At 42.6% G+C, this 72,089-nt stretch overlaps 2 pseudogenes; both read right to left on the minus strand.

Moving 5' to 3' along the window:
* Positions 1-39,954: 39,954 nt before the first annotated feature.
* On the minus strand, positions 39,955-44,980 carry LOC114305788 (protein AE7-like; annotated as a pseudogene).
* An 8,290-nt stretch (positions 44,981-53,270) lies between these two features.
* On the minus strand, positions 53,271-56,278 carry LOC145802764 (uncharacterized; annotated as a pseudogene).
* Positions 56,279-72,089: the final 15,811 nt, after the last annotated feature.

Consider the following 72,089-nt stretch of genomic DNA (forward strand, 5'->3'; position numbering starts at 1 on the left):
AAGAGCTTAAATTTTATGAAGGTCATTTACATTATTTAAATTAAAGTCCATATACTTCCACTTCTCAGCTTTCTTATGTTCGAATGAAAATTAAAATGGCATCATTTGAGTTTAAATGGACTGAAAAAATCAACTTCAAATCAATAAGACTTTCAACAGATAGAAGCCATCTTTTGAACATGTATCTTGTAGACATTTCAGCACTTCCTTCGTTACCATGTACATATACATACATACATTTATACATATATAATATTTATATATATTATGAAACAAACAAACTAATTGCAAGTACATGCCCTTTCACACTATATGTTCTAGCAAACAAACACCATAAAATTTATCCAAGTACAAAGGGGAACCATGAAGAGTTATCAACACATGTATGAGTGACAAAAGTCAAAAAAATGTATAACATTGCCTGTGGGGACATAAATTTTGAATGACGACACGTGGCCGAGGTGTCACCAAATTGCCAGCCAGGGTGCCACGTGTCCTGGTCATGATGCCAATGTAATTTCGTCTAGGTCGAGGTTATCTGCGAAGAAATCAGAATCCGGGATAAGCGGATAAGGGACAAGAGTCCTAGAATGAGAGAAGGCTTCAGTTTGGAAAAAGATAAGACTCTTAGAGAGTTTATCCCAATCCTACTGGGAGTCCAAGATTAGCGATAATCTAGAGTCCATTGGGACTAGGTTTGTGTTGGCTATAAAAAGAAAGGCACTCTCATGGGTCTAAGGTACGCTTTTTATGTTCTAAATAGTAAGTTAAACACTTTTGCTATCTTTGAGAGATAACTGACTTGATCGTCGGAGTGGCCCCGGGTGGACGAACCACCACCGGAATCTCTTCTTTTTGTGACAGGTTGTTTGGACTTCATCTATTCTGCCAGTGCTCTCCAACTGAATACTAATTTGGCAGTGTGGTCAGAAATCAGCACACACAATTTAGCACTGTCTGTGGGAAAGAAAGGAGAATAGATGGCTAACAATGGACATAAAGAGAAGGTTGGAGACGACACTCCTACTGGGAGTGGGAAATCTATTGACCTTGACGTTGAAGAAGACAACTGCAACAATGAGACTCGTGATAAGAATCACGAAGAAAAGGACGTCAGCGAGGAGGGTGACATGTAAAGGAAGTCAGACCAAAGTAGATATTATAACGAGGACGACCTCCAGGTATGGAAAGAAAGATTCCCGTGGAGGGACAACAAGATGAAAGGATTGGCGAACAAATTAGCAGACCTGCAAACGGTCGTCAATTTCATGATGCAGAACAATGTCACGCAGCCACCATTCCCAACGCAGGACACGCCGATTCCAGCGGCCAAGAAAGATGCCCAGAAAGATGGGCAGAAAACAGTCCCTACAGTCCCCCAGCATGCCATGGCCGAGAAGTACTCTTATCGGCCCTCGAGGGAGGTCGGGCGAGGTGAGTCAAGAAGGGGAGATTCACGAAGGACGCATCATACCAAGGAGGCTGACCCCAAAGAACATCGGCACGTTCAAGGGCAGGAGCTATGCTTCGACGTAACTAATGGAGGAATGTCCAAGAGGACTCATAATGACACTGGGAGTAACGCACCAAAGAGCTAAAATCCGTCGATAGCCGAGCTCCTGGACGGACCAAGGAGGATATGAGGGATTACTTCCAGAGGAAGCAACAAGATGCCGAGGTAAATTCCCCGGTCAAACCAAAAACGCCATTCTCAATCGAATTGGACAAATTCGAAGCCCCGAAGAGGTTTAGCATGCCGAGATTCCAGATCTACGACTGTAAATTAGACCCCAACTTTCACGTCGGTTTGTACCTGAACTCGATGGTGTTATACACCGAGAATGAGCCGTTTCTTTGCAAGGTGTTCCCCTCATCCTTCGGGGAAATTGTGTCAAACTGGTTTCATAAGTTGCCGAAAGGAACTGTGAAAACCTGGGAAGGCCTGGCCGAGATGTTTGTGGCCAGGTTCGTGACAAACAAGCTGCAGCCATTAAGGGTGGATGCCCTGATGGCCCTGAGAATTAGCGAGGACGAAAGCCTTAGGGCCTACGCCAAAAGGTATTATAAGGTATTCAACCGAATACCAGGATGTAACCAAGAGGTGGCGGTCGTGTCAATCAAGAACGGCCTGAAAAATGACTGCCTACTTTGAAAATCGATGGCAAAAACATTGCCAAAAAGCATGGAGGAACTTATGGCCAGGATAGAAAAGCATGCCAGAGCCAAGGAGGATATGCCGGGAACAAAGGCCCCGAAACCAGAGAAGAAAAATGGCTCGCCGAAGCGAGGCCGAAGTGATAGTGGCTACAACAAACCAGAGATAGGATTAAGGGTTGCTTAGGCAGTCATAACCGTATTCCGAATCCCTATCAACAAAGTCTTGGAGAAGATCCGAAATCAGCCCTATTACAGGGCACCAGCAAGGGTACCAGGTGAAATCATGGGAATAAGTCTTGGAAATCATTGTGCTTACCACAATGAGGCTGGACATCTGACCTAGGGATGTAGAGCCCTGTAGGCACACCTGGAAGACCTAGTAAGGCAAGGCCATTTAAGAGACCTGGTGGACGAGACCAGGACAAGGGAAGAGCAGTATAGCGATCCCGGTTATCCCTTTACTGTTCTGTTGTTTTCCGGACGCGGTTCCGTGGAGTTGGTAGTTGTACCTATCGTGTTGTCAACCTTTAAACTCTTTTGTTTGAGTTTTAGAATGTGTTGGGCTCGGTTGTTTTAGGTTGGTAGAGCTTTAGCTCCCATTGTTGTTGCCCAGTTTTTGAACGGTCCACTCGAGTGGGTCTTCTTGCGCTCGAGCGGGGTTTTCACAGTTTCAGTATTTCGTGCCTCTGCAAAACTTCTGCATATGTGTTTTCTACGCTCGAGCTGGTTTCTTGTGCTCGAGCGAGTCGCGCTCGAGCGTACTTGTTAGCGCTCGAGCAGGTGGTACTTTTTGGTGTAAGTTCTGGGAGGGAGAAATCTACGCTCGAGCGGACTGGTTTTCGCGCTCGAGCGGATGTGCTTTATTCTTGTGTCTTGGCACTCGAGCGGGTCCTTCTGCGCTCGAGCGGACCTAGTTTTTGTTCTTGACGCTCGAGCGTTGTGTTTTCCGCTCGAGCGGGAGAGTTGTATATCAGTTGACAGCTAGGCTATTTTAAATCACTTTTTACATCCACACTCTCTCACTTACTTTTCTAAAACTCTATTGGAGAGCTTCTCTCACTAGAAACCTAACTTCTCTCTAGGGTTTGATCTAGCTAGGGTGTTCTCCTTACCTTGGGTCTTTTTATAAGTTGGGTTGATCGTCAAGGGCTATCTTTTGATCTGAAAGTATTGAGTTTTGGAGCACGTTGAGTTTCTTCGTCTTCTCCGTTGAGTGCCAGCTTTTGAGGTAGGGATAACCTACTCCATCTTATGAACCTTGTCTTTGAATTTTAGCATGTTGATATATTGGGGGTTGTTGGGTAATTTTGAGAAATTTTGGGCCTTTGTGTAATTTTACAAAAGTTGGGGTTTTAAATATATAAACCTATAAGCATGTCAGGCATAGAGAAATGAGATTAATGTTGGGACATTGATGGAAATGGAACCTTAGGGTTGTTTGTGAATTATGGTAATTTGCCCTAATTGGTTTAATTAATTAATGCATATAATTAATTAAAGAAAACGAGGAATTGAATTGAGAATGTTGAAATGTTGATATATTATCCAATTTTGCATTTATTTCCTACTTAGAAATAATTGCTTTGGGCTACCGGTGGCGGGTAGTGTTGATTTTTTGTAGACAATGCATGATGATTAGGCAAACTAAAACTAATCAATTGGATGTGTCATAGAGTATGACAGTTGATAGAATACATTAACTTTATGTGTTGGTTGATTGTGCATATGGCCAATGTGTTTATATGCATTATGTGTAGACAGTTGATAGAATACATTAACTTTATGTATTGATTGATTGCATATGTGATTCTGTGTTTATATGCATTACTTGTGTATGGGAGGAGATGGGGGATGTACTCCACGGTTTAGGAGAAGATGAGGGATGTACCTCTAAACCGGTTAATGGTTAATGGTTAAGGGAAGATGGGGGATGGACCCAGGGATGCAGCTCATATGCTCTCCCATTGTAGTGATGATACAGCTCATATACTTATCTATTGAAGTGTTAATACAGCTCATATGCTTATCAGTTGAAATGTTGATATAGCTCATGTGCTTATCTGTGGTAGTGTGACATGGCTTATGTACTTATCTATTGAAATGTTTGTTTGATTTGATATAGCACTAAATTGTATATCATCACGTATTACTTGTGTATGGGAGGAGATGGGGGATGTACTCCACGGTTTAGAAGAAGATGGGGGATGTACCTCTAAACCGGTTAATGGCTAAGGGAAGATGGGGGATGGACCTAGGGATACAGCTCATATGCTCTCCCATTGTAATGTTGAAGTGTTGATACAGCTCATATGCTTATCTGTTGAAATGTTGATATAGCTCATACGCTTATCTGTTGTAGTATTGATATAGCTCATACGCTTATCTGTTGTAGTATTGATATAGCTCATACGCTTATCTGTTGTAGTATTGATATAGCTCATATGCTTATCTATTGAAAAGTTCGTTTGATTTGATATAGCACTAAAATGTATATCATTATCGTTTGTGAAGTATGGAAGTAGTTTATGTGTTATTGATACAACCCAAAATGAGTATCCACCTTGAATTTTGAAAGTGTTCTAGTGATAGACTATTATCTCATCAAATGTTTTGGCCAGAGTATTGAGCCTTGTTTTCAAACTCAAAGTTGAATAAGAAATGGAAAGTGAATTGTAACATAGACTTGACTGTCTTGAAATTTTAATAAGATGTAAATGGAAGTGTGAGTATTGACCATCTATCAACTGTTAATCTTTTAGTCATTGTTCATAGTTGGTTTAGTATATTTCTACTGGGCTGTGGCTCACCCTATATGGGACACCATTTTCAGGCACATGAGGCATGCCACCTCCAAGGACATCGCTTGGGAGGCTAGAGGCAGGCAAACATTTGTGGTTTGTTACCCTTGTTGTATTACATGTAATTTCAAGCCAAGGGCTTAAATGTGTATTTGAGTTAGTACTCTCCTCTTTGCAACCAAGTGTTAGCTTGGAAAGTTGTAAGCCCGTAGGGCATTTGATTCTATTGTTAACATGTGATGCCTCCGGTAAAGAATTACTCTGTGGAACAGAACGATGATTGTTTCTTATATCAATGCATGTCTAAATTGATGGGTTTGAATGTTTATTTTTATTGGGGCGTAACAAGCAGGCAAGACAGCCCTAGGCACCAACAACACCACCCCCACCAGCACCACAACCGCAGGCAGGCAGACTTCGAGTGATCAATGTGATTCACTCAAAGGTAAATGAGAATGAGATTAGGGGGGAAACCCAGAGAGTAAAACACCTACAACATGTGTATCAGGTTGAGAAGAAGAGGCCTAGGGCAGATGAGAGTTAGGGACCAGCGGTGTCCTTTACTGAAGAAGACCTGGAGATAGTACAATATCCATACAACGATGCCTTGGTAGTATCCCTCCAAGTTGAGGAGTGCCAAGTGACGCGCATCCTAATTGACCAAGGCAGCTCTTGTGACATCATGCATGTCAGGTGTTACAAGGAGCTTGGCCTTCACCCAGACGATATGGAGCAGTCCAATGGCCGAATGGTTGGGTTCAATGGAACCTTGACGTGGCCACTAGGAGCAGCAAGTTTGGAGGTGCAGGCTGGCACCAAAAAGATAAAAACAAAGTTCACACCATAATCGACAAACCCTCCCCTTACAATACTATCTTAGGAAGGCCATGGCTACATGCAAAGGGGCCTATTCCCTCAACATTGCATCTGCTATTGCAGTTCCCAACAGAGCATGGGATAGAGGAGGTCAGAGGGGATCAGCTATAGGCAAAGAACTGCTCCATGGCAGCAATGAAATCCACCTACAGCGTACGAGAACCAAAAACAACAGAGATCGAAGACGAGGATGCGGGAAGTCCTAGATGACGTCGGCAAAGAGCCAGCCGAGAAGAGTGAAGAAGCCCTGAAGAAAATCCTTGTCCAGCAAGGAGATGAAGAACGCTTCTTTCTTCTCGGCTCGAGCTTAGCTGAGGAAGAGGAAAAAGAGTTAGAGGCATTCTTGAGAGCAAACCTTGAGGTTTTTGCATGGACACCGTAAGAGATGCCAGGCATTGACCCCAAGGTCACTTGCCACAGACTGAATGTAGACAGGTTGGCCAAACCTGTCATCCAGCGAGCAAGGAGGCCGACACTAATGCATGTTGAGGCAGTAGAAGAGGAAGTAGACAGACTTCTGGAAGCCAGAGCCATTTGAGAGGTAAGTTACCTGACATGGCTATCAAACACAGTGGTGGTGAAGAAGAAGAACGGTAAGTGGAGGGTCTGCATGGACTTCACCAGCCTGAACAAGGCTTGTCCCAAAGACAGGTTCCCATTACCCAAGATTGACTAATTGGTGGATGCCACTTCAGGGCATGGAAGGATGAGCTTCCTGGATGCCTATAGGGGATACCATCAGATAGCTATGTACCCCCCAGATGAGGAAAAGATTGCATTCATCAACCCAAAAGGGCTATATTGCTACAAAATAATGCCTTTCGGGTTGAAAAATGCAGGAGCAACTTTCCAGGGATTGGTAACCAAGATGTTCAGACATCTAATTGGCAGAACAGTAGAGGTATAGATAGATGACATGGTCGTGAAGACCAAGGACCCAAAAGATCATCTGGAAGACTTAAGGGCAGTCTTTGACATCCTTAAAACATATCGGCTCCGACTCAATGTATTGAAGTGTGCATTTGGAGTTGGGTCTGGTAAGTTCTTGGGATACCTGGTGACCAGAAGGGGCATTGAGGCCAGCCCAGATCACATCAAGGCCATCTTAGAACTGAAGAGCCCAATATTGGCAAAACAAGTGCAGATGTTGATTGGAAGGGCTGCAGCCCTGAATTGGTTCATAAGCAGGAGCTCTGACAAGTGTAAGCCTTTCTTCTGCCTAGTAAAGAAAGCCACATACTTCTTATGGACTAAGGAGTGTGAAGCCGCCTTGGCCGACTTGAAGAAGTATTTGACCACAGCTCCAGTTCTCTTCAATCCAATACCTAGAGAGGAGCTGTTCTTATACTTGGCAGTTTTAGAGAACGCAGTGAGTGCAATAGTAGTCCGAGAAGAAAAATGAGTGCAAATGGTGGTTTACTACGTGAGTAAAAATTGGCAGATGCAGAGACCAGGTACTTGCCCTTGGAAAAGTTCACATTGGCTTTAGTAATGGCCTCCAAGAAGCTGAATCATTACTTTCAAGCCCACAGAATTGTAGTATTAACTGAACATCCTTTAAGGTCCATGTTGCAGTAAGGGGATCTGACAGATAGAATAGCCAGATTGGCAGTGGCCTTGGGCCAATATGACCTAGAATTCAGACCTAGGATAGCAATCAAAGGCCAAGTCTTAGCCGACTTCGTGGCCGAATTCACAGCAGAAGCCGCCATACATCGGGCTCCTTTAAGCCGAGATATTCAACGTCCAAATGAGCAAGGAAAAACCCAGCGGGGGACAGCAGTCCAAAGAAAGGAAGAGAAACTCAGACCTTGCAGCATTTACATCGGCGACTCCTTCTGGTTGTTTGTTAATGGAAGTTCAAACCGACAAGGAGCAGGGGCAGGAGTTGTACTAGTATCACCAGATGGGCAGATACTTGAACAATCCATTCGTTTGGGGTTTAAGGCCTCAAACAATGAAGCAGAATGCGAAGCATTAATCCCATGATTAAAGCAGGCAGCAGCCATGGAAGCCGACGAGGTAATAGTCTTCTGTGACTCCCAGCTTATAGTCAACCAGGCAACAGACGAATTTGCAACCTGAGATGAAAGGATGTCGGCTTATGCAAAGGAAGTCAGCAGACTGGTAACCTTATTTCAAAATTGCCGACTTCAGCATGTAAGCCGAGATGACAACAGCCATGCCGATGCTCTGGCCAATCTGGCTAGTGCAATGAAGCCTGGAGAGCCAAGAACGACAATGGTTGATTACTTGTCAGGTCCAAGCATAGACCACTGAACACAGAGCATGAAGCAATGTGTGTGGAGATGGGACCAAGTTAGATGGATGCAATAATAGTATTCCTCAAGGACGGGAAATTGCCAGATGACCGAAAAGAAGCACACAAGATCAGACTGAAGTTGGCAAGATTCAGTCTAACAGCGGAGGGACATCTCTACAGAAGATCTTTTACTGGACCCCTTCTAAGGTGTGTGCATCCTGCACAAGTTGAAGATTTTCTGTACGAGATACATGAAGAAGTATGTGGAAGCCACGCTGGGGGCAGTTCACTTGCTCATAAGGCCATTACTAAGGGGTACTGGTGGCTCTACATCTAGAAGGATGCTGAAGCCTATGTTAAGAAGTGTGATAAGTGCCAAAGCTTTTCACCTTTGATACATCAACCAGTAGCAGACTTGAACCCGGTGTCCAGCCCTTGGTCGTTTGCCCAATGGGGCATGGATCTTGTTGGAAAATTGCCTCAAGCAACTGGACAAAGGAAGTACCTGCTGGTAGTAACAGATTACTTCACCAAGTGGATAGAAGCTGAACCCCTTGCTAAGATTCGGGACGTTGATGTGAAGAACTTCATATGGAAGAACATCATCACCAGGGTTGGGATCCCAAGAGCAATAATAGTTGACAATGGAACACAATTTGACAGTAAGCTAATCAAGAGCTTCTGTGCAAAGTTCAAAATCAAGAATTATTTTTCCACCCCAAGTTTTCTCCAAAGCAATGGACAAGCAGAAGCATCCAACAAAGTTATCTTGGAAGGGATTAAGAAGAGGCTGCAAACAGCAAAGCGCAAATGGGTAGATAAATTACCCAGTGTGCTCTGGGCATATCGGACTACGCAGAGAAAATCAACTGGGAAATCCCCATTTGCCATGACTTATGGCACAGAAGCAGTCATTCCTCTAGAGGTCAGCATCCCAGGGATCAGAACCTAGGGAGTGGAAAATGGAACTAATGATGTATTTTTAGCCCGAGATCTGGATCTGCTAGAAGAAAGAAGGGAGAAAGCGGCAATTCAGCTGGGGGCATACCAACAGTAGCTTGCCAGGGCTTATAATAAGAAGGTGAACCCGCGAGAGCTCCAAGTTGGTGACCTCGTCCTGAGAAAGGTTGTCGGCAACAAGAAAGGTCCCAGAGAGGGCAAGCTTGGCCCAAATTGGGAGGGACCCTATAGGACTACTTCGGTTTTGGGCAATGGGGCATATCGGCTCGAAGACACTGAAGGCAAAGAGTTACCAAAACCTTGGAACACTTGCAATTTGAAGTTTTTTTATCATTAAGAGTTTTTTATTCAGCATTTTTTGTTATTAGCCGAAGTAATAATAAAATTTTTAGCTTGGTTTTCAAAAACTTGTGCAATGTGTTACTTGACGATGTTTCTAAGCGAAGCATGACGAATAACTTAGACTTATTATATGGCAGAGTAGAAATCATACTTGCATATAATAGAGTTGAACTAAGTTAGCACTGTTTCTAAGAGAAACATGACGAATAACTTAGACTTATTATATGACAGAGTAGAACTTTTACTTGCATGTAATAGAGTTAAACTAAGTTGGATTAACCTAGAGCCAGACACAGATTGGAGCTAAGTACAGGTCAGTCAGATTAACAAAGAGACCGAGATTGTTAATCTCGGCCAGACTTTGTTTGAATCTGACCTCAGCGACAAGGTCAAAACACCAGGCTTAATGAGAACCCAAGTGGAACTTAGGTTCATATTAGGGGGCAGAGGGCTAGAAAGTGATGCCTAGAAGTTGGCTTAACACTTGTTGAAATTTTAAGTTTACAAGTTGAAGTTAAACTGAGGTCATGTTTAACACTTGTTGAAATTTAAGTTTACAAGTTGAAGTTAAACCGAGGTTATGTTTAACACTTGTTGAAATTTTAAATTTACAAGTTGAAACCGAGGTTTTGTTAAAGGAAGATTGGTTTAAACACTTGTTGAAATTTTTACAAGTTAAGCCAAGGTTGTAAAGAAGCACTTGCGCACTTGCCGAGGTAAAAGCATTGGTATATCACCTCGAGAAGATTGCACAAATAAGGTGGATGTAGAAGACATGCAAATTACTCTAAATATAGAGGCATTAAAAGAAGGAAAACATACAAGCATTCAAAAGAAAAGAAGTTACATTTACATTCAAAAGAAGGTACATCGGCCAGCAAAAAGCTTAAACATAAACAAAGTACAAGGTACAAGAAAAAAGAGAAAAAACATCAAACTAAGAATCTTCAGCGTCTCTGATTGGTTGGGTCTGGAGTTTAGAAGACATCTGGGAAGACTTTTCGGCAGCCTTCTCAGCCGCAAGCTCAGCATCGATTTCTTGAAAAGTTTGGTTGATGCTCTTCTCAGCAATAGGCATGACCGATGTCATCTCAAAAATGACATCTTTGGAGACTTCACCCTTCTCATCCTGAGACAAGTCTACGACTTGCTCATTCAGAGTAGGGGACTTGGCCCCAACAGCTTCCTTCTTTTTTCTCACCAGGACTTCCTCCTCAGACTCAGAATCGTCTTCGGATTGGCTTGGAGTAGGAGGGAATGGCAAGGGGAGGACGTTGGCATTCTTGAGGGGGGAGTCCTCGAGGACATCAAGCTTTTTGAGAGCAGCCATCCAACCAAGGGTGAAACCCTTGTTACATGCCTGCTTCACCTGACTCTTGTAGTCCGCCGTGAAATTGGCCACCCCCTCAGCGTATGCCTTTTCATCTACGGCCTTGATCTTGGCCTCTTTTGTGTCCAGGGCATCTTGTAGTTCTTTTAGGGCCTCGGCCATCTTTGCCTCGGCCTCTTTCTTTTCTGCCGTGAGGACCTTGGCAATAGCCTCGGCAGCGTCAGCTTTTTCCTCGGCCTCGTCTTTAGCTTTAACGGCTACCTCGGCCTAATCTACCGAGGTCTTCATTTGTCCTTGGCCTTGTTAAGGGACTTCTGCAAAGCGGCAACCACCCTGATTTTGTGCTTCCTCATTTCAAAAGCTTGCATAGAGAAGGAGTAGGCGTGCGGAATTGCTTGAAAAGAAAAGGGACAGAACAAAAGTTAGTAAAAATCCTCTAAGTATGGAGAAATAGGGAAAGAAAAAATACCAAGTGTAAGGAACCTACTTGAACAGAATGCTGGAGCATCAAAGCGAAGTTTTTATACTCGCTTATCTCGGCGTTTCAGTTGAGATCATTTGGAAGGAGCAAAGCCGTAGAGAGGGTGACGCCGACTTCGAGGTCAGTCGCACTATCGTCAGCTCTGACCGGCTTGTCCTCGATGGTGATTGGGGGGCCCAGGGGGCATCTGGCTTCATTGGCCCCGAGGTTGTGGCCGACTCAGGCCTCAGCCTTTTTGACTGAGTGGATTGGGATGGTTTGGCCTCGACGGGCCTCTTCTCGGTGGCGGAAGGGGTCTTTTCACTCTCAGCCAATTTTGAAATTGGCAAGTGTAGACACCCCATTTTTGACCGACCTTAAGACTCAGACGTCACCGATTGAGCGCTTGGTGATGTTGCATAATGTGCTCGTTCAGAAGTTTCAGAGTCGCGGCCATAAGCCCTGCCTCCGGACTTTCGAACCCTTTTCTGTGCCTTGTCTCGGTTTGCGAACCAGACTCGGTTTTCTCTGTTTCTTTTCCTGAAGGGAGGGAGAGGTCTCATAGACCATCTCTCAATGTCCGTAGGCTACATTTGGTGGCCGTAGGCCATTTTGCCCATTTCGGAGTCCGGTTCCCGGTTTTCGGAGCCGTCAGGCCGTGTGCCTCGGTTCGGGACCGCTTAACCATCTCCTATTGCTCTGATTTTTGGCATACATCTTATTTCATCCATTTTGAGGGACACTGGGGGCTGAGAAACCCACTTCAAGGTCGAATACCATTTTCGGTGCTTAACAGCCCATTTCCGGGACCCCGAACTGCGTGTTTTGGCTCCGGAACATTCGTTTTGCAACGGTTTTCGCTCATTTTTGGCAGGTACCTCTGTTTTATCACAGGGAAGGTCACTGAAGGGTGGGAGGCCAGCAATTGGTGCAGCAACCAATTATTTCTCTTCCGGAGCCTCCCGGCGCCCGTTTTTCGCACTTCCGGGCTAATGTTGAATACCTTAGAGCTAGTGTTGCCAACTTTCAACCACATATCTGTGATCTACACATCTGGGAGGCCACTAAAATTTGGTGGCCGGCCATTAAGGTCACCTGACCCTTTTGACCCCTTTCTTCCGGGCTAATGTTGAACCCCTTGGACCTTTTTTCTTGAACTTTGAACCACATATCTGTGATGTACACACCTGAGAGGCCCCTAAAAGTTCATGGCCGGCCAGTAATTCAACTTGACCCTTTTGACCCCCTCTTTCCGAGCCATTGTTGAACCCCTTGGGCCCACTTTCTTGGAATTTCAACTACATGGTTGTGTTGTACACACATAGGGGTACCTCTCCAATATCTTGCCGGCCAGAAAAGCTCCTTGACCCTTTTGACCCCTAGCCGGCCGGCTAGGGGGTATGGCCGGCCGGCCACCTCCAGCAAAAGTATGAGGCCGGCCAGCTTCCTTGCACTGTACCCTTTCCAGCTGTGGGGCAATATCCCCCAGATATTTTCTGTATCCGGGGGATATTTTGGGAGAGAGTTATGCTCTCCAATTCACCCCCCTTTTACACCCCTTTCTTGACCTTATAACCAGCTGAGGGTCTTCTTCTTGAGGGTTAGAAAAATTCCTCTCCAAGCACAAACCCTAAACTCCATTGTCATCCTTCTCAATTCTCCAAAAAACCCTAACTTCTTAACCTTCATTCCTTCTACACCACCAAGCTCTACCACCACCATCTCATTTCCAGCAGCAAGGGAGGATTCTTGAAGGCTAAATAAGCTGCAAATCAACCCAAGAAGCAACAAAAGCTTGGATCTTCAAGGGTAAGTTACACTTTGATCCTTTTGACCCTTTTCCTTGATCTATTTCTAAGCCTCATTTATTTTTGGTTTCAAGCTTCGGCCCTAACTGAAAAGGGCCATATTTTGAGCTCATCTTCACTTCTCATTAAGGGCTCAACCCTGTTTGAGCCCTCCATAATACACTTGCTTCATTGATCATCTTGTATGTCATAGTGTTGCATGCTATTTTTGACCCATGAGCAATTTATTTTCGAGCATGTTGTAAACTGATATGAGGCATATTTTGAGCCCCTCTTCAAAATTGGAGAAGGGCTCAACATTGTTTGGTGTTTCCATATGTCACTTGTAGTTATATCCCCTATTTGGCCCCATTTTTGCATAAATTAGTAGCCCTCTTTTCTCCTGTTTTTGGACCTTGGTCCGAACTGAAAGTGGTCTTATTTTGGCCTATACTTCATGCTTCATTCACACTTTTTTTCTGTTTGGTGATTATTTTATATACTTCATGTTATAGCACCTTTTGAGCCTTGTTTTGCATCACATTTTTAGCATGTTTTTATACTGATTTGAGGTCTTCCATATACTTTAAATGTTCATATTTTTGGTTCATCTTCAGTGTTATAGAAGGAAAGTTTTCAGTTTGAGTTTTGCTTATACCACTTGCTTCATTACCCCTCTTTTGGCCCCTATTCTTGCATGCTATTTTTGCCATACCTATACTTGCTGTTTGGCCATGTTTATAACTATGAAAGTGCATATTTTGGGACTGTCTAGCTTCTGTCTTTGCATTGCATGTCCATATTGTGCATGTTTGGCATGGCTATAGGCCATTTCGGGTGCCTAATGTTGCATTTCGGGACAATTTCATGCATTTGGTATCATTTCGCTACATTTCGGGATTGTTTTTCCCCATATTTTGTTCCTGAAATTCTGTTAGTATGCTTGCATATCATTTTTGCCATGTTGCATTGCATTTCGTCACCGCCTCGGTTTGCGTGCCCGTGTGCACGCATTTCGAGGCACTCCCTTTTTATCCACCGGCATCCGATGTGAGTGTGGCTGAGGCTCACTCATGTTGGTATAAGCCCATTTGTCATTTCCATGTCATTTTAGCATCGCCTCAGTTTGTGTGCCCGTGTGCACGCATTTCGAGGCACTCCATTTTTATCCGACGGCATCCGATGTGAGTGTGGCTGAGGCTCACTCATGTTGGTATAAGCCCATTTGTCATTTCCATGTCATTTTAGCATCGCCTCGGTTTGCGTGCCTGTGTGCACGCATTTCGAGGCACTCCTTTTTATCCACCGGCATCCGATGTGAGTGTGGCTGAGGCTCGCTCATGTTGGTATAAGCCCATTTGCCATTTCATATCATCTGTCATCGCCTCGGTTTGCGTGCCCATGTGCACGCACTTCGAGGCATCTCATTTTCATTGCGTTTATCATCGCCTCGGTTTGCGTGCCAATGTGCACGCACTTCGAGGCATCTCATTTTCATTGCATTTATCATCGCCTCGGTTTGCGTGCCCGTGTGCACGCACTTCGAGGCATCTCATTTTCATTGCATTTATCATCGCCTCGGTTTGCGTGCCCGTGTGCACGCACTTCGAGGCATCTCATTTTCATTGCATTTATCATCGCCTCGATTTGCGTGCCCGTGTGCACGCACTTCGAGGCATCTCATTTTCACTGCATTTATCATCGCCTCGGTTTGCGTGCCCGTGTGCACGCACTTCGAGGCATCTCATTTTCATTGTATCTGTCATCGCCTCGGTTTGCGTGCCCGTGTGCACGTACTTCGAGGCATCTCATTTTCATTGTATCTGTCATTTTCTCGGTTTGCGTGCCCGTGTACACGCATTTCGAGGCATCTCATTTCCATAGCATTCTGTATGTTAGGATTATATCTTAGTTGCATTTCATGCATATCATGCATATTGCATCATGTTCGGAATAGGAGTTAGCCCGGGCACGGGAAACGAGGTACATTTCGTACTCCGAGTGACGGAATGTGTCTCAATTCTCCAGTCACCGACACTCCGGATTATCCATGATGGAGTTAGGTTTTAGCTGTAGTTTCATGTGCATTCATCCTATATTGAGTTGTGCATTTCGATTCCTCGGCCATCATGCCTCGGTATGCGCGATTGGTGGCACGAGGATCGAGACATGCATATATCTGTGCAAATACATTGCTATGCCCCTTTCCTGCTCTCTGTTGCAGCAAAATCAGGAATCAACAACCTTTTGGGACTTGGCACGCATTTCAAGAACAGGTGTAAACAGAGGCTAATTGGGGCATTTCGGTGGATTTCCGCGCAAGACAACCCGGACATGCATCATCCATCAGAAGCAAGGCAGTCCCTGGCTTGCACGCTAGTTTTATTTGCTTTCTTAGTTAATTCATTAATTAATTAGGATTTTGTAATATTTCGGACTGTAATATTCTTTTATTCGGGACTGTAATATTCGGACTGTATTATTTATTCGGACCCTCTGTGCGAGGGCATAACTGTAATAAGTGTGCGTGAGTGTGATGTATGCCTTCCAACCTCACGTCTTTCTCCCTTTTATTTATCCGCTTTTGATGGTTAGATTAGGGCATGTTTAAATTAGCATACAGTATGACAGCATGTTTGCATCATTCATCTGTATTGCATGCACCGGGCTCGGCGCATCATACTAACTGCATTGTACTTTCAATTTCAAAGTTGAATACATGATAGCTGTAGCATCTCATATACCATCTTAGAATAGCCGAGCCTACTATAATTGCATTTTTGCATGTGTTGCATTAGGCATTTCTGTATACTTAGGATTCATGTATGATTTCTAATAAGTGTCTATTTTGGCTTGGAGTACTCGGTGAGTTTTTATGCTTTAGCATCCTTGCATGCGTGTGAGTGAATGCCATGATAGCATGCTTACCATGAGGCTATGTGCTTATCTGATATAACTGCCTGAATGCCTGTGGGTGAAGGCTGAGTTACTTAAATTGGAATAAAACATCAAATGTTTTAAACTTACCCGCGGGTAGCAAACCACTTTCAAAAACAAACATGAAATGTTTTGTTCCAATTCGGGCGATCCAGTCTATATTTATATGCTGTGCGCATCCCATAGTAACCTAGGCTAATAAACCGGATAAGAACTCACAATGTTTTCAAGAATTGATATCATGCTTAGTAGAGGCCGGTCTATGACCGGGCGAGCGGGGGTGCTCACGAAGTGACCTTCCCCAATCGTACCCAAGTTCCCGAGCCGAGGCAACTTTGGTGATGACGGACACGTGGCCTTTTGGCACCGAGTCAGGGTTTCCTAAATTTCCCAAAATAAAATATTTAGGTGGCGACTCTGTATCTGGCAAAGCAGTCCATGTTTGGCACTACTTCTTTCAAAAATCAGTTTCTCAAAAACGATTTGCCGGATTTGGACTCTTTGGTTCAGATTAGGAACCGTGACATTTAAGAGTCCGAGCTGTAGTGACCCCAAATGAACAGAACGGGAGCTAAACCCTCCCGGGGCGTTCGGGGGACGTCTACAGTTTCTGGCGACTCTGCTGGGGATTTAGAGAACTTGACTCGAACTCATGATATCTGTTTTTGACTACACTTGTGTGATTCTTTGCATTGCATTTGCATTGGTGCGCCTAGGACACCGTGTTTGCCATCTGCTATTCCTGAACGGTTTGCCGGAGGCTTGTCTTGTCAAGGCATGACCATAAGGCTGACCGGTTGTGGGCTCTGCCAGTATGGGAACACAAACCCCGGTTTTACCGGGGCACCCTCTTTGACCATTCGACCTAGTGCATATTCGGATCCATAGTGACCATTCCAAATTAGGACAGGTTGCTTACCCGTTTATAGGTTGTTTGAAACCGCTGCGTGCATAGTGAAACCCTAGCTCCTGACAAAATAGGACAGGGAAACCCTACCCCAACATAGGGGTGTTTTGGCTCTCACTTATCTGTTATGTGCTTTAGAGTGCGTCTCTACAGGAATGCATGTATCAGTATATGAGTTTGGGCATCAGGCCTGCGGGCTTCAGTTCAAGTATTGGCAGTATCAGGCCTGCGGGCATCAGATCAGTATATGAGTTTGAATATCAAGCCTGCGGGCTATGGTCCAGTATTGACAGTATCAGGCCTACGGGCATCAGTTCAGTATTGTCGACATCAGGCCTGCGGGCATCAGTTTTGTATTACGGGTATCAGATTCTGTTTTAGGGAACAGTGATACAGGGATGATAATCAGTGTTTGAGGACAGTGTATATTTCAGCTTATTGACTGTGTGTTGATTATGCCCGACTATGTGTCTTGCATTTTATTTTAAGCTGTTATGCTGCCCGTTTATCTGTTTATTTATTTCCTTTTCGCTTTATTTATCTTTTGCTAGGGTCAGTTTTAGCACGATTGCTTCCGACCCAACAGGCATTCCCCAAGCACCTTGGACACGAGGTCGTCGACTCCACCGATCTGAGGATCTAATCGACGGACAGCCAGTGTTCTATTCTCTACCCCCTGTTATCAGAAGGAAGCCGAAAAGGCGCAGTGTGTCAGAACAGAGGTTGTCAGGGCAGTGGGTTACTCCATCAGAGGACTATAGGACTGAGGTCTCAATTACTGCTGCAGAAATAGACATACCAGTTAGACAGATGGAGCAACAGAATACATCGGGGATAGAGGCTCTAATGCGCCAGATGCAGGAGAGCATGAAACAGATGCACGATGATGCCGCCCGTCAAGCGGAATTCTCCAAACAGCAGGCCACAGTCATGGCCCAACAGGCTGAGTTGATTACCAGATTGCAACAACAGAACACAGCGTCTGCTTCACAACAAATCCCTCCTCCGGCGGGGGTCCCATTACCCGAGAAGGCTCCTGCTATTCAGGACGTTCCTCCGAACACCCAAAATACTGTACCGACTGTCCAAAATTTACAAGAGGACACGAGTCTTCCAACGGGGCCAGCACCGCCCCCGATTCCACTACAACTGTCCAAGGTTCATACATCCAATCACCCGGACTCTCCATCCGAGGTCGAGGTTGATCATACGGCTCTGAAATTGAGCAAATTGGAGAAACTCTTTAAGAAATCCCAAGGGGCTAAGGCTATGCCGGATATCGGAGATGGATATACCGAGGAGGCCGTGACACTCCCCGATAGGTTCAAAATGCCACAAATAGACCGTTTTGACGGGACTGGTGACCCCATGGTCCATATCCGACTGTTTGCGGATGTCTTGCGGCCAATGGGCCTAACACGACAACAGAAGCTCTCACTATTCGGCCGAACCCTGTCGGGTGTGGCCTCCCATTGGTACGCAAGATTATCGGATGAGGTGAAGAAGAATTGGGACGAGATGGCTGAGGCCTTTGTCACACAATATTCATACAACACTCAGATCGAGATCACAACCCGTGATCTTGAAACGACGAGGCAAGAGCCCAAGGAATCTTTCTCGGACTTTGTGATCCGATGGAGGGCAAAGGCGTCGACGATGACTTTAAGGCCCACTGACAGAGATCAAATTCGGATGATTGTGCGCAATCTCCACCCGAAGTTAATGCAAAGAATGATTGTGGTCCCCTTCCCTACTTTCGCAGATTTACATGATATGGGGGTGCAAATAGAAGATGCTATGAGGCAAGGACTGTTTGACCAGGACAGAGAACAACCGAGGAGGACCTTCAATCGCAATAACAATGCAGGCCCGAGCGGCGCTGCAAATACGAGAGCCTCGGAAGTTGGTATGGTCGTCACCACTCCCCCTCCCCCTCCAAGACCTATGACTGCCACACCATTCTCCGGCGCGTCCGGAAGCAACACACAAGCCAACAGCCGGTTCCAACCACGAGGCCAAAGAACCTTTACTCCACTATATATGCCTCTGACCAAAGTTCTAGGAATACTGATCAGAAAGAATCATTTAAAACCCCTAGAACCAAAGCCATTACCAAATCCACTTCCCCCCTCATATGACCCGTCAAAATACTGTGCATACCACCAACAACACGGTCATGACACCGACCGTTGTTACAGACTGCGTCATGAGATCCAAGATCTTATTGACAAACAGGTGATCGCACCTCCCGACCAACCCAATGTTACGACCAACCCTCTCCCATCACATAACCAAGCTCCTCCTCCCAAAAGAATTAACTTTATCCAGACTGGGGTCGCATCTTACGATCCTAGCATCTACATTACCCCCACCCACCTACCCAAGCCGGAGGTGCTCCTCCCTGATTGCACTGACTTCTTGTGCATGGTGGACACCTCCAAAACCCAACCAGAACCGATGGTGGTGACCGTCGAAGGCAGGGCAGGGCAGAGTTTGGGAGAGACTGAGTCTGTTGAATCTGGGACTGGGCAGAGTTTTGCTGAGGGAGCCTATGATCCAAGCAAGTACATCCTATCAACGAGCCGAATTGGGCTAAGTGTAGAATTGCCAGAGACAGGAGAACTATGCATGATCCGGGGGGATGGATCTGGGCTATGGACAGATGAGCCGACAACCGTAGAAGAGGACTTTGCTAACTTGCAATTTCTCGATGATCAGGAGCTGGAGGATGCGTCCATTAACTGGAATGATTATGAGGGATCAGAGGAGGCCACGGGATGGCTCGAAGATCAACCGGATGCAGTGGGGGAAGCTCAACCAAAACAGAGCCCGGCAGGGGCAGAAATATCAGTTGTGGCCGGAACGGCCGAAAATCAAGTTGTACCGCCGGAGAGCGCCGGTGTTAAGAATTCCGCTCAGGACATGGGCATTACGGATGTGGGAACTATTGAACAAACAGCTGTACTGACGCAGTTGGAACAAGGAAAGTTTGAGGAAACTGAGAGAGCCAGAAAGGCAAAAGGCCCTGAGGGGACCGAAAGTGCTGTGTGCACAAAGACAAGCAATGCTGCGAGCATATGGACAGAGAGCACTGAGAGTGCGAGTGGACCGGAGCCAGACAGGTGTCTGTTGGCTGCCAGTGGAATGTGGTGGGAAGATGACGATTTGTGTCTTGCCCACACCGATGAAGACTGGGGGAATAACCAGCCGGATGATACTTGGTATCTAGATGAAGTGGACCACATGACAAGAAGTGGGCGGTACTTCAAGCCCCCACAAATAGACCAACCCGAGGCATCTGGGAAAGACAGAGAAGCGGAGAGACAGAAGGAGAAGCAGATCGAAGACGAGGCTGTGTTGAAACAATTAAAGAAAATACAAGCAGACATCTCCATCTGGGGACTGCTAATGGCATCACGAGTACACAGAGAAGCTGTCCTATCTGCCATGGACAAGTCCAAACTCTCCATAGACACCACGCCTGAACAGCTGGTCGGGCTGGTTTTTCCGGGAGGAGGCTCCCCGGCATTAACTTTTTCAAACAAGGAGCTACCGCCTGAGGGCACAAACCATAACAAACCGCTCTATATTTCTGTGGAATGTAGAGATAAGTGGATACCGGTGGTACTTGTTGATACCGGGTCTGCGATTAATGTCTGCCCGACCAGAACGGCATATGCAATCGGGTTGAAGCCCGTAGATTTCGTCCCAACCACCCAAGTGATCAGAGCATACGATAATACCAGCAGAGAGGTGATGGGGACTGTTAAAATTCAAACCAAGGTTGGTCCAGGACAACACAGTATTGAATTTCATATCTTGGACGTTCCCGCAACCTTTAACCTACTTTTGGGGCGACCGTGGTTGCACCAGGTCAAAGCAGTCTCTTCCACTCTACATCAGATGTTAAAGTACCCCCACGGGAAAGGGGTAGCAATCGTTTTTGGAAATTCATCGATCCATCCGCCGCCGGAGGTGTCTACACCCGTCTTGGAGATCGAGCACGGCACGGAGGATGTGTTTTTGTCGGGGTTCACTTTGGCCGAGGCTCAAGTGGTGCAGAATGTCATGGCTGCGAATGAGGGCATGTATGTTAGTGCACAATCCATATACCTCATGAACAAGCTAAAGCATACCCCTGGGATGGGATTAGGGAGAAGCGGCCGGAAGGGCGTCTCAGTGTTGGCCGAAGTGCCACACAACCCCCACGCCTTTGGACTGGGTTATCTGCCCACCAAGGAGGATTGGGTAAGGAAAGGGAAAGAAATGGCCGGAAGGGCCAGAGCAAAGAAGGCCGGGAAGCCATTTGATTTAATGCACAGGCCCATCTGGGGTACCCTAAACGGACGTTTCGTCCGGGAGGGGGAAGATTTTCCATTCTGCGGCTTCCCGGAGCCATGGCTAAACGCAAAGGGGGAGCGCGTGCCTGGTTTTGAAATCTTCTTCGACATACAATTATCTGGGGATGACGTTGCCGAAGCGCAGACAGACCCACCAACTGAGATTGAGCAATGTGAAGCAGTGGATCCTGAGAGTACAGAGCTGGAAATGGGGGTAGCACTGGCGAGTCTACTATCAGATCCTCCGATCGGCCAAGAGTGCTTGGGGGATAACTCTTCGGTTTCTGTGATTGGAGATGAAATAGCTGCGGACTTTCCAGCGCCGATCTTGGATGCATCTATCGCACCTTCTCTCATCTGGCAGTATGAAGAAGGCTTTTTATCTAGCAGTTCCGGGTCAGGTAGTGAGCCGGAATCTGATTCTACCGAATCTTCTGCGTCGGAATCAGATTCCAGCTCGACTGAGTCTGAGTCCGGTATTCCTGGGGGTGATAACCCGGATACCACAGTCCTGTCTAGGTCGTCTTTTTCATTTTCTTTTGAGTCTGTTGTAACAGAGGAATCTGACGGCTTGGAAGTATTTAATGAGAATGATGTGGATGTGGTTTCCGAGTATTTTTCTGTGCCTTTGATTTATTGCTTAAATCAAGATTTTCAAAATTTTGATGAAAACAGCGAGGAAGAAATTCCTCCAGTTTTGCAACGATTAATCGATCAAGAGCAGGAGAGATTTGTTAAACCCTTAATGGATGAAATCACTACTGTGAATGTTGGTACTGAGAAGGACCCGCGGCTGGTCCAGATCGGGTCCACGTTGTCTTCAGAGGAGCGCGAGCGCTTAGTCGCTTTATTAAAAGATTTCAAAGATGTTTTCGCGTGGTCCTATGAAGACATGCCTGGAATCGATCCTGAGATTGTACAGCACCGGATCCCTCTTGATCCAGAGGCCCGCCCTGTCAAACAGAAACTCAGAAGGATTCGCCCGGACTGGGCCCTCAAGATTAAGGAAGAGGTCACCAAACAAATTGACGCAGGGTTCCTGCTGGTATCTGAATATCCAACTTGGTTGGCCAACATAGTCCCGGTGCCAAAGAAGGACGGCAGAATTCGGGTTTGTGTAGACTTCAGAGATTTGAACAAGGCCAGTCCGAAGGACGACTTCCCCTTGCCGCACATCGACGAATTGGTAGATTTCACGGCCGGGCACGCCTTGCTTTCGTTTATGGATGGTTTCTCAGGCTATAATCAGATAGTGATGGCACCCGAAGACCGGGAGAAGACTGCGTTCACTACCCCATGGGGTACATATTGTTATAGAGTGATGCCATTCGGGTTGAAAAACGCTGGAGCTACGTATCAACGGGCAGCAACTACAATATTGCATGATATGATCCATAAGGAGGTCGAAGTGTATGTGGACGACATGATTGTCAAGTCCAAAGATAGAGAAGGCCACTACACCGCCTTACAAAAATTCTTTCAAAGGATCAAAGAGTTTCGGCTGCGACTGAATCCCCAGAAATGCACGTTTGGTGTTACAGCGGGGAAGTTGCTAGGGTTTCTGATCACACAAAGGGGCATCGAGGTCGACCCTTCCAAAATCAAGGCCATCTTAGAAATGCCACCACCAAGGACTGAAAAGGAGGTGCGAGGCTTTCTGGGTAAAGTGCAATTCATAAGACGGTTTATTTCTAAATTAACCTTGACTTGTGAACCACTTTTTGGTCTCCTGAAGAAAGGAAAGAAATTCCAATGGGACGGCCGATGTCAAGCAGCTTTTGAGCAGATCAAAGAGTATCTACAGAACCCACCCGTGTTGTCACCACCAGAGCCGGGGAGACCGTTGATACTGTACCTTTCGGTAACTGAGACTACCATGGGCTGCATGCTCGCGCAGGAGTCAAAAGACAAAGTGGAAAGAGCCATCTACTATCTGAGCAAAAAGATGCTAGATTACGAGACCCGCTATACGCCACTGGAGAAAGCTTGTTTGGCCTTGGTATGGGCAACCAGGAAGCTGCGGCACTACCTGTTAGCCCACTCAGTAATGTTGGTTTCGCGTTTGGATCCTATCAAATATCTCTTCGAGAAACCAGCACTTACGGGTAGGCTGGCTCGTTGGCTGCTGTTGCTCTCTGAATTTGATTTGAAGTATGTAACGCGCAAGTCAGTAAAAGGCAGAGCGGTAGCGGAGTTCCTTGCCGACCACCCGGTTGAGGGGGATGAAGCGGTTGAGTATCTATTCCCAGATGAAGCCATTCTGCACGTCGAAGATGAAACTTGGACAATGTACTTTGACGGAGCGTCAAACCAGTATGGGTATGGGATAGGGGTGTTGCTGATAGCGCCTGATGATTCCCGTATCCCTTTAGCATTCAAGCTCCGGTTCAAAGTTTCCAACAATGAAGCAGAGTATGAGGCATGTATTGCTGGCCTGGAAGCAGCCCTGGAACTAGGGGCAAGACGGTTGGACGTCATTGGGGACTCGAACCTTGTTGTGTCTCAAGCAAAAGGAGATTGGAAGGTCAAAGAGGAAAGGATGATAATCTACCACCAAACCTTGGATCTGTTAATTCCTCGGTTTGAGAAGCTAAATTTCACCCACCTCGTAAGAGAGAACAACAGGTTTGCAGATTCACTAGCAACTCTATCTTCTATGATAGACATCCCGTCCGGAGTCCGGATGCGTCCAGTCATTATTGATCAGAAGTTTGCGCCAGCATACGAGTCGATTTCCGCCATAGATGAGGTTCAAGAGGGCAACCCCTGGTACTACGACATCTGGAACTTCTTGGAAAAGGAGACATATCCACCGGGGGCAAATGCCAAAGATAAGAGGGCTGTCCGAAGAATGGCTACTCAGTTCATTATCTGCGGAGGAAAGCTGTACAAAAGGGGTCATCTGGGAATGCATAAGCTCTGTGTAGAAGCTGAAAAGTCAAAACGCCTGATGGAAGCCATCCATGGGGGGGAGTGCGGTGCACACATGAATGGAGTAATGCTGGCCAGAAAGATCCTCAGACAGGGCTACTACTGGTCAACCATGGAGGAGGATTGCATTGGTTTTGTTCGGCGATGCCACAAATGTCAAATCCATGCAAATCCCATGAACATCCCGCCGTCAAAGCTGTACAACATGACTTCGCCATGGCCTTTTTCAGTCTGGGGAATTGATGTGATCGGAGCTGTTACCCCGAAGGGGTCAAACGGGCATGAGTTTATCCTAGTAGCGATAGATTATTTTACAAAGTGGGTCGAGGCCCAATCATACGCAGTGTTGAAGGCGTCGCATGTCGCGAAGTTCATCAGAAACAACATCATCTGTCGCTACGGAGTGCCAAACGAGATAATTTCAGACAATGGTTCCCACTTCAAGAAAGAAGTGATAGACTTGTTGGAGAAATACAATGTGGCTTTTCATAAGTCATCTACATACAGGCCACAGACCAACGGAGCGGTTGAGGCCGCCAACAAGAATATCAAGCATATACTACAGAAGATGGTGGAAACCTATCGAGATTGGCCAGACAAGCTGCCATTTGCTCTGTGGGGCTACAGGACTTCCATCAGAACTTCTACTGGAGCAACTCCATATTCATTGGTCTATGGAATGGAGGCTGTTCTACCTATTGAGATTGAGGTTCCGTCGTTACGAGTATTGGCCGAATGCCAGATAGCCGAAGCAGATTGGCAGCAAGGCAGATTCGAAGAACTCATGTTCTTTGATGAAAGAAGACTGAAAGCACTGTACCACATCCAAGGCTATCAACGCAGGATTGCCCGGGCTTTCAACAAGAAGGTTAAGTCCAGGAATCTGAAAGAAGGAGATTTGGTGCTCAAAGACAACCGAGCTCCCATCCACGACCCAAGGGGCAAGTTCAAACCTAATTGGACTGGTCCTTACATCATCAAAGCTATCTGGTCAGGTGGGGCTGTGGTTCTGATGGATCTAGATGGCTTGGAGTTCTCACAACCGATCAATATGGACAAGTTGAAGAAATATTATCCTTGAGGGGCTCGCTAGGCCGAAAACCCGAAAGGGCGACCTAGGCAAAATTCAGAGCACAAAAAATTAGAAAATATAAAAACTGAGCTCGCAAGGTTGAAAACCCGCAAAGGGCGGCCTTGGCAAAAGTTAGAGCGCAAAAGGAGAGTGAAAATACTCGAGTGAACCTCAGCCTGAACTACGTAAGGCTTGATTCCCATCTTTGGGATACGTAGGCAACTTCGTCTTGAAGTTCAGTCATAAACTTTTCCCCGATCAACTTTGTCCATTTCGATCATCTCAGTCATCTTTATCCATCAGCATTTACCGTGATCTCCGGTACAGTGCTGTTCAAACTAGGGGCAACTTTCCGTTGCCGCGACGGTGCAGAGTTACTCAGACTAGGGGCAACTTTCCGTTGCTTTGGAGTGCCGCATTGTTCTTCAGACTAGGGGCAACTTTCCAGTTGCAGGGATCTGGGGTTGTGCATCTCAGTGACAGATTTTCGGCATGTCCAATTCTGATCCACATCGAAAATAGTTTCGAAAAGTTTTAATAAAAGTTGACTTTGTTCAAATCAATCTTTTTACGACTTAGACCATTTTTGGACCAAAAGTGGAAAATTTTCAGTACCACAACTTTCAATTTCATTGGTTTCAAAATAGAGTTCTCCTGCTCTTGCATTACAATCGAGGTTGCTTATTTTAGTACATCCATAAAGAAAACTTGAAAATGCTAAATAAGCAATAAATTTGGGGCATAGTTGAATCAAGTATCTCTGTGTCCTCTTCCAGAGCTGGACGGAGCATCTGATGCCAAGCTGGGCCCAACTTGTGCCTCCTCATTGAGCCAATCACGCATTCATCTGACAAAGTGCAACTGAAAGTAGAAGCAGGGGCCAGGAGCTCTCTAGTCCTCCATGCCGTGGCATATCGAGCAAGCTGTGCCCCCCGGACCGGGAAAGCGGCTGGATACTCAATCCCCTCCGGTGGACAAGTCTGATCATGACCAAACTGACGCAGAAACCGGAACGGAAAATAGAATACGCAGTGGGTTAGACCAATCAGTTGGATCCCAATCTGCCGAGACATACTATAGCTCATTACCGGGAGGTTGAGCCAAGGGCAACGCCAAGCAATGCCGTCTGCGGACAAATTGCACATCCAATCGAACCACCACCTTTCGTCAAGAGCATTGACTAGGCGCTGCCGAAAGAAGTAGCCCCGAGCTGAATAAGCCGGGCAAGAGTCCACAACCTGCAACTTATCCATTAACCATACCTAGGGAAGGGATGGAAAATGAGAGAATAAAGAATAGAGAGGTGTATGATGAGAGAAAAGTAAGACAAGGGTTTTGAGAGAAAAGTCGAGCCTGAGGGTCGAGTGATGTGAGCAAATATATATGCGAGGTTGGGTGGGAAACATTACCTGCAGTAGTAGTGGACTCCCAGCGAACCTAGTCGCCTCCCGGCGATAGACAGAATCTAAGCCCATCAGTGTCTCGGCCAAGGTCATGGCAATACAGCTCTTTCCTTCTCTCAAACCTTGGGCGACTTCAATCAGGCGAATGCTAGCCCCGCCGAAGCCCGAGGAAAGCAGAAAGTGAGATAACAAACATAAGCAGAGGGCGTGTTGCCGGAAACCCTGCCAATGATGGTTGCTGCGGTCACCAGCGTCGGAAAAACAATGAATCAAGCCGAGGATGTCCAGCTCTCCATTGCAGATCAGAGATCGAGCGTCATGCGCTGTGAGCCCACACATCCGCCCTAAAGCCTGGGCGTGACCAAAACAGAACTGGGGCAAAATCACTTCAGAGCACTCAGACTCCATCAAAGCCTGAAAATCTTCGAAAGTGGGACACATCTCTTGGCCGCCAAAGCTAAAAACATGTGTCACTGGATTCCAGAACCTTGCCGCGGCATGGAGAAAAGGGAGATGTAACGGAGTACGGCTCAGCGTGAATAGTGCATTCAAGCCGAAACCCCGGAAATTCAGTTTTTCCGAGCCGTCTAGAGAAGAGATCCAAGATATGATATTTTCTGCGAGAAACGCCTCCATCTTTGTCTAAAACTAAGATAAAATGAATGTTCCCGAAGTTGAGGCTTTTATAGAAGAAAAAAACACTATTCACGGGGACACGTGTCAAAAATCTGGTGGCTGCAGGACTGAATGGCAGGCCAGCTACTTTTTCTGGCTGGCCAGCTATTTACTTTCTGCAGAAATGGCTGGCCAGCCATTCACTTTTTGCAAAAATGGCCGGCCAGCTCCCAGGGATGGCTGGCAATGCTGCAGTGTGTCTCCTCGGCCCTGTTTTGCTCTTCGAAGGAGAACTCCAAGCATTTCCATGCAACAGGAGAGTCGAAGGCCTTCATTTCAGACGCGTTCCGATGCCCAGATCGTCAGAAGTACACTTTTTTTTTATTATTGTCGAGTTTTGCTTATCGAGTTGTTGTTGTGCTTATCGAGTTGTTCGTCGAGCGGACGTTGTTTTGTGTTTTTGAGTCATTGCTCTCTGTTTAAGCAATTTTTGTTAAAGTTTTGTTTGTTTGCATTGTTGCTTTTTGCTTATCGAGTTGTAAACTTGCTAAAGATTCTGTTATATCTTAGTAAGTTGAGTTGTTTAGTTTGTTGCGTCGGTTCACTACCTGACTTGGTGATTACACAATACGCATTACCACTCAAATTCATTCTTATGCGAAACAAATTGATGCGATATGATGCTAAAAGTTCAAAATACAAACACCTTTTCAAAAGCTATTTCATTTCATCATGCTTTACAACAAATAAAGGTACAAGTTTTACAAAAATAAAACTGCCTAACAATGTGCAAAGTGCTACAAACTACTAGTAAAAGAAAAATAAAGCAGGAAATAGCAACATCAAAATCCTCGGGAGCGGGAACGAGAAGCACGCCTCGTCCTCTTTTGCGGGACGACCTCCACACCATCATCTGAGTCGGAGCTGTCATCCTCAGGGTCCTCCTCAGCCTCGCCTCTATTCCCCGAGCCAAAACCGGAGCCTCCCTCCTCAATAGATGTCTCGAACTGACGGTCGGTAGCCTCCTCCTCCTCCTCATCAGGCTCCACCTCCACAACATGAGCCCTGCGTCTGCGGACAGGCCCCCCTCGAGCTCCTCGATAAGGCCTAGATGGCCCGGCTCCTCGGGAAGGCCGAGATGACCCCGCCCCCTGAAAAGGCTCAGATGGCTCAACTCCCCAATGAGGCCCGGATGGCCTAGTCTGCGGCTGACCGGACCAAGAAGGCATCTGAAAACAAAAAGTTCAATTCAAATACATCAGTCCAAATATGTACATCAGGATACAGATATAAGCAAAGGCTACATGAAGTGGGTGCATGTAAATACAGTGTACAAGTGGGGTGTGTGGCAGATGTGCTCTACACAAGTAGTCTATCGATGCAGTAGAAATCAGCATGTCATCAGAAGTATGATAAATGCCAGAAAACTGAAGGGTACCTGAATGCCCGCGACGGACAACTGTGCCTCCCTGCGTAGGACCATGCCCTCGAGCGTGGCCACCAGCCCAACCACTTCCTCCATGTACCCTCGCGATGGCTGCAAAAATGAGCTCATAATCATCGGTGAACAGAAGAGTGTCTAAACATCTGAATGATAAATGAAAAAAGTGGAGCATACCGGTGGTGAGTCCGGATCAATGGCGTATCGATCACTGGGCATCGGAGGCTCTAGTGGGATCGGGGTCAGAGAGCTAGCCCCATACTGCCATGCCATCAACTCAGTAGGCATATCTGGCCATCCCAGATGAGGATGAATCAACGGGGTCGGAGGAAACGGTCTACTCCCACCTCTAGATGTGCCAGCCCGGCTAGAAGAAGGGATGTCTGTAGCTCGAGCCCGAGCCTGATCCGAGGATGACATACCGGCAGGTCTCATCATCGGAATACGAGCTTCTGTCAATGGAGGCATCAAATATATGTGACGATAGGTGGCGTAGTCCCCCTCCGCAACATATAGCAAAGCATCGCTGCCCAGCATGGTGCCGACTACCTCTGAGTAAGAGAGCCTGTCAGCGGTCCGCATACTAGCTGGGGGTACCACGGGAACATCCTGAGAAATATACCCCCGTACCTGGCGCAGAAAGCGCTCCCCCAGGAACCAGACTCTGCCAACTGGCCCTTCGAGCAGGACCCTATACCGGGAGATGCCTGACGCTCCGGTATACTGAAGTAGGAGATCATCACCCAGGGGTGCCCAAGGCTGCCAAGTAATCTGCGGATGATAAATGTATAAACCAATCAGAAAACGAGGATATACAGAGCAAGTCAAAGATGAAAATGAAAAGAACTGAAAGTTCTGAAGTACTTCTGAGTGTCGCACAATGTCGAAGTACTGTCGCAGGCGAACCAGGGTCTCTCGAGGCCTCGCCCGGTGCGGGCCCTCAAATATCAATGAATATGGGGTCACGGGAATCCCCACCACCTCCAGCTCTGGGGCTAACGATGGGAAGTATACATAAGCCCATAGCTGAGAAAAGCAGTGCAGAATGTAAGTACGAAATGCTGAGAGCAAAATGCAGACTGTAAAAGTGCGCTGTATGTGCAATGTACAAGTAATGAAGAGCAGAAATGTAAATCAAGGGGACAAAAAGTACCTCCCAAGCTCTCCAGTAACCGCCAAGCAAATCGCCCCGCCCGCGGGAGGTCGCGCTCATGTAAAAATAAAGGGTAGCCAAGCCGGCGCCACCCCAATCATATCTCTGGACCTGTGATAGGTCGACTAGAGCGCTCAGCAGGTATAGCCCAATGGTGTTCCCTCTGTCGGTGAACAGGGTAGTCCCGAAGAGGAACATCAGGAAACCACGGGCGTACTGCTCCGTCTCCTCGGGAGTCTCGGGCACCATCTCCGCCTGCCGGAAATGGGAGGAGAACCAAGTGTATCTGACTCTCCCTGAAACCCTATCAACAGGTGGGCGAGCCCCCAACAAATACATCCAGGCGGCCTCCCACTCGCCCATATCCTCGTCATAGGGGATGGGCCAACCTCCGACATCAAGGCCGGTCAATACAGCAAAGTCAAAAGGGGTCATGGTCATGTCCCCGGTAGCAGAGAAATGAAAGGAATTGGTGGTGTCCCACCATCTCTCTACCAGAGCTGCCATCAAGGTCCTCCTGGCAGGACAGCGTGACAACCCGACACAGAAGGGGCCAAACCCCGCCAAGTCTACTAAGTCTCTGACGCCCTCCGGGAGCTCAGCATACCAATCCCGCGCCATGGTGGAACCATATCCTCGCACACTGCGGGAACCACCCTGCATTCAGAATGAATATATGTGTCAATAATAAGATGAAATGGGCTGTATGCCAATGATAATGAAATGGGCTGTGTGCCGAAGAAATGAAATGGGCTGTGTGCCGATGAAATGAAATGGGCTGTGTGCCGATGAAATGAAATGGGCTGTGTGCCGATGAAATGAACTGGGCTGCGTGCCAATGGAATGGGATCGGCTATGTGCCGATGAAGTGAAATAAGCTGCATACAAATAAAATGAAGTAGTCGTGTGTTCAGAAGTGAAGTGTACGGACTGTGTGTTCAGTATAATCAACTTTCAACTACTGTGGGCTGCGTGTTCACTATTTAATCTGGGCTGCGTGTTCAGAAAATTTAAAGCTTGGGCTGCGTGTTCAACTTTCTATCACTGTGGGCTGCGTGTTCACTATTTAATCTGGGCTGCGTGTTCAGAAAATTTAAAGTTTGGGCTGCGTGTTCAACTTTCTATCAGTGTGGGCTGCGCGTTCACTATTTAATCTGGGCTGCGTGTTCAGAAAATTTAAAGTTTGGGCTGCGTGTTCAACTTTCTATCATTGTGGGCTGCGTGTTCACTATTTAATCTGGGCTGCGTGTTCAGAAAATTTAAAGTTTGGGCTGCGTGTTCAACTTTCTATCACTGTGGGCTGCGTGTTCACTATTTAATTTGGGCTGCGTGTTCAACTTTCAGTTAATTTGTGGGCTGCGTGTTCACTATCTACCTGGGCTGCGTGTTCAGAAAATTTTGAATTTTGGGCTGCGCGTTCAACTTTCAGTTTAATTGTGGGCTGCGTGTTCACTATCTATCTGGGCTACGTGTTCAGAGAATTTGAATTTTGGGCTGCGTGTTCAACTTTCAGTTTAATTGTGGGCTGCGTGTTCACTATCTATCTGGGCTGCGTGTTCAGAGAATTTGAATTTTGGGCTGCATGTTCAACTTTCAGTTAATTTGTGGGCTGCGTGTTCACTATCTACCTGGGCTGCGTGTTCAGAAAATTTCGAAATTTGGGCTGCGTGTTCAACTTTCAGTTTAATTGTGGGCTGCGTGTTCACCATCTACCTGGGCTGCGTGTTCTGAAAATTTTGAATTTTGGGCTGCGTGTTCAACTTTCAGTTTAATTGTGGGCTGCGTATTCACTATCTATCTGGGCTGCGTGTTCAGAGAATTTGAATTTTGGGCTGCGTGTTCAACTTTCAGTTAATTTGTGGGCTGCGTGTTCACTATCTACCTGGGCTGCGTGTTCAGAGAATTTGAATTTTGGGCTGCGTGTTCAACTTTCAGTTAATTTGTGGGCTGCGTGTTCACTATCTACCTGGGCTGCGTGTTCAGAGAATTTGAATTTTGGGCTGCGTGTTCAACTTTCAGTTAAATTGTGGGCTGCGTGTTCACCATCTATCTGGGCTGTGTGTTCAGAAAATTTGAAGTTTGGGCTGCGTGTTCAACTTCCATTTAAAGTGTGGGCTGTGTGTTCACTTTCGAATTCGGGCTGTGTGTTCGACAAATCAGTGTTTGAGCCATGTGTTTTAATGTGGGCTGTGTGTTCGCAATTAATTAATGAACCGAGTGTTCAGAAATTTGAATGTTGAAACTACATGTTCAAAGATGTAAGGAAAGTACTATGTCACAAGCTAAATGTTTAAGCATGGCAAGGGTGCGAAATGTAAAATACAAAAGATGAGGTAAATACCTCTCGGGCCTCGTGAGAGAGATGTTGCTCCGGCTCTCTGAGAAGCAGATCCGCGGGTGCTCTCTCGTCAAAACTAGTAAAATGACGGAAAACGGCACGAGGGAGGACGTGCGCTGCCGGACGGTACCTCTCGGGCATGAAAGGTCGGGTCCTCGGAGGTAGAGTCATGGGATCGAAGTCATCTCCGGCACCTGGAAAACCTCCGCCATGAGCAGAATTGCCCGCCATTTTCAAGAATCTGCAAAAGGGGAGCAAAAATGAGCAAAATGAGCAAAAATTGGAAAAAGTCAACAAAAGTCAACTCTCGGGAAATAAAAAGTCAACAAAAGTCAACTCCCGAGAAAATATTCTAAATATTAAGATGAACTTACCTCAAGTGGTGAAAATGCAAAAAGAAGCTCCCAAGCCGGAATTTAATCGCTCCAAAGTGTTTAAAACTAAGTGTTTTTACGAAAACAATTTGCGCGAGGCGTTGGAAAACGCGCGTAAAACTCAAAACTGGAGAGAAAAGTGTTGAAAGAGGCAAGAAATGAAGTGAGGTTCGGCTGCCATTTATAGGCCTCAAGCCTTGGTTGAAAAGGCATGCAAAAAGGAGGGGAAAAGACCAAAATGCCCCTGGGAAAAGGGCATGGCCGGCCGGCCTCTAATTCTAGCTGGCCAGCCATCTGCTTTTTGCAGAAATGGCCGGCCAGCCATCTACTTTAATGGAAACCGGTTGGACACCCCCCCTTGGGAAGATAAGTGGCCGGCCATGCTCTCCACATGCTCACCTAGCTCTCTGAAAATTTTGAGGAAGATCGGAGTTCCCGGGACCTGAAAAAGTTCAAGAAAAGTACATGTCCGGCCGCGAAATTGCTCCGTCGGGACGTCGGTTTCAAGTTCTGACATGTGTCTCATCATCATTCATCGAAATCAAAGTGTATCCTTTTTGAATGAGTCGTAACCTTTCAAAGAAGCAGATCGGAGGCCGTGATCGAGTTACCTTTGCCGAAACACGTTTTTCCGTACTCGTTGTTTCACGGCAAATGAACACCCTGATTCATACTCATTTTGTACTATCATGCACATATCTTGCATTCTCATGGGCATACTCACATTGTCATGTACATTTCTTGATATTGGCATACCTCCGTGTTTGAACATATGTTGTCACGCATGTTCCGTTCTTGTATTGCGATACATTCACTCACCGGCACTGCGTGTGTCGAACTTTCGGAATCACATCAAATATATGTTGTTAGCATATTGTACTTGTTGCAATTTCTCTCTTTTGCAGGCACGATATTGTATGTACGGTTCAATTGAGGCTGGTGCGACCAGACGAATCGCGCAGGTATCGTATCTTCTCCGTGTGAGACATGGCGGAGATTGAATAATCCTCCGCATTTTTAACTGCATGAAATGTAGTTGTTGCTTTGCATTCTTGCTTAAAACTGTTGCATCTATTTGCGAATACTTGCTTCATTACAGCTTGCTGCATTTGCATAATCATTGGGTTACCTTCGGCTTCTTGCATATCATTTGCATTTTGCCCCCTGCCTGCGGGCATGCCTGCGGGCACATCTCTGTCTATCTTGTATGTTTGTCTGAGTCTTCGGCCTTGTCAAAAATAGGTCGTCTCTGGGCTTTGACATTCACTCCCGTCACTTGTGACTTCCGAGTTCTGTCAAAGAGGGGCAACTGTAGACACCCCATTTTTGACCGACCTTAAGACTCAGACGTCACCGATTGAGCGCTTGGTGATGTTGCATAATGTGCTCGTTCAGAAGTTTCAGAGTCGCGGCCGTAAGCCCTGCCTCCGGACTTCCGAACCCTTTTCTGTGCCTTGTCTCGGTTTGCGAACCAGACTCGGTTTTCTCTGTTTCTTTTCCTGAAGGGAGGGAGAGGTCTCGTAGACCATCTCTCAATGTCCGTAGGCTACATTTGGTGGCCGTAGGCCATTTTGCCCATTTCGGAGTCCGGTTCCCGGTTTTCTGAGCCGTCAGGCCGTGTGCCTCGGTTCGGGACCGCTTAACCATCTCCTATTGCTCTGATTTTTGGCATACATCTTATTTCATCCATTTTGAGTGACACTGGGGGCTGAGAAACCCACTTCAAGGTCGAATACCATTTTCGGTGCTTAACAGCCCATTTCCGGGACCCCGAACTGCGTGTTTTGGCTCCGGAACATTCGTTTTGCAACGGTTTTCGCTCATTTTTGGCAGGTACCTCTGTTTTATCACAGGGAAGGTCACTGAAGGGTGGGAGGCCAGCAATTGTTGCAGCAACCAATTATTTCTCTTCCGGAGCCTCCCGGCGCCCGTTTTTCGCACTTCCGGGCTAATGTTGAATACCTTAGAGCTAGTGTTGCCAACTTTCAACCACATATCTGTGATCTACACATCTGGGAGGCCACTAAAAGTTGGTGGCCGGCCATTAAGGTCACCTGACCCTTTTGACCCCTTTCTTCCGGGCTAATGTTGAACCCCTTGGACCTTTTTTCTTGAACTTTGAACCACATATCTGTGATGTACACACCTGAGAGGTCCCTAAAAGTTCATGGCCGGCCAGTAATTCAACTTGACCCTTTTGACCCCCTCTTTCCGAGCCATTGTTGAACCCCTTGGGCCCACTTTCTTGGAATTTCAACTACATGGTTGTGTTGTACACACATAGGGGTACCTCTCCAATATCTTGCCGGCCAGAAAAGCTCCTTGACCCTTTTGACCCCTAGCCGGCCGGCTAGGGGGTATGGCCGGCCGGCCACCTCCAGCAAAAGTATGAGGCCGGCCAGCTTCCTTGCACTGTACCCTTTCCAGCTGTGGGGCAATCTCCCCCAGATATTTTCTGTATCCGGGGGATATTTTGGGAGAGAGTTATGCTCTCCAATTCACCCCCCTTTTACACCCCTTTCTTGACCTTATAACCAGCTGAGGGTCTTCTTCTTGAGGGTTAGAAAAATTCCTCTCCAAGCACAAACCCTAAACTCCATTTTCATCCTTCTCAATTCTCCAAAAAACCATAACTTCTTAACCTTCATTCCTTCTACACCACCAAGCTCTACCACCACCATCTCATTTCCAGCAGCAAGGGAGGATTCTTGAAGGCTAAAGAAGCTGCAAATCAACCCAAGAAGCAACAAAAGCTTGGATCTTCAAGGGTAAGTTACACTTTGATCCTTTTGACCCTTTTCCTTGATCTATTTCTAAGCCTCATTTATTTTTGGTTTCAAGCTTCGGCCCTAACTGAAAAGGGCCATATTTTGAGCTCATCTTCACTTCTCATTAAGGGCTCAACCCTGTTTGAGCCCTCCATAATACACTTGCTTCATTGATCATCTTGTATGTCATAGTTTTGCATGCTATTTTTGACCCATGATAAATTTATTTTCGAGCATGTTGTAAACTGATATGAGGCATATTTTGAGCCCCTCTTCAAAATTGGAGAAGGACTCAACATTGTTTGGTGTTTCCATATGTCACTTGTAGTTATATCCCCTATTTGGCCCCATTTTTGCATAAATTAGTAGCCCTCTTTGCTCCTGTTTTTGGACCTTGGTCAGAACTGAAAGTGGTCTTATTTTGGCCTATACTTCATGTTTCATTCACACTTTTTTTCTGTTTGGTGATTATTTTATATACTTCATGTTATAGCACCTTTTGAGCCTTGTTTTGCATCACATTTTTAGCATGTTTGTATACTGATTTGAGGTCTGCCATATACTGTAAATGTTCATATTTTTGGTTCATCTTCAGTGTTATAGAAGGAAATTTTTCAGTTTGAGTTTTTCTTATACCACTTGCTTCATTACCCCTCTTTTGGCCCCTATTCTTGCATGCTATTTTTGCCATACCTATACTTGCTGTTTGGCCATGTTTATAACTATGAAAGTGCATATTTTGGGACTGTCTAGCTTCTGCCTTTGCATTGCATGTCCATATTGTGCATGTTTGGCATGGCTATAGGCCATTTCGGGTGCCTAATGTTGCATTTCGGGACAATTTCATGCATTTGGTATCATTTCGCTACATTTCGGGATTGTTTTTCCCCATATTTTGTTGCTGAAATTCTGTTAGTATGCTTGCATATCATTTTTGCCATGTTGCATTGCATTTCGTCACCGCCTCGGTTTGCGTGCCCGTGTGCACGCATTTCGAGGCACTCCCTTTTTATCCACCGGCATCCGATGTGAGTGTGGCTGAGGCTCACTCATGTTGGTATAAGCCCATTTGTCATTTCCATGTCATTTTAGCATCACCTCGGTTTGCGTGCCCGTGTGCACGCATTTCGAGGCACTCCATTTTTATCCGACGGCATCTGATGTGAGTGTGGCTGAGGCTCACTCATGTTGGTATAAGCCCATTTGTCATTTCCATGTCATTTTAGCATCACCTCGATTTGCGTGCCTGTGTGCACGCATTTCGAGGCACTCCTTTTTATCCACCAGCATCCGATGTGAGTGTGGCTGAGGCTCGCTCATGTTGGTATAAGCCCATTTGCCATTTCATATCATCTGTCATCGCCTCGGTTTGCGTGCCTGTGTGCACGCACTTCGAGGCATCTCATTTTTATTGCATTTATCATCGCCTCGGTTTGCGTGCCCGTGTGCACGCACTTCGAGGCATCTCATTTTCATTGCATTTATCATCGCCTCGGTTTGCGTGCCCGTGTGCACGCACTTCGAGGCATCTCATTTTCATTGCATTTATCATCGCCTCGATTTGTGTGCCCGTGTGCACGCACTTCGAGGCATCTCATTTTCGCCGCATTTATCATCGCCTCGGTTTGCGTGCCCGTGTGCACGCACTTCGAGGCATCTCATTTTCATTGTATCTGTCATCGCCTCGGTTTGCGTGCCCGTGTGCACATACTTCGAGGCATCTCATTTTCATTGTATCTGTCATTTTCTCAGTTTGCGTGCCCGTGTGCACGCATTTCGAGGCATCTCATTTCCATAGCATTCTGTATGTTAGGATTATATCTTAGTTGCATTTCATGCATATCATGCATATTGCATCATGTTCGGAATAGGAGTTAGCCCGGGCACGGGAAACGAGGTACATTTCGTACTCCGAGTGACGGAATGTGTTTCAATTCCCCAGTCACCGACACTCCGGATTATCCATGATGGAGTTAGGTTTTAGCTGTAGTTTCATGTGCATTCATCCTATATTGAGTTGTGCATTTCGATTCCTCGGCCATCATGCCTCGGTATGCGCGATTGGTGGCACGAGGATCGAGACATGCATATATCTGTGCAAATACATTGCTATGCCCCTTTCCTGCTCTCTGTTGCAGCAAAATCAGGAATCAACAACCTTTTGGGACTTGGCACGCATTTCAAGAACAGGTGTAAACAGAGGCTAATTGGGACATTCCGGTGGATTTCCGCGCAAGACAACCCGGACATGCATCATCCATCAGAAGCAAGGCAGTCCCTGGCTTGCACGCCAGTTTTATTTGCTTTCTTAGTTAATTCATTAATTAATTAGGATTTTGTAATATTTCGGACTGTAATATTCTTTTATTCGGGACTGTAATATTCGGACTGTATTATTTATTCGGACCCTCTGTGCGAGGGCATAACTGTAATAAGTGTGCGTGAGTGTGATGTATGCCTTCCAACCTCACGTCTTTCTCCCTTTTATTTATCCGCTTTTGATGGTTAGATTAGGGCATGTTTAAATTAGCATACAGTATGACAGCATGTTTGCATCATTCATCTGTATTGCATGCACCGGGCTCGACGCATCATACTAACTGCATTGTACTTTCAATTTCAAAGTTGAATACATGATAGCTGTAGCATCTCATATACCATCTTAGAATAGCCGAGCCTACTATAATTGCATTTTTGCATGTGTTGCATTAGGCATTTCTGTATACTTAGGATTCATGTATGATTTCTAATAAGTGTCTATTTTGGCTTGGAGTACTCGGTGAGTTTTTATGCTTTAGCATGCTTGCATGCGTGTGAGTGAATGCCATGATAGCATGCTTACCATGAGGCTATGTGCTTATCTGATATAACTGCCTGAATGCCTATGGGTGAAGGCTGAGTTACTTAAATTGGAATAAAACATCAAATGTTTTAAACTTACCTGCGGGTAGCAAACCACTTTCAAAAACAAACATGAAATGTTTTGTTCCAATTCGGGCGATCCAGTCTATATTTATATGCTGTGCGCATCACATAGTAACCTAGGCTAATAAACCGGATAAGAACTCACAATGTTTTCAAGAATTGATATCATGCTTAGTAGAGGCCGGTCTATGACCGGGCGAGCGGGGGTGCTCACGAAGTGACCTTCCCCAATCGTACCCAAGTTCCCGAGCCGAGGCAACTTTGGTGATGACGGACACGTGGCCTTTTGGCACCGAGTCAGGGTTTCCTAAATTTCCCAAAATAAAATATTTAGGTGGCGACTCTGTATCTGGCAAAGCAGTCCATGTTTGGCACTACTTCTTTCAAAAATCAGTTTCTCAAAAACGATTTGCCGGATTTGGACCCTTTGGTTCAGATTAGGAACCGTGACATTTAAGAGTCCGAGCTGTAGTGACCCCAAATGAATAGAACGGGAGCTAAACCCTCCCGGGGCGTTCGGGGGACGTCTACAGCACGGTGTCCTCAGTATCAATCTGAGTCACCGTTGCCTTTGGCTGAGCCTTCTTCAATCTTTTGGGCTTTGGCTTTGGTGGAGGCTGGGACTGTGCTGGTTGGGCGTCGACGGTGGATGGGATGTTGGCCAAGAGATCTTCAGCGACTGCTTTCTTGCGGCCCATCTCAGCAGCGAAAACAGTTCAGCGTCAACGTCGGTGTTGAGATGGTGGGATCAGTTATGGAGCTGAGGTAGATGGCTGCTCTGCTAGATCAGAGGTTGACCCCTGATCTGGCCGAGATGATGAAGTTGTTAGAGGAGTAGTGGCGGACGGAGGAGACTGGCTCTTCTTCTTCTTCGGAACGTCGGAAAGAACCGACTTGTAGGTGGGAATGAAGTTAAATAGCAAAGGAGCTCTCCGCCTCTGAACGGGCAGATCCAACAGCTTCTTCAAGCCCTTGCTGGGGAAGAAGGACTTGCGGAAGTCTTTTGTTGGTTGGGGAAGGGCTGTAAGAAAAACAGATGTTACAACATAAAATGAACGAAATATTGAAGACTTTAAAAATAAGTAAGTATAAACACTGGGCTCTTACCATTACCCTTTAGGAAAACTGTTCGAGGAAGAGGGTAGAGGTGGAGGTCCTCATCTGGAGCGAACTCCCAGTTCCCCGAGATAATGAAGTAATCGTCCCCGGCTCCCTTGTTGGAGTCTGGGAGGTCGGCAACAATTTTGTACTCTGTGGACCTCGGTTTGAGGTAGTAAATATAGCGTTTCTCTAATTTGAGGCCACACATGATGTAGCAGTATTGCATGTCGGCTAAGGTTACCTTAGCATTCTCTTGTTTGGCTAAGGCTATTATACCATTGATGACTCGATAGGAATTGATGGCGAGATACATTGGTTTCAATTTATAGTAATGGAGTATCTCACAGAAGAGGATGTCGAGTGGGAGCCTAAGTCCACACTCAATGAAAGCTACAACGGGAAAGTGCATAGAATCAGTTGTGGGCATGATGGAGTCATCCTCCCCAGCCAACCTCAGATGGACGTCGGCGAGGATGGAAAACTCCTGCCTGAAATATTCCAACTTGGCTGGGATATCTACCCTATGCTTCCACATACCCATGACGCCGGCTTAGGGAGAAGGTGTATAATTTGGAAATGAAGTGTTCTATAAAGACTTAGAAGACCTCGGCAAAACCTAAACGAGTGCTGGGGTAAAGATTTTTTTCGATCAAAGGGGAATTCATTTCAGTTTTCCCTAAGATTCGTGTGTTTTGCGGCAAATCTCAAACCTAAGTCTAAGCAAATGGAGATTGAAGGCAAGAATCTGGAAAAACACAGAAAGAAGAAACAAAAACAAAAATTCAGAATCAAGAGTGATGATGCTCCATCAAAGAACACTGTGACAGAGTGTGTGTAAAGATGCAAGGTCAAGAACAGTGGCAAGACACGCAATGTGTGTAGATAAATGTACAAACCCAGAAACGGGTGAAACAAAGTATGTTTTAAGCATACAAGGGATAAAATTTGGAGCACAGATATGAACAGGAGCATATGAATATGTTCAAAACGAGATTAATATACAGAGGCAATGGAAAGAGAAATAAGAAATTAAAATGAGGAAACAGTACACTTACCAAAGAAAAGGTGGCCGATGTAAAATACACTGGTGTCGGACGGTGGTAATGAACAAAGAAGTGCAGTAAAAAGCCTCGCCGGAAGGGGAAAGAGAAAGTGATTGCAGAAAGCTTCGCAAGGACAGCAATGGTGGATTTGGGAGAGAAAGAGTTGGGAGCTTGGGAACAAGAATGCAAAAGTGAAGAGTCGGTGACAGAGAAGGGATTTTGATCAAAACCACGAAATGGCGGCAAAATTGCAATCAATGTGCCTAGGGCGATGTGCCTGTCAGACGGCGCACGCACGAATGATGTGACTTGATGACGCGTGTCGGGTACGGCTCGGTAGGAAAAAGACGCGTGGCAGAAACGGTTGAAATATTGTGCGTGACACCTCACACGCATGATAAAACTCTTGGAATTCTTGATTTAATGAAGCAAATACCTCGGCTAATGGGGTGATCTCGGCTCAATGAACTTGATCAAATTTGGTTAGTGGTTTCAAAGGCGTTGATGCAAACACACTGAAGTGTTTATCAAATGGAAGTTGATGTGTGGCAATCTCGGAAGTGAAAGATAAAGCAAGATAGTCGACGTGAAATGGGTTCAGAAGATATAGGTTCCATCACCTCGGGATGCCGAGGTAATAGAACCTAGGGGGCAGTTGTGGGGACATAAATTTTGAATGACTACACGTGGCCGAGGTGTCATCGAAGTGCCAGCCGGGGTGCCAAGTGTCCTGGTCATGATACCGAGGTAATTTCGTCTAGGCCGAAGTTATCTGCGAAGAAACCAGAGTCCAGGATAAGCGGATAAGGGACAAGAGTCTTAGAATGAGAGAAGACTTCAGTTTGGATAAAGATAAGACTCTTAGAGAGTTTATCTCAATCCTACTGGGAGTCAAAGATTAGCGGCAATCCAGAGTCCATTGAGACTAGATTTGTGTTGGCTATAAAAAGAGAGGCACCCTCATGGGTCTAAGGTACACTTTTTATGTTCTGAATAGTAAGTTAAACACTTTTGCTATCTTTGAGAGATAACTGACTTGATCGTCGGAGTGCCCCCGGGTGGACGAACCACCGCCGGAATCTCTTCTTTTTGTGACAGGTTGTTTGGACTTCATCTATTCTGCCAGTGCTCTCCAACTGAATACTATTTGGCAGTGTGGTCAGAAATCAGCACACACAATACCCATTTATCAACCAAGTCTTTTTCCATTCTTCGGTTGGCTGTGGTCTCCTCATCAGACTTTAACAAAAACATAATAACCTACATAACACAAAAAATTAATATGTAGAGTTGTTCCTTCCACTGCCAAGCTATAACCATTATTCATGCGTCAGTGTCACCTCATAAGGAGAATCCTAACCTTCCCAAGACCACTCTTCTTCAATTCCTATCTCCTATCATAATGCTCTAAATCAATGGGAAACTGCATAAAGTGCAAGACATAATCAGTACACACATAATTTCCATACATCTCACTCAAAGAAATGGAGAAAATGCTTTTTGTATATCAGTTAAGATCCTCAATATTGCCCCACAGATGTTTATATTTGGTAAGCTTCCATCTGTAAGGGGTTTAAGCCAGGTTTTCAGAAGAGTTAATACTCCATGATGAAGTTGTTTCCTGCACCAATCAACAGTTGATGTAGGAAACAAGATAAGAACCATAAATAATAAAATGGAAACATGATGTCAATGAAACTAATGAGAGAAAGTCATCTTACTTTGAGAGAACCTCCATAAGGAGAGGCAGCTTTTTGAGTTTATTTATAGCAGGTATTAACTGTCAATTCAATTCTACATCTTCTTCAGCCACCACTTCAAGCTCAGCCATAACATTTTCAACAAGCAATGTTATCTCTCCAGCACCCTTCTCGCCTTTCTTCTTTTTCTTGCCTGACTTGAAAAGCTGATCAATTTCCTTACTGTCTTCGCCCTCTTCTGCCTGGAAAAATTGTAACAGATATTGTGGAATTGTCACAATAATAAATTTTAAAGAAAGATGAAATCCTAACCTGAGGAGCATCACGAGGAGACCATGGTTCATTATCAAATCCATACAGCTTCAGTTGTAGGAGTTCCAGGCGCTACTCTAATATCCATCTGCAACAATAACAAGAGATGTCAAGAAATAGAAAGACAACAAAATTAAATCAAAACCAACAGCAATTGTTGGATATTTCAACTGAAGCAAAGCACAAGTAAACCAATTTCAATTCAGCTCCCCTCAAGTAGAAGTGTGCTTCCAGATTAAATCAAAAAGAGATGTGCGAACTAATTATAAATGTAATTGATGACATACAACCAATTATTAGCTTGACATCTGGGGAGATAAAGCCAACACTGCACAAAAAAGGAATTCAAAGCGGCTTCAGCAATCATGTTTAGAAGTAACATTTCCAAAACTTCCCAATTATATCTACATTACTCATCTCAAAATGACATCAACCTTGCTGACTATGAAGCACGGGTGCGAGTACGGATACGGGTAAGGGTACGATACGAGTATGCCAATACGGTAAATTCTTTAAAAAATGGGGTACGGGTACGGGTACGGCTGGGGTACGCTAATTTTTTTTAATTATATTTTTTAAAAATTTATAACTAAGCATCCAACATACAAATCAAAGTTTTAATATGGCTGGGGTACGTCAATTTTTTTTTTAATTATTTTTTTTATAAAATTTATAGCTAAACATCCAACATACAAAACAAAGTTTCAATATCAAAACTAAAAAGAGAACAACTTATCTAAAAAGTTATATAATTATTTCTTTTTCTTTTTTTATTGTCTAAAACATGATACAAAAGAGAACAAAACCATAACTCATGGGTAAAAGGTGTTGGAAATAAAAAAATAAAAAAAAATTGTTGTACCGGTGCCGTACCCACGACGTACCAACATGTACTTGTCGTTTTCGGCACTCAGAAAGTACCCGATATTCGTACGACACCATTTTTGAAGTACCCATGCTTCATAGCTTGCTAAGATCAGTAGAAGCTCAGAACCATAGTTATAGTGAAGACCATTCCTTAATATTATCAATATAACAGGGAAGTTCTCAGAACCATGGATTAGAATTATTAACCTAGTTATGCTTTATGGTCGCGCTCAAATTTTAGGTAGCTACAATTTCCTAATTTCTATTTTTGCTTAAATCTGTATCCATTTTTCATATCAGACCTAACTAACGAAACCATTGAAGATACACTATTTTATCCACAATAGGATCCACTACATACATTAATGAAACATACCACAACCATATGAACTTCCAATCCTCTATGATGGGACTCATACAAAATATGTAATTTGTAAACAAAGACGTACCATCACAAACAAAAGCTCATACCTTATACCGCATAGGCAGGCTGCGCATGAGTTTCACTCGCAAGCAAAGGCCAATCACCGTTGCCATGTTGCAATGTTCAACTGTTGGAGTGAATGTCACCCTGAATAAAAAACCCATATTTAATTTATAAGAACTAAAAATTCCACCAATACAGGAGGATTTGTCTCTACCTCACACAATTATGCTTTTCATCTACTTCAATTGCATCTTCTGATATAACTTTCAGCTCTTCCAAGGAATAGGGATGATCAGGATCTTTTATGTCTCTAAGATGATGTAAGAATGTTAAGAGAAGTACTGAGTTTCCAAAACTGCTTAGCTCCCTTGTGTAATTTGGTATGAAACAATATCTATCATACTCGGATGTTAAGAATTAGTATCTAATTTTATTCAATAAATAAGTTCAAAACAAAACAATATGTAGAGCAAGAATAACTAGTTGCCATAAAAATATATAGTTTTGCTTCCAACAAAAAGATACACTTGCTTGATGAGAAGAACATGATAGTTTTGCTTCCAAGGAGAGTAGCATCTTCCCTAGAAATTCTCCATTAATTCTTTGACAAATGTATAGCTTTTATTTTCTTGTGCTTGTTTTTTACTTTGCTAAATAGCCTTCTTTTACCCAGTGAATATTGTACTATATCTTCCTTTTGTACTTTCCTCCTCCACTTTGACAAAATTTTCAATTCCTTAACAGAAAAAGTATTATCATTCTTTTACTTTTTGTATATAGACACACAATCAAATGTAATGCATATTGACTGTAAATGTTAGTTGCAGTGAGATAGTCACCACACATTTATTAGGTTTTATATCAATTTTAAGATGCATTTCAAGATAATTTCTTAACATGTCATTAATATACAAAAATTTCTACGGAAGTTTTACGTACTCATAAAAGTTTTGAACCACATAGCAGCACGTGCTTCCTTACAATTGCTTCTGCTCCCTTTGTCTAGGTAGCAAAACTTTTCTGAACAGAAACTTCACCCATGTAGTTTGATTTGATCAACATGTCTAAACTACATATTCCTTTCTAAATTCTAATACACTTAAATACAAGTGAATTTTAATATCAACACCAAGCTTTGCAAAGAAACCTACGATTTGTGAGATATATAACCGACAAAACACAATGGATATGACAAAGCATCAAATGTAATAATCAAGCTCAAAGGATATCAAAAATTTCTAGTTAGTCAATGGGCTCCACAGCATACTCGTTGACATCATGTGGTGCAGTTCTAGTTCAATGCCCATTTTTGTCATAGACAATGGGATTGGCATTGATTAAACCGGAAACCATTTTCCTTAGTCAGCCTGATGCAGTTGCAGAAGGTCGACATAAAAAACATTAAAAATTATGGTCCATGCTCAAAAGCGACCAAATTGAAGCCAAATTGATATTGAATTATTGTATAAGCATTGAACACTATTGTTCCCTTGTTCATAAATCATAGGATGATGTGCAAAAGGAAACAGAATAACAATAAATCAGTAGATTACATATTCAATTCCAATTGAAATTCTTCACGGCCTAAATCTGCTTAACAATTTGTCCTTTATTATAATACATGATCACTCACCGATACATCATTAACCCCAAATTGTAAATAACAGCACATTGAAGCAGGGATATCTAATGATTTCTATAATCAACTCATAGAAAAAAAAAAGGAAAGAAAGAAGGAGAAATTACAGAAAGAAGGAGAAATTACAAAAAGAAGGAGAAATTACAAAAACAAAACCAAAGTTTGACTCTTGCAACAAAATAAAACTTAAGTTTTTAATTTTGTCCATTTAAACCCTAATCTTTTGATTTATTTTCAATCTAAACCATCAGTCAATTTTCATTAAGTAGAACCGACTGAAAAAGGGTATTTCAATTAAACTCAATGTAGGTGTACATGAAATGTCTAAAATACTATTTTTCATTGAGTTTAATGATTAAAATACATTTTTTCTGTCGATTTTATGTAATGAAAAAAGGCAAATGGTTTAGATTGACAATAAATCAAAAGTTTAGGATTTGAATTGATAAAATTAAAAACTCAGTTTATTTTGTTATAAGAGTCAAACCATAGTTTTTTTTTTCTTTTTTTTTTTTTTGCAATTTTCCCAAGAAAATCGCTTTGACTTATTTGACTAGACAGGGAAGGTTTGTCCCTTCTCCACTAGAAGACAGTAGATGATCATATAGGGTGAATGAATCAAAGAAAGGGAATACTCAGCTTGAGAGATTGAATTCCGCAAGTTCGAGTGTATGTGCATTGAAGGAAGACAGAGAGAAGACTAATTCATTAATATCTTATAATGCTCATTCTTTATATAGATCTTAAATGATGCTTTGGGATTGCTTCTGCGGGAGGAGATGCTGGTCCACGACACTCCCGCTTTGGTTTCGGTTTCTTTCAAAGTCGAAAATTTAAATTTGGAATAGCTTGAGGGGCTTGTAAGGTTCACCACAGGTCATATTTAGATAAATTGAACTGTTCATTTTGTAGAACCATTTGTAAACATCATCTATGAGAAAATTAAGTTAATTTGATAATTGTAATATTTTTATTCGATTGTGTTTATTTCCAAAAAAGCGGATGGTTCATTTTAAAAAACATACTTGTCGTTCATATTTTTAGAGACAAACACAATAAATAAAAATATTATGATGATTATTAGATCAACTTAATGTTTACCATAGATGATATATAATAAGGATCCTATAAAATAAAGGTTCAAATCATAGAAATGGAGTCTTTGACGGGCTCCACGAACTACTTAAGCTCTCTCAAGTTCATATTTGAATTCGAAAGAAGCTCAAGTTTCCCAATTCAATATCATTTTGTTAATGATTTCATTTTAAAAATGAACCAAATTAATTCAAATTAAAAATTAATGGATTTGACAAAATTAAAACTTAATCATCTAAGTGACATATAACACAAACTTAAACGCTCTGTTTGTATCATGTGACTTCGTAAGAAATTATCTATACTATTATTAAAAGTGAACACCTCACTTGATGTCCATGAACTTCTCTCCTTTTGTCAAGTGGTCTTGTCTTCTTGCGCCAAAGGTCAATTTTTTCATCCAAAAAGGAAAAAGTAAAAAAATAGTTGTTAAAAGAGGACCACAAAACTTGAATCTAAGACAATCCACTTAACATACTAAAGAACACTTTCATCACTTAAACAGCATAAAAAAAATATTACAAATTCAAAATTAAAATTTATATTTTAAGTACACCCATCAAGTGAGTTCACACCCAAATAAGAAATAATGTGAACGATAACTCTTTTTTTTATACAGTGGTGAGGTGATACATTCCCCCCATTTGTTTCCCCCTAACTCCACCTCTAATAAGGTGGCTGAAAAAACCAAAATTTCAATTTGAGTTGCAACACAATGTGTGAAACATACACACAGCCCAAAAAAAAAAACAAAAAAAAAAAAAAAACAACAACCTATTCGCTTCTCTCTCGTTCTTTCTCTCTCTGACGTCCTCCCTATTTCACAAAGCTAACAATTTCAGCGAAACAACAAAGTTAACAATATACTCAATCAAAAGTTAACCAAGCTAACAACTCCATACCAAACAACAACAATCAAACTCACCACCACCAACAATCTTTACAATCCCCATTTCTTAAAACCCTCAAAAATCAAAAAATAAATAAATAAATAAAAACAGAGCAGAAAAAATAGTTTACAATCAATTAGTATAACATAGTGGAGAGCTAGAATTGTTTACAATCAATTAGTAAAACGATGTCGTTTTGATTAAGACCAAAACAAAACAAAAACAATGCAGAATGAAGAGATGGAGAGGAGACCACTCCCTTCCCTCTCAATCAACAGAGGGAGTCCTTTGGTGGTGTGGCATTGTGCGTTTTCATTGTGTTGCTATTGTTAAACTAACTATCAGTTTGGGATTTTTTTATACTAGAAGATTGTTTGTGTTTTTTTATTTTTTCAACACTTTCTACTAGTAAATTTTAGTTTTCTCATAATAAAGATGATTCATATTTCCCATTAGCTATATATGAGAGGGGAATTTATGCCACGATAATTGGGTCGGGGCTAAATCAGGCTCTTGAGGCAAACCAGGCTATGCACTAGAGATTGCTTGGTTTGGCCGCACAGAGGTTGAAACTAGTCAAATGAGTTTGACTGAATGAATTAGTGTTCTAGGAGCGAGCTACAAAAGAAGTGGCATTGAAGAACGGACCAAGCTACTTCCCAGTGGCATTTAAGATCAGACCAAGCTACCCAAGAAGACCGGTCAAACGTGAGTGGGTGCAACGCTTTGACTGAGCTAAGTGAAGGGACACACAACGTTAGCATGGTGCCGCGCCGAGCTGGATTTGCATGGCTGAGTCAAATACTGTAGACACCCCATTTTTGACCGTCCTCAAGACTTGGACGTCATCGTTTGAATGCTCGATGATCATCCATACTCGTGTTCGTTTTGTGTTCCCGAAGGTCTCGGCTGCGAGCCTTGCCTTAGGATCTTTCAACTTGTCTGTTTTGTGCTTGGTTGTGGACCAAGGACTTGTGGTTTTGCTTCTGAGGGAAAAGGGTGGCTTGTTGGCCATCCCTGCAACCCATCGGCCAAGCCTTGTGCCTGTCGGCCTTGTTTTCTTGTCATCGGCCATTAGTGGTGGCCGATCGGCACTCTTTTTGGTCGATCGGCCATATCTTTTGGCTGAGACCTTTTTACCTGCTTTTGTAGATATTTTTGTGCCAGCTATGACAACTGGTGAGCACAGATTTCATCCTCCATACACGTGTATGGAGGGATTGAAACAAGTCTCAAGCTTGCTAAACAAGCTTGAGATTTGATTTTCTATAAGAAGGGAGAACCCTCTCCCTTTCCAGAGGTTTTGAAATCTTGATATACAAAACATATATATCTCTCTCTATATTTCCTTTCTTTCTCTCTATATTTGCACTTGTTTGTGCTCAAAAGTGTAATTTCTTCACACTTTTGCACTAAAGCACCAAGTGAAACACCATACTCTTGTTGCTGAGGTACTTGAGGGTTTTGTTTGAACTCAAAGTTTGGTTTTTAGCTTAGAAAGTTGCTGGAGTTGCCTATTTGAAGTGGTTCTACAAGGGTGAGTCACTAACCCTCTTTTAAGCATTGTGTTCGTTGCTTACTTAGCCTTATTTGTGTGCTTATTTTGGCTTAACTCTTAACTGTAAAAAGCTTCATTTTCATGTGTTTGAAATGATTATTTAAGGTCTTGTTGGTGTTAGGGGTGATCCACCCCCTTTTGTGCCTTGTTTTGCCTTGTTTTGGGCCACCCCTTTAGGATTTTGTATTAGCCTTTGTTTGACCTTTCTACCACTGAATTCCAGAGGAATTTCAATGGTGGAAAGTGTGTTTTGACCCCTCTCCTTGTGTCTTGTGTGCTTGTGTTGATGGCTCACCATGTTGACATGTTTTTCTACCTTTTTGTGGCTCCATTTCAGCATGTCTTAGGCCGTGTTTTGCCATGTTATAACACTGTTTTGGCATGGTTTGATCATATCATGCATGCTCCTTGCACTTGTAGTGCAAATCCATTCACTAGCCTAACATGCATCACGCTTTTGACCATCATTCTAGCATGCTTTTGGCTCAACTTCAAGAAGCTTTTGTTCATCTTTTAGTATGCTCTGGCTCTATTTTAAGTGTTTTGGGTCATGCATGCATTGCTTTGTATAGCCATGGTTCAATCTTGCTCATTAGCTTTGTGTATTGAGTCTACTAGCATGCATTGCTTGGACTATTTGCATGATTTGGAATCATTTGGTATGAGATTTCAGTGCATGTATTGTGGTCATGCCCTCATATTTGTCACTCTTTCCATGCTTTGGAAGGTTGGTTCTTTATGCCTTAAGAATGAGCCCTTGTGTATGCCATTTTGCCTAAGCTTGTAAGTTGCCATATCAGTGTGTATTTGGTCTCATTTTGCCATGATATAACTCTAATGTTTTTGTTGAAGTCACCTCATGCTTGGTTTTGATAGGTGTAGTGTAATACTCCTTATTAGCCTTGCAAGTTCATGCTTCATGCCCTTCATGCTAGCTTATTTTGGTGATGCTCTATGCATGTTTTAGACTCATTTTGGCATGCTCTAGGACTGTTTTGGGTTGTCTTGGCCATATGCTTCATGTTTTGTATAGCTATAGTGCAAGTTCCATGGCTAGCCTTAAGCTTTGAACCTCCTAGCATGCTATGCTTGTATTATGTGCATGATTTGGCATCATTCCTCACATGATTTCAGAGCTTATTTCATTGACATACTCTCATATTTTCTACTCCTTCAATGTGTTTGAGAGTTGTTGTCTTCATGTCTTGTTTGCGAACCAATGTGTATGCATGATTGCGTTTATTCTTGGACTTCATTTTCAGCATGTTTTGGCCATTATATTGGCATGCATGAGGCTTGTTTAAGGTTGGTTTGGTCCATGGAATATTGCATTATGTGGCCCTTACCATTGAATGGTTGTTTGCATATTGTTGCATGACATTGTTACTTGCATGTTGTTGTATGTTCATGATGTCTAGCATGTTGATTAGATAAAATGTTATTGCATTGCTTGGTACATTGCATGTTGTTGCATGCTAGTTACATTGCATGACATTGTTGCATGTTTGTTGCATGCCATGTTGTTTGCATGCTTATTATTTGCATTGTGTTTGGCATACCTCGCATTGCATTGTGTGTGCATGCCTTACCTCTTGATCAAGCATGATAGAAGCTAAGGTCCCTTATGTGGTATTTGTGTGCATTCATTTGACATTGAATTGTGCAACTCGGCCTCTTTGGCCATCATGCATCGAGATGCGTGATTGATGGCTCGAGAGCCGAGCGCTACACACCTTTGAGCCTTGGACATGATAAGGGGTGTAGTTGCACACACATTTTCTTGCAAATACATTGCCATGCCTCTGTTTGTGCTCTGTTGCAGCAAAAAGGAGAGTTTGTAGGAATCAATGGCCGATCGGCCATCAAAATTGGTCGATGACCATTATTCTTTGGCCGATGGCCATACCTTTTGGCCAACTACCCCTCAGATGGTTCCTAAGGTAGGTCAAAAACATCATAGAAGTTGGCATAATTTTCAGAGGTGCAGAAGTGTGAAAACAGAGGCAACATGAGGCACGGTAACGGATTTCCAAGCGAGGCGATCGAGCATGCATCTTCGAACTCTTAGAACTGAGCTGAGGCTTTGTAATTTGTAATTAGCTTTACTTGATTAGTTAGCTTTTGAATTTGTAATTAAACTAGCTAATTTGTTAATTAGTTAACGTGTTGTAATAATTAGCTTAGTGTTAGCTAGTTATTCAATTTGATTATGTAATAATTAGTCTAATTAGATTAGTTAGAATAGCTTAGCGTAGCTAGCTTAGCATACTCATCCGGACCCTCCATCGAGAGGGCGCATTGTTGTAATAAGCGTGCATGTGTGTGATGCATGTCTTCCAACCCCCATTTCTTTCTCCCTTTCACTTACCCGCTTTCGATGGTTAGTTTAGGGCATGTTTCAATTAGCATACTTATGCTTGCATGTTTGCATTCATTCATTTGTCTTGCATGCACCGGGCTCGGCGCATCATTCAAACTGCATTATATTTCAATTCCTATTTGAATACATGTTATCAAGTTGCATTCACATGACATCTTAGAATAGCCGAGCCTATCTTAGTTTCATTTTTGCATGTGTTACATTAGCCATCTTAACATGAACTGCGATCATGCATGATTTCTCACGAGTTCTCTGTTTTGGCTCGAAGTACGCTGTGAGTGTCTATGCTTTAGCATCTTGCATGTATGTAAGTGTTAACATGATAGCATGCTTGCCATGAGGCTAACTGCTTAATTGATTAACTGCATGAATGTCTGTGGATGAAGGTTGGATTGCTTGAATTGGAACAATTCATCAAATGCGAGTGTTAAGCCCACTTGGAGTGGCAAATCACCATGTTTTCTAAGCCCACTTGAGGGTGGCAAAATCCACGACTTAGCCTACTTGCGAGTAGCATCCTCAAACCATTTTCAAACAAACAAACATGAGATGTTTTGTTCCAACTTGAGTGATTTAGTCTATACTTGTATGTTGTGCGCATCACGTAGTAAGTTAGATTAATAACCGGAATAAGAACACATGTGTTTTCAAAAACAACATATCATGTTAGTAAAGGCCGATCTTTGATCGGGCGAGCGGGGGTGCTCATTGCATGACCTTCCCCTCTCGTACCCAAGTTCCCGAGCCGAGGCAACTTTGGTGATGACGGACACATGAACTTAGGCATGAGTCAGGGTTTCTTGAATTTTCCCCAAAATAAAATATTTAGGTGGCGACTCTGTATCTGGCAAAACAGTCCATGTTTGGCACTTCTTTATTAAAAATCAATTTTCCAAAACGATTTGCCAGATTTGGACTCTTTGGTGATTTATCAGTCTTGCATTGCACTTTGCGAGATTAGATTCAGAACCGTGACACGAGTCCGAACTGTAGTAGCTAAGAACAAAATGATTCGCGCCCTCGCGTGTAGAGAGAGGAGTTTCGGGCGGTCTACAAATACCAAAAAGGCTATTGTAGTTCGGTTGCTCGGCTAGAAGTCATGCAAAAAGTTATGCCATCTCACTTGGTTTGTAGTAAGGAAGGTGTTAAAGGATATGCATTATCCTTTAGGAGTGTGATTTCTAGGAGGACTCTACAAAAAAGAAATTAGAGTCCTTTAAGACTCTACCGTGTGAAACTTACAAAAACTCAAACCATACCTAATTCCAGGTATTGTAATCACTATTCTCGAATTCACAGAACTTTTCCTCCTTGTTGATCCTATTTGCTAACTTAGGCATAGGAGGGGTTTCTAGCACACACCCGCTGGCTAGCTCATGTTTGTGATTTCAAGTCATACGACGACGTTTGGAGTAGCGCAAGCTTGGTCACATTTTTATTATACTAGAAGATTTTTGCTAGCATTGTGTTTTTTATTTTTTTAACACTTTCTACTAGTAAATTTTTGTTTTCCTCATAATAAAGATTATTCATATTTCCCATTAGCTATATACATTGATTAAGCTTTAGTTTTGCATCTAACTAATATGTCGCTAATACCATTACACCATCAGATGAAGTTTTAGATTAATATATGATGAGAGTGAAAGCAACATGAATGAAACATTTTTCCCATTGCTCAATAATATATATGAGTGATATTGGTTAGTATTTGACATATGATAACTTCGTAATCCATCATATTATGAGCTAAATCTTTTTTTCTTTTTCTTTTTGTTTTTCTCTTTTAGCTTCTATGGCATTAGTATTTTGTTTTGAGCCAAGCTCTCTTATGTACAATAGAACTTCTTGAGAGCATAAACCAAAAAACGAAACTATGAAAAAACTAGATAGAAAAGGCATACATATAAACATATTGAAACCTTAACTAGTTACAAATATTTGACGACAATGCCACAAGTACAACCACTTTCATGCCTTTTCTAGCTTAACAATTACATATTCAAAAAAGGAAAGAGGGGGCAGAAGAAAAGTGAGGGAAAGAAAATCCTACAACATCAAAATAACCTATAGATGCGGCTTTAGTTAAGAATCATTTCTTCTTCCATCCTAATGCCTTTGTCCCCTAACCCCACAAGAAATACATTTCTAATCTTGTGTAGTTCCTTGAGAACATCTTTCACACTCATTCTTTCACTCGGCATTTTAGCAGAACATGAAACTTCAATTTGAAAGACTGGTACTAGGCAAGCCTCTAGTTTAGAAATGTTGGTTGTACTACTTTGCATGCTCCTACTTGGCTCCTCTTCCATTTCCAATATGATTTGGGGATCAACGATCTGCATTACTTGTTCCGGAAAACACATTTTTACATAGCTATGGAGGTTTATATTACCTATAAACATGTTACTAGTTGGTCCTTTTCCTGTGAACATTTCTAGTAGTAACACTCCATAACTGTACATATCACCTTGCGTTGATACCTCCTTAGCCATACCATACTCTGCAATATGAAATAGTGAAAAAAATGCCCAACATTTTTAATTTTGCTATAATTGTTGAACTAGTAAGTTGTATTTCTTTTGCTGGAAAAATAAAATAAAATAAAAAACTTCGACATGTCAAAAGATAAAATTATCTCAAGGGTTAAAATCTATGTTCGATATGATAGGGGTAGGACAATGATTGATTTAATTTGTTGTGGTAGCTATACAAAAAATAAGGCAAAGTCAAGGAAAGTCATCTCTAAAACATTGCTTAATTTCTATATAATCTCGTAATTGGTTTTTGGTTCACTGCAAGATAATAATATAATGTAACTAAAAAATATTTCTTTATGAATTTCAACATAAGAAGCAATAAACAAATACCTGGGGCAACATAGCCAATTGTTCCTCTAATCCCAATTGAACTTGATTGCTGATGAATGGATATTCCATTGGTTGCTGAAAAAATCTTTACCAAGCCAAAGTCACTAACACGAGCACACAAATCACCGTCAAGAAGAATATTACTTGGCATTAAATCACAATGAACAAAAGTCATTTCACAATGATTGTGAAGATAATCCAATGCACATGCCACATCAATGGCAATGTTTAGCCTTTGAACAAAGTTCAAGTTCTTAGGTTCATGTTGCTCTAAAAGACTTGGGTGTAACCATTTTTCTAAGCTCCCATTTTCAATGAACTTGAAGACCAAAGCCTTGAAGTCATTGCCTTTAAAATCAATGCTTGAGCAAACTGTAATTATCTTGACAAGATTTCGATGGCGAATGTTCTTCAACGCTTTACATTCTGTAACAAAACTCTTGTTTGCTCCATGTTCATGTAGTTTGCACCTTCACAGCAACAATTTGTTCATTGGAGTTGAGAATCCCTTTATAAACAGAACCATATCCTCCCTCACCAATTAAGTTGGATGGAGAGAAGTCATGTGTTGCTTGAAAAAGTTCTCCAAAAGATAGTTGTAAATATTGGTTTTGCGAAGGCAAGGCTAATTTGACTTGTTTCCTTGACCTTTTGTTCCGGTAAATAATAGCTAAAATGCACAATGATAATAGAACAATAATGAGAGTAACTATTAGAACTATTAGTCTATGGTTGAAAGGTCGTTTCCTTTCATTCAAGACTTGCATTGGGCATTTAGGCAACTGCAATAGTTCACTTCCTCCACATAGATTACTATTTCCAACAATTGAGAAGGCACTAATGTTTGTGAAAACTCCTCCATTCGGAACTTCACCATCAAACCTATTGTAGGAAAGATTGAGATATTGAAAGAACCGAAACTCCTCGAGAAACCTTGAAATCTGTCTAGACAAGTTGTTCCTAGAAACATCTAGCTTTTGAATACCTTTCACTTGTCTGAAGGCCGTTGGAATCGTACCTTCGAAAAGGTTACCATTGATGTAGAGGAATTCTAAAACTTCACAATTGCCGAGAGCTGGAGGGATTTCCCCAAATAGTTTATTTTTTGATACAAAGAGTCCACCCAGATTTTTCAAGTTACCCACTTCTTGTGGTAGTAGTCCTGTTAAGTAATTTTGACTCAAGTATAGATAAATAAGGGAAGACAGACCAAAGATTTGATAAGGTATTGCTCCTGTGAGATGATTGTAATCAAGATAAATTTGTTGTAGATTGGAACAATTGCCTAAAGAAATAGGAATGCTTCCCTCAATCATATTTGTTGATAGGTCAAGTGCACCAAGCCTACTCAGGTTTCTGATAGACGATGGAATCTCTCCAGAAATGTTATTGTTGTGAAGCAAGAACTTCTCCAACATGGAGAGTTTTCCAATGGAATTTGGAATACTACCTGTAAGCAAGTTCTGATATAGAAAGAGATATTGCAAATTTACAAGGTTCCCAATACCAAGAGGTATGTTTCCAGATATATAGTTGTCTTCTAGAGCAAACCAAGTGATCTTGGTGGAGAGATTTGCAATAGAATGGGGAAACAAACCTTTAAAATGATTCGTAGCAAAATCTAGTATTCGTAGATTGGAACAATTGGATAAAGAAGTGAGGAAGCTCATTAATTCATTGCCTTGGTTTGTTCCAAGTGAATTGCCAGAAGCAGCTAAAGCTTCTAAAGCATCTAGGGTTCCCAGATTCATAGGCATGGGCCCAGCAAACGAATTGCTGCCAAAATCAATTTGCACAAGTCTCGTAGCATTGGCTATTGACGATGGAATTTGGCCATAGAATTTATTGCCTTCAACATAAAATCCTAGTATATTTGGAAGGGTCAAGAATAAATCTGGTGGTAGAATTCCATGCAATTGGTTGGTATGAATGGAGAAGAAATTGATTGATGAGATGTTGTAAAGTGAATTGGGAACTATACCAGACAAATTGTTTGTCGACAGCTAAAGAAACTCCAGCTTGGAAAGCTGCCCAAGCAGGGTAGGAATGCTTCCCTCTAGATTATTGAACACTAGAGAAAGCACACGTAGATTGGAAAGGTTCCCAATTGAAAGTGGGATAGTTCCAGTGAGATGATTGGCTGGAAAATCCAAGTGTGAGAGATTGGACAAAGAACCTAGCTCCGTAGGAATTTTACCTCCTAGATTGTTACTACCCATATCGATAACTCTCAAGTGTGATATAGCGATCCCGGATTTACCCTTGTTGTACAGTGATCCGGACAAGTGTCCGTGGATGTTGGTAGTTGATTATTATCTTGTTTACATCCTTTTTACTTTGTATTTGAGTTATAGGATGTGTTGGGCAGGTTTGTTACAGGTTGGTTGAGTTTAGAAACCAAAACTAGTTGCCCAGATTTTTACCTGTCCGCTCGAGCGGGGGTTTTGGCGCTCGAGCGGGAATTGCACCCATCCAGTATTTCCTGTGCAGTGTTGGACGCTCGAGCGTGGAGTTGGCCGCTCGAGCGGGGTTGTGTGAGTGCCGATCGAGCGGGGAGTTGGAAGCTCGAGCGGAGACCTGGTTCTGTAAAAGTTCTGGGAGTGTGCATCCGCCGCTCGAGCGGGATTATTGATGCTCGAGCGAAAGTCTGTGAGTGACGCTCGAGCGGGGTGTTTGACGCTCGAGCGGGTCGACTGGGTTTAAGTTCCGTGTTTTGACTTTTCAAATCACTTTTTCACTTTCTCTTCTCTCTCCTACTTTTCCAAAAACACCATTGTTGAGCCTCTCACTCTAGAACTCTACCTTCTCTCTAGGTTTTGATCTAGTAGGAGTGATTTGCTCATCTTTGGCCTTTACAAAAAGTTGTTGATCGTCGAGGGCTACATTTTAATCTGAAAATTTCGGGATTTGGAGCACGTTGGGTTTTGTCATCTTCTCCCTTGGAGCTCCGAATTTGAGGTAGGGATATCCTACTCCTCTCTATGGATTTTGTCTTTAAATTTTGGTATTTTGAGATGTTGGGGTTGGTTTGGTAATTTGGTGAAAGTTTGGGGCTTTTGTGTTATTTTACAAAAGTTGGGGTTTTATTTATAATAAACCTAGATGCATGTTTGGCATAGAGAAATGGAATAAATGTTGAATCATTGATGAAAATGGGACCTAAGGGTTGTAATGGTAATTATGGAAAATGACCTAACTACATTGATTGATTAATTGGGATAATTAATTGTGAGAAATGAGGAAATGAAATGGAATTGTTGAGATTGGGAATGCATGGGGTTAAAGGGTGTAGTTGAATTATTTATCACTCACCGAAATGAAATGTTGATTGAATATTCATTTGTGCATTTATTTTCTGTTTAGAAATAATTGCTTTGGGCTATCAGTGGAGGATAATTGTGATTGTTGTAGACAATGCATGATGATTAGGCAAACGGAAACTAATCAATGGAATGTGTCATGGAATTTGACGGTTGATAGAATACATTAACTGTATGTATTGAGTGATTGTATATAGAACCAATGTGTTTGTATACGTTATGTGTAGAGGAGGAGATGGGGGATGTACTCCACGGTTTAGGGGAAGATGGGGGATGTACCTCTAAACCGGATAGTGTTGGGAGAAGATAGGGGATGAACTCCGTAGATACAGCTCATATGCTTGTCTAGAAAAGTGAAGATAGAGCTCATATGCTTATCTTTGTGAAGTGTGGATACAGCTTATATGCTTATCTGTGAATGTGGGATATTGTTGTTATACATATCTGTTGAGAATGTGGATATAGCTTATATGCTTATCTGTGAATGTGGGATATAGTTTTTATACATATCTGTTGAAATGATGATAGAGCTAACATGCTTATCTGTTGAAAAAGGGAAAATGAAAAGTAACTTGGACTCATAAGTCGTATGACATAAATATGTGATTTATGTGAATGTATCAGTGTTGGCCATATATCAATTGCTAATCTTTTAGTCATTGTTCATGGTTGGTTTAGTGTATTTCTACTGGGCTGTGGCTCACCCTATATGGGAATATCATTTTCAGGTACAGGTAGCATGCCACCTCCAAGGACATAGCTTGGGAGGCTAGAGGCGGACATACTTTTGTCGTTTTATTTTGATGTATTACATGTAAATTCAAGCCAAGGGCTTAATGTGTAAATGAGTTAGTACTCTTTTGTTGTAACCAAGTGTTAACTTGGAAAGCTGTAAGCCCGTAGGGCATTTTGCTTTTGTTGTTAACATGTAATACTTTTGTAATGAAACTCTGATGAATAGAAGAATGTAGTTATTTCATATGTCAATGAATGTCTTATTTGATGAGTTTAATGTTATTATTTTGAGGGCGTTACAACTTGGTATCAGAGCGTACCGGGTTCGAATACTTTGGGTACGTGGGAAGTGATTAGTATCACAATGGGTTTGTCTCGCTTGACAGAGACTTAGATGTAGTATCATATGCTATGTGTTTGATTGATAACATGCTTATGTGACTATGTGGGTATGGGATTTGATTTCTAGGATGTTGATTGGATCCTTGGGTTTCTGGGAGTCTTGTTGGAAAAGCACTTGATCAATGTTGTTTCTAACCGGAACTCTAGTAACGCCTCGGGACTATCATTATCCGGAAATGAAATTCGTAAGTGCTTATGTGTTTATGTGCTTACGTGGAGTGAATTATAGTTGTCCATGCATTAGGACATGAGTGTTTAGTTTCGGCACATTTATGAATGTGCTAACGTTCTGTATTACCTTTATTAGGATGTTAGGACGAGGAAGAGGTGCTAGGCGTGGTAGACCTGCGAGGCAGGAAATACCGTTACCGGGTGAGATTCCGACAGTGCAGGAAGGAGTTGGCCAGGCCAATATGGCCGAGCCAGTGGGTTAGCAGGCCATGGGTGCCTTGGCCAGAGAGATAGCAGGAGCTTTGGGTATTCTTAGAGCTGGGAATCAGGCAGCTGAGGCAGGGCCTTCTTTCTTGAAGAGGGAGTTTTTCCGGTCTAATCCGGATAAGTTTGCCGGGGATCCGAAGGAGCCACTGAAGGCTGATGAGTGGCTAGAGCAAATGAGTAAGACGTTCGAGATGCTTGGCATCGAGGACGGAGCACTGAAAGTGACCTTGGCATCCTTCCAGCTGAAGGGAGGTGCGGGTCAATAGTGGAAGTACGAGAAGGCTCGTGTTGGTGGTACTTGGGAGGCGTTTGTAAATGCTTTTCAGGAGAGGTTTTTGTCTGCAGCAGCTAGGGAGAAGCTGAGGGATCAGTTTAGCCGGCTTAAACAGCAGGGCTTGTCAATGGCCGAGTTTGAGGCTACTTTTACCAATCTGTACAGGTTTGCACCTGAACTGGTAGCGTCTGAGGAACGCTGTTGCTATGAGTTTGAGAGGAAGTTGAGGCGGGGCCTCAAGTTGAGAGTTAGTGGGTTTTACATCCGAGAGTATAGACACCTGGTAGATGCTGCTGCTCATATGGAAATTATGATGCAGGAAGAGGAGGAAGAACAGAGGGGCTCCAAGAGGAGCCAAGATGGCCAGGGTGATGGCAGGAGGCAGAGGGGTTATAACCCTCAGCAGTCTCAGGGAGCAGTTTCTAGATCGACCTTTCCAGTGCCGAGTGCAGGCTCGGGGAGAGGCAACCAAGGGGAGTTTGCTTGTTACAAGTGTGGCCAGCTGGGTCACAAGGTTTCTGTTTGCCCGCAGAAGAGTGGGGGTCAGAGAGCTGCTTCTTCTTCAGCTAGACCGCAGAGTCAGAGTTTGGGCAGGGGGCAGCCCTTGTCTTGTTATCAGTGTGGACAGCCTGGGCACCTGAAGAGGTTTTGCCCGCAGTTGAGTGCCACTTCGGGAGCGTCTGGTTCTAGACAGACGCAGGGATTTCAGCCAGCTCAGTCTGTGCAGGCCTCGAGGGCCAACCCGGGGGCTTCGTCGTCCCAGTCTGTACAGCAGTCTTTTGCTCCTAGAGGTGAGCAGGTAGACCAGGGGCCTACAGGGCGCGTGTATGCTGTTACCGCGCAGGATTTAGTACCAGCTCCATCGGTGGTGAGAGGTACTTTTCTGTTTTGCAACTCGGTTGCTAATGTGTTGATAGACACGGGTGCATCTCATTATTTTGTATCTGCTGCATTTGCATCTGTTTTGGAATTGGAGTTAGCACAGTTAGCATCTCCTATTTGTGTAGTGTCACCTCTTGGTGGTGGGTTGATCCTGAAACAGGGTGTTAGAGGTTGTGATATAGAGGTCGCCGACCATAGGCTTCCTTTTCCGTTTGTTGTCATGCCCATGAAGGGTTTTGATGTTATTTTGGGTATGGACTGCCTATCGTCATACCGGGCTGTTATCGATTACAACCGCCAGAGGGTCACGTTATGTACCTTGAGCGGGGAGTGGTTCCATTTCTTGGGAGACCGGGTTGGTAGTGTTTTGCCACCGAGGTATGATTCGCAAGGGCGAAGTGAGCTTAGTGGTCTACTTGCTAGCTTTGAGAGTGGTGAGTGCGATGAGACCCAGATTGTATTGCCGAGGGTGGTTTGTGAGTATTCGGATGTCTTTCCCGAAGATCTTGTTAGTTTGCCACCTCACCGAGAGATAGAGTTCTCTATTGATTTAGTGCCCGGCACGGCGCCGATTTCTATGGCACCTTACCATTTTGCTCCAGCAGAGTTGGTTGAGTTGAAAGTTCAGCTCCAGGAATTGCTAGATAAGGGTTTTGTTCGCCCTAGTGTTTCACCGTGGGGAGCACCGGCCCTCTTTGCTAAAAAGAAAGATGGTGCCTTGAGATTGTGTATTGACTACCGGAAGTTGAATCCGGCTACGGTTAAGAACAAGTACCATATGCCCCGTATAGATGATTTGTTTGACCAGTTGAAGGGTTCCCGTTGTTTCTCTAAGATAGACTTGAGATCGGGTTACCACCAGTTGAGGGTCAGGGGAGAGGATATTCCGAAGACGGCATTCCGTACGCGGTATGGCCATTATGAGTTTCTGGTGATGCCATTTGGGCTTACCAATACACTGGCAGTCTTTATGGACTTGATGAACCGGATCTTCCAGGAATTCTTGGATCGATTTGTAGTCGTTTTCGTGGACGACATCCTTATCTATTCGCCTTCTGAGGAGGAGCACGAGGAACACTTGAGAGTGGTGCTTGAGTTGCTTAGAGCCCATAGGCTGTATGCCAAGTTTGGGAAGTGTGAGTTCTGGCTAGGAGAGGTGAAATTCTTAGGCCACGTGGTATCCGGGGAAGGAGTGTCTGTTGATACATCCAAGGTAGAGGCAGTGCAAGAATGGGCACAGCCTAAGAGTGTGTTTGAGATCCGCAGTTTTCTGGGATTAGCAGGGTATTACCGCCGGTTTGTGAAAGATTTCTCCAAGTTAGCGTCACCGTTGACTAGACTGACTCGGAAGGGGGTCAAGTTTGTGTGGAGTGAGACTTGTGAAAAGTCGTTCCAAGAGATGAAGGTTAGATTGACCACCGCTCCGGTGTTGATTATTCCGGAGAGAGGGTTGGGTTATGCGGTTTATTGTGATGCCTCACGAGAGGGTTTGGGTTGTGTGTTGATGCAAGAGGGGAAAGTGGTAGCTTATGGCTCACGTCAGTTAAAGACTCACGAGAAGAATTACCCTACACACGACCTAGAGTTAGCGGCTGTGATCTTTGCCTTGAAAATTTGGAGGCACTACCTTTATGGTGAGAAGTTCGAGGTGTTCTCGGACCACAAGAGTTTGAAGTATCTGTTTACACAGAGAGACCTGAATTTGAGGCAGAGGAGGTGGATGGAGTTCATTGAGGATTATGATTTTGAGTTGCATTATCATCCGGGAAAGGCCAATGTTGTGGCCGATGCCCTTAGTAGGAAATCCATTAGTGATGTAGCTAGTATAGCCATCCGAGAATGGGAGATGTTGGGAGCACTTGGCGAGTTTGATTTGCTACTGGGCGAATCTGTTGAGGATGCGGCCTTGTTTTCAGTTGTTGCACAGCCTACACTTGTGACTAGAGTGTTAGAGGCACAGAGAGGTGACCTTAAGGTAGAGTCCTTCCGAGAGAAGATCTCCAGTGGGAAGGTTGAGAAGGGTTTGACGGTGTATCCCGACCTGAGTGTGAGATACCGAGATCGTTTGTTTGTGTCGGAGTCTTGCCGAGAGGAAGTACTCCGAGAGTTTCACCATTCGCGCCTTGCGGTGCATCCGGGAGGTACTAAGATGTATCAGGATTTGGGTCGCCAGTTTTGGTGGCGGGGTATGAAGAGAGATGTGGCTGTTTTCGTATCGAAGTGCCTTACTTGCCAGCAAGTGAAGGCCGAGCATCAGAGGCCAGCGGGTTTGTTGCAACCCTTGCCTATTGCCGAGTGAAAGTGGGAGCATGTCACTATGGACTTCGTTGTAGGTCTTCCGAGGACTCAGCGGGGTAGTGATGCTATTTGGGTGGTTGTAGACCGGTTGACTAAGTCGGCGCACTTCATTCCTATGCGCGTGAGAGATTCGGTAGATCATCTTGCCGATTTGTATATTCGGGACATAGTGAGGTTGCACGGGGTCCCAGTAACGATCGTCTCAGATAGAGATCCTCGTTTTACTACTAGGTTGTGGCAGAGTTTGCAGAGTGCCTTGGGCACTAAGTTGACCTTTAGTACGGCTTACCATCCTCAGACTGACGGGCAGACCGAGCGTACTATTCAGATCCTCGAGGACATGCTTCGGGGTTGTGTCCTGGACTTTAGTGGGACGTGGAAGAGGCACTTACCCTTGGTAGAGTTTGCCTACAACAACAGTTTTCAGTCTAGCATCGGTATGGCACCGTTTGAGGCCTTGTATAGCCGACCGTGTAGGTCTCCAGTGTGTTGGGCCGAGGTGGGTGATGCGCCTTTGTTGGGTCCGGAGTTGGTTAGGGAGACGACGGAGAAAGTTGAGCTTATCCGTAGGAGGCTTGTTACAGCCCAGAGTCGTCAAAAATCGTATGCCGACCGTAGGAGGAGGCCTTTGGCGTTTGAGGTAGGTGATCATGTCATTCTGAAGATATCACCTAGGCGAGGCTTGATGAGGTTTGGGAAGAGTGGGAAGTTATCCCCTCGGTTTATTGGTCCTTTTGAGATTCTTGAGAGGATTGGCGAGGTTGCTTATCGATTAGCTTTACCACCACAGTTGTCCGGAGTGCATGATGTGTTTCATGTGAGTATGCTTCGGAAGTATGAGCTAGATCCATCACATGTATTGGATTGGACCGATTTAGAGGTAGATGAGGATGCCTCGTATGAGGAGAGACCGGTTCGGGTCTTGGATAGGCGGGATCAGGTCCTGCGTGGCAAGACCATTCCTTTAGTGAAAGTCTTGTGGAAACATCACGGAGTGGAGGAAGCCACTTGGGAACGTGAGTTGGAGGTCCGCGAAAAATATCCGGACTTGTTTGTTGATATGTAATCTTGTATTTAGATTTTGAACTATTGTTGAACTTAAGAGCTTTTATATATGTCTTAAGTTGGGAAACATTGAAAATGTTTGGTTTGTTGAAAGTATGTTTTGGAACTTACCTCATATGGAAGTTGAATGTAACATTATATATGTTGAATATGTTGTTGAAATTGGAAAGGAAATGCGTAATGTGGACGCATGTTGAAAGTACATATGTTGTTTACATATTGTGAAATGCCTCTTGTTAAAGGGATGGAATGACCGATAATGGGTCGAATTGTTGAATGTTAAAATGTAACATTGTTTAAAATGGAGGAAAACTTCTTTTTGAAAACTTGTGCTTAATTTCGGGGGCGAAATTCTTTAAGGGGGGGAGGTTATAGCGATCCCGGATTTACCCTTGTTGTACAGTGATCCGGACATGTGTCCGTGGATGTTGGTAGTGGATTATTATCTTGTTTACATCCTTTTTACTTTGTATTTGAGTTATAGGATGTGTTGGGCAGATTTGTTACAGGTTGGTTGAGTTTAGAAACCAAAACTAGTTGCCCAGATTTTTACCTGTCCGCTCGAGCGGGGGTTTTGGCGCTCGAGCGGGAATTGCACCCATCCAGTATTTCCTGTGCAGTGTTGGACGCTCGAGCGTGGAGTTGGCCGCTCGAGCGGGGTTGTGTGAGTGCCGCTCGAGCGGGGAGTTGGAAGCTCGAGCGGAGACCTGGTTCTGTAAAAGTTCTGGGAGTGTGCATCCGCCGCTCGAGCGGGATTGTTGACGCTCGAGCGAGAGTCTGTGAGTGACGCTCGAGCGGGGTGTTTGACGCTCGAGCGGGTCGACTGGGTTTAAGTTCCGTGTTTTGACTTTTCAAATCACTTTTTCACTTTCTCTTCTCTCTCCTACTTTTCCAAAAACACCATTGTTGAGCCTCTCACTCTAGAACTCTACATTCTCTCTAGGTTTTGATCTAGTAGGAGTGATTTGCTCATCTTTGGCCTTTACAAAAAGTTGTTGATCGTCGAGGGCTACATTTTAATCTGAAAATTTCGAGATTTGGAGCACGTTGGGTTTTGTCATCTTCTCCCTTGGAGCTCCGAATTTGAGGTTGGGATATCTTACTCCTCTCTATGGATTTTGTCTTTAAATTTTGGTATTTTGAGATGTTGGGGTTGGTTTGGTAATTTGGTGAAAGTTTGGGGCTTTTGTGTTATTTTACAAAAGTTGGGGTTTTATTTATAATAAACCTAGATGCATGTTTGGCATAGAGAAATGGAATAAATGTTGAATCATTGATGAAAATGGGACCTAAGGGTTGTAATGGTAATTATGGAAAATGACCTAACTACATTGATTGATTAATTGGGATAATTAATTGTGAGAAATGAGGAAATGAAATGGAATTGTTGAGATTGGGAATGCATGGGGTTAAAGGGTGTAGTTGAATTATTTATCACTCACCGAAATGAAATGTTGATTGAATATCCATTTGTGCATTTATTTTATGTTTAGAAATAATTGCTTTGGGCTATCGGTGGAGGATAGTCGTGATTGTTGTAGACAATGCATGATGATTAGGCAAACGGAAACTAATCAATGGAATGTGTCATGGAATTTGACGGTTGATAGAATACATTAACTGTATGTATTGAGTGATTGTATATAGAACCAATGTGTTTGTATACGTTATGTGTAGAGGAGGAGATGGGGGATGTACTCCGCGGTTTAGGAGAAGATGGGGGATGTACCTCTAAACCGGATAGTGTTGGGAGAAGATAGGGGATGAACTCCGTAGATACAGCTCATATGCTTGTCTAGAAAAGTGAAGATAGAGCTCATATGCTTATCTTTGTGGATTGTGGATACAGCTTATATGCTTATCTGTGAATGTGGGATATTGTTGTTATACATATCTGTTGAGAATGTGGATATAGCTTATATGCTTATCTGTGAATGTGGGATATAGTTTTTATACATATCTGTTGAAATGATGATAGAGCTAACATGCTTATCTGTTGAAAAAGGGAAAATGAAAAGTAACTTGGACTCATAAGTCGTATGACATAAATATGTGATTTATGTGAATGTATCAGTGTTGGCCATCTATCAATTGCTAATCTTTTAGTCATTGTTCATGGTTGGTTTAGTGTATTTCTACTGGGCTGTGGCTCACCCTATATGGGAATATCATTTTCAGGTACAGGTAGCATGCCACCTCCAAGGACATAGCTTGGGAGGCTAGAGGCGGACATACTTTTGTCGTTTTATTTTGATGTATTACATGTAAATTCAAGCCAAGGGCTTAATGTGTAAATGAGTTAGTACTCTTTTGTTGTAACCAAGTGTTAACTTGGAAAGCTGTAAGCCCGTAGGGCATTTTGCTTTTGTTGTTAACATGTAATACTTTTGTAATGAAACTCTGATGAATAGAAGAATGTGGTTATTTCATATGTCAATGAATGTCTTATTTGATGAGTTTAATGTTATTATTTTGAGGGCGTTACATGTGAACAATGAGTCAAATTGGTGGGAAATTCACCTTGAAAAGAGTTATTCAAAAGCAGAAGGCACTGCAGACGAAACAACTTGCCAAGTTGTTGTGGGATTTCGCCATGAAAGCTGTTGTTACCTAGATCAATCCTCCTAAGAAGGTGAGGTTCCCAATTTGAGGAGATACAGAGCCCACCAATGCGAGAGATGACAGGTTTAGGACTGTTACATGTTGATGTTGACGACCGCATGAGACTCCTTGCCAATTGCAAAAGTGAATTGAATGATTCCATGAGCTTAAGGCACCCAGAGGATCTCCTTGTATCAAATCCTTGATTGCAAGCAGTGCCTGATGGTCTGTCTCGTTGGTGAGAACTAAATTGGGATTGCCCTTGGCAGTGGTAATCAGTTCAAGAGAGTTCATGAAAAAGAAAATGAAACAAACTACAGATGTACTAAGTAGACATCTGTGAAAAGTTGAATTTGTTTGCTCCATTTGGTGTTAAAAATAGAATATTATTATGATGAGAAATGGAGCTGATCAACTTGCAGACACCAATGGAGAGCCAAAAATATGTATTTATACAGCCAAAGACTAGAGACTTCGTTGGTTTTTTTGTTTTTTTGTGTGGTAAATTACACTGTAATTTCTACATTTTGGTCATCGTATTATTTTGTTTTCTGTAATTTAATTGACTTGATTTTTATTCAAAATTTATAATTTTGTCTAAATTTGATCTAATTTATTTTAATTTTGAATATTTTTTTAAAATAAAAAATGCACACATAAGCATATCATGTGTCATGCTTTTATAGGAAAATTGTAAATTGTTCAACTTAATGAGTTAATTTTAGAAAACTCAGTGACTATTTTCTTTTAAAAATCCTAATTAGCATTATCAATTTGACCAAATGGATACAAAATTTAAGATTAAAGGTGAAAATTGAGTTAATTTAAATAATACAAACCAAAATAATATAAAGATCAAAATGTAGGAATTACTGATATAATTTGTTCTCTCTTTTTTTTTTTTTTTGTAGTTTATTGTGTTATTTAAGGGGTCATCACCAAAAAGTCAAAAATTCAACCCCCACAATAAAGGGTGATATATCGTATACATCAATTAATTATTTTTTTTCACAACTATTTATTCAATTAAAAATAATCATTCTTAAATACATCTTTTTTTCACCTCATAAAAAAACTAAAAAATTAAAAACCCACTAAAAAAATTAAGTTCCCTAACGAGTTCTAAGAATATCTTAATTTGCTAGCAATGAATAGAGGAAATTCACATCTACTCTATCAAGCGGAACTTGCACAGGAATAATTTTATTTATTTACTTATTTCGTAATAATTTTCATATGGAACTTAAGAAAAATTATATATTTGGAAAAGTATTTTGAAAAGTAACAAAAAAAAAAAATTAAGAGCATCTAGAGTGCAGATTCAAACTTAAAAACTTAGTATGGTATAAAAGAAACCACTCTTCTTTTTATGTTCTAAATGTTTTATTTAAAATTGATTTTTTTTTCTTGCTTTTTGAGATATAAAAAATTACTAATTATATTCAAGTTTTTTAGCACATTCATTTTCAATTGATATTATGATTTATTCAAATATTTTTAGTCCATCTTAGGTAAGACTTCATCTATTTTGGTTTAAAAAAATTTCTCTATGCGAATCATGTATTATCTAGTCCTTTTATATAATTTCATACATTAATTGCAATCTTTTAACAAATTCATAATTATACCCGTTAAAGTCAATTATGTCGATCACGGACTGGAGGGATTGGCTTCTCTCTAGTCCATAATTGAACTGGAGAGTACTGTTGAGCCTGTGGAAGCCTACCATGGATTCCGTTTTAATAATCCAAACCGTTGAATATGTAGAACGTATCGAGTACTATATGATTGTAAAAAATCACATTTATCGGATATTGATGGTTATGTGATCAAATCAGTTTGTATAAAAAAAAGGACAATAAAAAAATAAACGATGGACACAAATCTGATCCGAAGAAATAACTATCGATATAAAATCAACGTGATTTTTTTATAAGTTTATAATACTCGATGGGTTCTATACATTAAATGATTCAAATTATTAAAACAGAACCCTTAGTGAACCCCCACAGGCCCAACAGCACTCTCCAATCTAATCACAGACTGGAGGGTAGCCAATCCCATATATATACCAAACATTTACAAGTCTTCGTTAACCTTATCAGCACTAGGATGGGGCCCACTTAAAATTTGCAAGTGTTTTGAGAAGTACCAATCTATAATTGGGTAAAATTTCATTTAGCACTCCTGAACTTTCATTAAAATTTTGATTTGATTTCTTAATTTAAATTATAACAGTTAACTTTTTATATTATTGATCAAATTTCAATATCAGCTTTTCGTCCATCCAAATTCCAATGGCAAAGCCAGAATTTTGGCATGGAGACATTATTAAGTTGAAATCTTAACAAAAATCACAATCTAACTTAATTCAATTTTGTGGTAAGAATAAAAATTATTGGAATGCAAAAGTTAAATTTTGATATAAGGTCGAACTAGCCGATCATAATCATTACATGTTTCAAAAAATAATCACATGCCTCACAAAATATGAAAATAAAATTATATCAAGTTATACATGCAAAAAGAGATGTAGATATGAATAAAAGAAAAAAAAAATGAGAGAGAAGTTGAATAAATAATACAAAGAGATTGCTATATGCCACTTGTTTTTTTTTCGTAATTTTGAATCATTAAATTATTTGGTAATATATTATTAGTTGCCATTGATTGTGTAATAATTATCTTTAAACAAATGAACTAATTATAAATATTCATATAAGAGGTGATATAAAATAGACAAAAAAATCGGTGACACATAGTATTTCTCTAATATAAAATTTATAAAAACAAATAGCATAATTAAACATTTAAAATGACAAATTAAATAATTTTTTTTGAAAAAAAAGTGAAAAGGATATAAATTTTAAAAACATAATTGAAAGGATTAAATTGAACTTTTTCTTTTTTTTTTTGAGGGCGCCATGTGACGCTCCTGGTCCTTATGTGCCTCTCCCCTACGCCCATCTGTCATCAGGGGCAAAACCAGAAATTATGTGTATGCGGGCAAGGTGATTGCCTAAAAAAAATAATTTTGGTACATTATTTGTAGAAAATAATTTTTTACATAAAGGTTGTAAAAAAAATTATTTATGAGAAAAAAATAAATACATTTAACAAGTTTTTTTTTTTAAAAAAAAAATTATTTTCTAATGCTGTAAATTGTTAATGAAGCCATTTTATTAGTTAATAATATCTAGTAAATAAAAGTATGTGCAGCTTTTTTATTTAAATTAAAAAAAAAAAAAAAAAAGTGACATACACTTATTGTATAAATAAAACTGAGTACATCATATTGATGCTATTTAAGTACCATACGAAATAGATGGAGATCATTTCATTATACATTGTGAAAAATTAATGAAATATAAAGTTAGTAAAATGATTTTTTTTTTAAAAATTAAGAGGCAATTCTATGATATATTTTACTAATACCTTCAAAAATAGAGATAGTCGTGTAATTTTCCAAAATCTGGAAGGGGCATGGCATCCTCTAGTCCCTCTGTAGATCCGCCACTGGTTGTCGTAACAAAATTGACACAACTTGCCATCTAAAACATATGTGACATTTTTTTTTAATCTCATTTTCACCCACATTTATTAAAATCTCATTTTAGTTCTGCCACTCTCACAAAAATTTCACTTTAATCCACCAACTTTTAATTAACAAATAATTTATGTTACGTACTTGACCCATCTAATTATGTCCCTATTTATTTATTTTAATCTGAATTAAGTCCTGAACAACAATTTGCCAAGTGTTGGGCCCATCATGAATAATTTATATTAAGTACTTGACCCGTTTAATTGGGTACCTATTCATATAATTTTAAATTTTGATTTTTTTTTTGGTTGTAATTGTGCCTATATTTTAATTTGAATTCGGTCCCTATTGTTGTTCGGAAGGACGTTATTAACCTATTGTTGTTGGACCATATAATAAAATTTGAATGCAAATAAATATTGAGGAGAGATTTTAAATTTTTTTTTTTATGTGACTATTAGATCATTGGTGCAAAGCTAAAAAAGAATTGCAGGGAGAAAAATAAAAATAAAAAATGGTAAAGCCAATCATGTGAACACCTCTCTTGTACATTGCCAGGGACTCAAATAATAAATTTGACATAGTCCAAACAAGTCTAAAGAAATAAAACTTAGACACAGTCCAAACATGTCTAAAGAAATAAAACCCATATGTTAGTCCGAACAAATCCAACCAAAATAGTCCAAACAAGTCTTAAGAATTTTCTTTAGCAATGCTTTCATTTTCATTTTTCCTACCCCATCAACTGATTACTTGAGTTGGTCACTAATGTACATTCTTATTCAAGAGTTGTAGCGGTCAATCTTTACTAGACATGAAGATTGAATATTTTTATCTTTATGAGAGTTGCATTTAGTTTTTTTATTTCTATTCATTATATCTTATACATATGCATTGTTAGACAATAAGTGTCAAGCTTGATACAATTATTTTTAGGATAAATTATACTGACACCATTCCATAACATTGGAATCACGTTGTCATCCCCTTATTCTCTAAAATATCAGTAACCCCCCTTCCTTTAGAATTTTAAGTAACATATAGATCCATCTGTTAGTCAACTATGTGAGTTGACCTAACAGAGTTGGTTGATCCCATTAGTTTGACATTTTAATGTACCAAAAATGCCCTTATCCAATTAACATAATTTAAAATGCATTTTATTTACTTTGTTTACAATAATTTCACACCATTTGAAGCTACAAACCAACTGTGTCTAATCCACAAACTTGATTTACAAACACCAAGGTCACCGTTCTGCTACAAGCTGTAATAGTAGTACTCCATTTTTCGATCAAAAGCTAAAGGCATCATTTCATCAAGCAAAGACTGAAAAACCCACAATTCCTTTCTTCCCCAGTTTCATAAACCCAGAATGAAAAACAGAGCACCCTTAATTTCTCTTAACAAAGAAAAATAATTTATTCTGACCCACAAACACTTATTGAATGCATTCAACTCAAGAAACTCAATTCATCACCCACATTACAATGCTCTTTTTCATATATACATACATACATATGTTGGATCATCCCATGTGAGTGGCTAACCCACTAGAGAGAAGTGGTGATCAATGGAGGAACCAATGGAGCACCCACTAGATAATGGTAGGGGGTGGCTCACCAACTCCAACCCACTAGAGAGTGGAAAAAGGAAGGTGGCAACCAATGCGGACCTCCCTCATTTGTGTATTGTACGAGCAAGAAATAATGTTCTCGTATAATCCTGTTGATCAAGTTTGCGCTCCTCCAAACGTCATCGCCTTACTCCCTGAAAACACAAACGTGAGCTAGCCGGCGGGTGTGTGCCGGATACCTCTCCGATGCCTAAGTCAGCAAAATAGACAAATAGACAAAAGCTTTATGTATTCGAGAATCAAAGTTGTGTGTTACCTCTTCCATAGGTTCTGTTATAAGCTTTTATAGGTTCCACGTGGCACAATCCTAGTAAGACTCTTATTCCTCCATGTAGAGTCCTTCTAGGAATCACACTCCTGAAAAATAATGCTTATCCTTCAACACCCCCTCACTGCTTAAACCAAGTGAGATGGTTCTACCTCGGTAGTATGAAAAAACGACCGGGCTAACATGGCCATGCTAAACTGACAGGAATGACCGAGCTTCTAACTAGTCGGTTCTTCTCTTCATTTGCTTGTACCTCGGTTTCGCTTGTTAAGACTGAGCTAACCATAGCAAGCTTGCACCAAGCTAATCAAGAGCAAGGTCCTGAGGAAAGCTCAAATCATCTCGACTCAGAATGGTATGACCGAGCTAATTACACCATACCGACCGTGGTAACCACAAGCGCAATTAGACCGAGCTAACCGCAAGGTCCTTTCACTCGACCCTTTTTACCGCAACCCATTTACCCAACTCGGCCCAATTTACTTATAAATTACCCTCTCAATTGCCCCTTAATTCCATCTGCGCAGCATGATTGGGATTATCCATCACCAGCCGAGCCAAAAACTT

The sequence above is a fragment of the Camellia sinensis genome, chromosome 11 (genome assembly GCF_055761805.1).
Source record: "Camellia sinensis isolate YWXY chromosome 11, ASM5576180v1, whole genome shotgun sequence".
NCBI classification, from domain to species: Eukaryota; Viridiplantae; Streptophyta; class Magnoliopsida; order Ericales; family Theaceae; genus Camellia; species Camellia sinensis.